A 60948-nucleotide genomic window follows, 5' to 3' on the forward strand; every position below is an offset into this window, starting at 1 on the left:
ACACGGTGCAGACATGACATGCATGACCCTCTGCGGGGGAAGACATGATGTGTGTGTGTCTCGGGGGGGGGGGGAGAGGTGTTGGTGCTGCAGGAAGGAAGTAAGGAAGAGAAACCGGTTTCTAAAATTATGGGTTGGTTCTGCTACGCTGTTGCCATGGCGACGTGTAGTCCTGAAATGACAGGGGAAACCTCTCCGAGCATCACATTCACAGCGTGCAGGCTTTCAAAAATGGAACCAAATCCGAATCCAAAGGCTTTTTTAACATTCTGTTGAAGGTACTGTTTGGGGTGTATCCCCTCTCCTGTAGGTGTTAGTGCATGTCAATGGTCTGCAGAGGCCTGTGACAGTAGAGGCACTGAATACTAACATGAACCTGAAAATAAGAATAAAAGGTCCATTTTTGTCGGGGTTTCTTCTCTCTTTGTATAATATCTCTCGGGTGTTGTTTCCTTTGCTCTGTGTGTGAAGGAATCCTCGTAATGAGCTCTGGAGTGTAAATTAGGATGCCTTTGTTGTATCTGTTTCTTCTATAAAAACCTTTCAGGACACATGCTGGTGTCGGCAGGAGATCAGTCTTACAGGAAATAAGAAAACACTATCGCTGTACTATAGACAAATTCATCATCATTTCTAGGACTGTCCTCTCATCTCTGTTTGGTTTTTGTCGAACCTCCACACAGGAATGAATCCATGAATATGTTGCGTATGTTTTTACGTCAAATCTAAATCTGAAGGAGTAAAGTATACTTTGAATTCAAGCTGAATAATTGATTCATTTTACAATCTATTATTCATTCATGTTTTTACAGAAAAACAACAAAAACAGTCACCAGCTTCTTAAAATGGGACAATTCGCTGATTTCCTTCAACTTCTATTATGCTTTTGGGGACATTTTGAGGATTTATGGACCAAGCCAATAAATCCCTTACTGCAGGAAATAAATGGCACATTAATCCTGAATAATAAACACTATTTTGTAATTTACGTGCAGAAAATGATGAACAATTCTGAGGCTGAGCAGAAACGCTGATTCAGCAGCTTTTAGATGTAGCTCACACACAGGAAACAGGCTTTTTAATGCGGGAATAAAAGTCAAATAATTCAGAGGAGGATTAACGGCACTCAGAACATACATCTGTAACGGTGGTCGCTGCTGCTGTGAGGCAGTAGACTCTGCACCGCATTGCAGATCCATAAAACCAGCTCCGGCTCTAAATGTGCAGGAGACAGAAATGTTAGTTTGAACCTCTCTGCAGGCTCTGTGACCCCGCCAGAACCACACCTGGATGAAGAAATCCTGCAGGTTAAAGGTCGACACACTCTTGGTGCAAAAGAAGAAGAACAGTTGTGGATTTTTTTCATCTTTTAATATTCAAAAAATACTTCAATTTTGGCTTCTTTAGTACATAAAGCACCTGGATCTGCTCCTCTATATTTATGCATACAGTGTCTGTTAGGTTGTGGGAAATGAAAAGTGCAAAGTGGTGGACCCTGACCTCCGTCCACCAGCAGAGGAAAGGCTACTTCAACGCTCCCACAGGAAACAAAAAAACAGTCAGCATGATTCACAGATTATCCCAAAAAAAACACAACAGAGTGACCCGAGCCACGTGCAAAACCAAACCCCCACAGCTGGACTTCCTGTGGGGTGGAAATCAAAATGCCATGGAGTGAGCTTCTTCTTCTGTGGTTAAAGCAGCAGATAAGGCGGGCCAGCCGCTCCTCTTCCTCTACAGAGGAGGATCGGGGCTAGGTGAGGAAATGCTTTGGGGCGGAGACCACAAAAATATCTGTGATTGAAGTCAGAAATCCCCCAAAAGTTTGATAAAATGTAGAAAACTTGGGAATAAAAGTCAGTTTTTATGCAATTCTGACTTTAATCCCAACAGCCAAAGCTATATTCACATTTTTACTTTCACTCACATCCCAAACATCTTTTCCTCTTGTGGCCCTAATCCTCTCCCGTACTCCCCCACGCTGATCTGAACAGTCCAGTGTTTCTGTCTTTTTGGTTGTATTTGTAAATCCTGCAGAAGCACTCAGCTTTCATCCAGGATCACTGCAGAGTGAACCTGTGGTGCAGCAGTCCCAGCACCAGCAGCTTCTCTTCGGCTCCAGGGTCACCTCATACAGTTTGTTCTGACTTTAATCTGCAGAAATCTGACTTTTAATCCACAACGAATCACTGCACAGTAAACTAAACCAGTCCCAGCTGGTGCTACCGCTTCTTCTTCTGCTTCAGAGACTTCCTCCTCTTCAGGATCATCTCGTACAGTTTGTCCATGCCCTCGTGCAGACCCTCGCCTATAATGGCACAGGCCGGCTGGATGTGGTAGGGGGTGGAGGGGGTCAGCTCCTGCAGGGCCAACTGCTTCTCGATGTCCACCACCGGCAGGGACTTGGGCAGGTCCTGCTTGTTGGCGATGACCAGCAGCGGGGTGCCCTGGTTCTCCGAGAACTTGGTGACTTTGTGCAGCTCGGTCTTGGCCTCCTCCAGCCGGTCCACGTCCACCGAGTCCACCACGTAGATAATGCCGTCCGTGCAGCGACTGTAGGACTTCCAGAGGGGCCTCAGCTTCTCCTGGCCCCCCACGTCCCAGAAGTGGCAGCTGATGCCCTTGGCGGTGCCGTTGCTCAGCTTGATCTTCTCGGTGTTGAAGCCGATGGTGGGCACCGTGTTCACGAACTCGTTGAATTTCAGCCTGTAGAGCACCGTGGTTTTCCCCGCAGAGTCCAGCCCCAGCATGACGATGTGCAGGGACTGGAAGGCAGAGATGTTGGAGAAGCTGTTGCCCATTTTCACGTTTCAATATCTGTTTTTGTTTTTAATCCAGCCCTGGAAGTAAAGTTTTAATCCCAGGACGCATTCGTATTCCCCTCACGCACTAACATCCATTTCCACAGTCCGCCTCCTGCGGGACAATGTGACGGTGATACCCCCCCTGTATCCTGCAGGGTTCAGCGAAACACTCCTTTTTTAACGCACGGATAGATCCAGCAGCTCCCGGGGTAATGTGTGCTTCCTGCTCCGGGGCTCCAGCCGGTACAATCAGGGTCCTCCGGTGCCGTGTGTGGCTGTCTCCTCCCCGGTCCTCCTCTCTGTTGTGAGGCTGAGAGAGAAAACACAAGACAGCAAAACAAGAGAAGCTCCACCCACCCACACACACACACACACACACACACACACACACACACACACACACACACACACACACACACACACACACACACACACACACACACACACACACACACACACACACACACACACACACAGTAACTTTACGTGCAGCACTTCCTATAAACACCTTATAGGGATCTGTGTGTTCGGAATAAAGCCTCAGAAACGGTTCCAGATTGAAGAGCATTTCTCAGGTGAGCTGCTTTGGTTTTGTCTGAAGTGTTAAATATTACAAAGAGGGGAAACAGGTGTGAGAATGTAGAGAAACACGGAGGCGTTACACCCTGTGTTGTTATCTGGTTATGGGGAGGGTCTGGGGGAAATCCTGGACGACTGCGTCTCTTGTGGTGGAGCAGGGTCATGACATGAAGGATGCACACAATACATACATTCATAATTAATAAATCATTGGTTAATTATTCAATTAAAAATAAAGAAATTGTTCATGGTCATTTAAAATGATATTTTGGAAATCATTTATATTAAAGAAATAAGAATAATATGAATCCACTGCACATTACAACACATTTTAAATGTAATAGTATTTTAAAATGAAATATGTTTAGTGCAAACAATGTTTGGTCGAATAGAAAATAACCCAGCACCAGGGATAAGACATTTCATTGTGAAAAATAACCACATCATAACATTTCATTTTAAAGTGTGTTAAAAGCAGCCAGAGAGAGAGAGAGGTCAGTCAGATTCATTTAGAGTGATTCCTAAGACTGTAGCGCCACCTAGTGAGCAACATGAGACCATAGCTGACTGCAGTCTGCAGGAGATCCATATAGAAGTACTCAGGTCTAGTACTTGAGTAAAGTAGAAGTACTCAGATCTTGTACTTGAGTAAAGTAGAAGTACTCAGGTCTAGTACTTGAGTATAGTAGAAGTACTCAGGTCTAGTACTTGAGTAAAGTAGAAGTACTCAGGTCTTGTACTTGAGTAAAGTAGTAGTACTCAGGTCTTGTACTTGAGTAAAGTAGAAGTACTCAGGTCTTGTACTTGAGTAAAGTAGAAGTACTCAGGTCTTGTACTTGAGTAAAGTAGAAGTACTCAGGTCTTGTACTTGAGTAAAGTAGAAGTACTCAGGTCTTGTACTTGAGTAAACTAGAAGTACTCAGGTCTTGTACTTGAGTAAAGTAGAAGTACTCAGATCTTGTACTTGAGTAAAGTAGTAGTACTCAGATCTTGTACTTGAGTAAAGTAGAAGTACTCAGGTCTTGTACTTGAGTAAAGTAGAAGTACTCAGGTCTTGTACTTGAGTAAAGCGAAGTACTCAGATCTTGTACTTGAGTAAACTAGAAGTACTCAGGTCTTGTACTTGAGTAAAGTAGAAGTACTCAGGTCTTGTACTTGAGTAAAGTAGAAGTACTCAGGTCTTGTACTTGAGTAAAGTAGAAGTACTCAGGTCTTGTACTTGAGTTAAAGTAGAAGTACTCAGATCTTGTACTTGAGTAAAGTAGAAGTACTCAGATCTTGTACTTGAGTAAAGTAGAAGTACTCAGATCTTGTACTTGAGTAAAGTAGAAGTACTCAGGTCTTGTACTTGAGTAAAGTAGAAGTACTCAGATCTTGTACTTGAGTAAAGTATAAGTACTCAGGTCTTGTACTTGAGTAAAGTATAAGTACTCAGATCTTGTACTTGAGTAAAGTAGAAGTACTCAGATCTTGTACTTGAGTAAAGTAGAAGTACTCAGATCTTGTACTTGAGTAAAGTAGAAGTACTCAGGTCTTGTACTTGAGTAAGGTCTTGTACTTGAGTAAAGTATAAGTACTCAGATCTTGTACTTGAGTAAAGTAGAAGTACTCAGATCTTGTACTTGAGTAAAGTAGAAGTACTCAGATCTTGTACTTGAGTAAAGTAGAAGTACTCAGATCTTGTACTTGAGTAAAGTAGAAGCACTCAGGTCTTGTACTTGAGTAAGGTCTTGTACTTGAGTAAAGTAGAAGTACTCAGGTCTTGTACTTGAGTAAAGTAGAAGTACTCAGGTCTTGTACTTGAGTAAAGTAGAAGTACTCAGATCTTGTACTTGAGTAAAGTAGAAGTACTCAGATCTTGTACTTGAGTAAAGTAGAAGTACTCAGGTCTTGTACTTGAGTAAAGTAGAAGTACTCAGATCTTGTACTTGAGTAAAGTAGAAGTACTCAGATCTTGTACTTGAGTAAAGTAGAAGTACTCAGGTCTTGTACTTGAGTAAAGTAGAAGTACTCAGGTCTTGTACTTGAGTAAAGTAGAAGTACTCAGGTCTTGTACTTGAGTAAAGTAGAAGTACTCAGCTCTTGTACTTGAGTAAAGTAGAAGTACTCAGGTCTTGTACTCGAGTAAAGTAGAAGTACTCAGATCTTGTTCTTGAGTAAAGTAGAAGTACTGACTTCCGGACTCAGAATTAAATGTTATATTTAAATATACTCAACAGATATTATTCATAATAATTCTCTAATGTATTTTTAAATGTTGGAAATAAAAACACTTTAGTGAAATGTTTTAAAATATCTTTCACAATTCAAACATTCTCCGTGTAACAGGGGACGTGTTCTGCTGATATTCTGCACTACTGCTTTCATCCAGCAGATAGCATGCTGTGTTTTCTGCCACATTCAGAGGTAGGATGTTCTGATCTCCTCAGCACAGAGCTGTCATGTGACTGAATACAAGAGAGCGTCTGATGAGATGAAAAAGTGATCCTGATCTTTACTTTCTGCACGTTTCCTCTTCATATCAACCAGAGGAAGTCAGAACAGAGAGCAGCGAGTCAAACAGAGACAAAGGTATGTTGATCACACACACACACACACACACACACACACACACACACACACACACACACACACACACACACACACACACACACACACACACACACACACACACACACACACACACAGTGGCTGTTGAAACAAACAGTGTGTGTACATCAGCTCACACGTCCTCAGTTTCTCCTTCATCGTTATTCCAGAGAGGATACCTACAGTAGCACCTCTACACACACACACACACACACACTCACACACACACACACACACACACACACACACACACACACACACACACACACACACACACACACACACACACACACACACACACACACACACACACACACACACACACACACCCCGCAGACTGATTCCTTCCCTGGGAGGTCATTACTCAGGAGGCACAGCAGGATAAAGGTAAATAAACTCCATTTACCCTCAAATCAAACGCTGGAATATCATCAGATCTCTCTTTTCTGATGCTGATGGAAACGTTTTATCTCCACAGGAGCACAGAGGAGCCATTAAACCCCCCCCCCCCCCCACACACACACACACACACACACACACACTTGGTGGAGAAATCAAACTAACCCTCCTGTTCGCTGAGGTTAGAAAAGGCACTGCCGGATACCATCTATCTAGATTAAGTAGTGCACTTTAAATAAAATACCTTGAATATCAATATTTATGCGGTTCTGACTGGTATTGTTCCCCCATGAACCCAGTCTGTACTTTTATGTATTTATTCCAATCAACTCTAACCACAACCAAGCCAGAACTATCTTTAATTTTGTAGCTCTTGCAGTTTAGTCGTACTTCATTTGGAGGTATTTTCAGATTTGTGATGGAGCCTATTGTACGTGTAAAGTATAAAGGATGTGGATATTTCTTCCACTGGGAAAGCACTAAAGGACAGGGTGCCGCTTAATGTAACTCATGAAAGAATAACGGAGGAGGATGAAGGACGGAGAGAAACCAGGGTTCATTTCAGAGCAGACGTTCTGATCTGATCTGCAGGATATCGCAGTGCTGATATCACACCAGGCATTCCTTTTGTTTTTCAAGCTTTTTACTTTTAAATTTGACAGAAAGGCCATGGACAATTGGTCTGCAGCAGCCATGGAAGATGGGTGGTGCAATGATGTCCCCGCCTGTGAAATCCTGTTAAATGACCCGAGGGCTGAACGCACGCTTCAATCAGGAAGTGGGAAGTTATTCAAAACTCTTCCACTGAAAAAAAAATCAGGACAGATTTTCCATAACCTGCAGGGAATGGGAGGCTCACCTGTAAAGACAAAGGTCCCCTGCAGACATGTTCATTTTATTTGACCCTTTGAAATTCTGAATAAATCCTAATATAATCCCCTTAGAAATGTATGTAATCTCACATCTGTTCAATACCAGAGACTTTTGGATTCAAACGGTGCATTTTCACCTAAAAAAGAGACATGCAAAAGCCACAAATGTCACATAAGAAATGCTGTAATGCAGAAACAGTATGAATGTACCTCTTAAGAACAGCTCAACCCAGACTGCACTTGACTGGAAACCACCCTTTTTATTTTATGTTTTAACCAATACATTTCAGACTCTCTATCCCCAAAATATTTCAGTTCAGTGTTTTTTGGTTTTCCCTTTGATATCAAACGGCTATTTCTGTGTAATTTAGAAATAAAGCTTTGCTAGCTGCCAAAGTGAAACGTATTGCTGACTGTTGCTAACGGTGGCTGCTGCTGCTAGCTTAGCCGTGTTTTGAGGATTTTAGAAAACTAGGTTCAACTGTATGTGTTCTGTTGCCTGTCCTAACTCATATGTCATTGAGTGTAAAACTGGAGGAAGAAAGATGAAGAGATGAGGGGAGGTTGTTGTTGTTGTTGTTGTTGTTGTTGTTGTTGTTGTTGTTGCTGTTGTTGTTGTTGTTGCTGTTGTTCCCTTTGTCGCCCCTCAGCTCTCCCATCATTCATCTCCTGCACACGGATGAAAACCTGATGGAAAGTGGAAATGAATCCTGCGTTTTTACAATTCTGACTGTCATTTATCTTCATGTCTTCCCTCCCTCTCTCTCTCTCTCTCTCTCTCTCTCTCTCCCTCTCTCACCCCCCCCCCCCCTCTCTCTCTCTCCCTCCCTCTCTCTCCCTCACTGTTATTTTTCTCACACAAACACACAAAGGCTGCCATGGAGATGTGCATGCTGTGCTCTCTGCCGGTTGCCATGGCAGCCAGCTTCTTATTTCTGATGTTCACTCCGAGTGTTTTGTTGTTGCGGCTCAAAATAACAACACCCGTTTTGTTTTGTGGCTGTTGAACGCAGCGCGGAGGTGTTTACTGACTCCTGATTGGGATCTTAATGATGGAGGAGGAGGAGGAGGAGGAGGAGGAGGAGGAGGAGGAGGAGGAGGAGGATGGGAGATGATCTGCTGATGGAAAAACAAACCTTGTAGGAGCCATATGTTAGAAGAGGCTTTTCCTCACACAAAGGATCCACAGACTCAGTGGGATGGTGCGTTGATCTTGGGATCAGGGGTGCACTGGTTCAATCCCCTCTGCAGTCAGCATGTCCCTGAGACCCCCCCCCTGTCATTGTCCACAGTGTTCATTTGTGTAAGTCTCTTTTATTTCTTGATGCTGTTTTTACTTTCATCTCAGAGCTGTCCTTGCTTTGAAACATGCAAAAGCTCCCTGAAGTGCACTTTAAAAGAGACAGAGGAGAATCACATCCACGGATGAATCGTCTGAGCGAGATGTGTCTCCATATTTTTAGGTAAAATCATAACGAGACTTTTGGGGGATTTCTTATTCTGTTTGTTTCTTTCATCAGCGCTGAGGGAGCTGCTGCTCATCCTGAAGGAAAATACTTCAAAAATTAAACATGACCCTAAAAATCCCCCCTAAACAAAGCTATCTCTCTCTCTCTCTCTCTCTCTCTCTCTCTCTCTCTCTCTCTCTCTCTCTCTCTCTCTCTCTCTCTCTCTCTATCTATCTATCTATTCATTATGTATTGATTATTTGTATTTATTTATTTATTATTATTGTTATTATTATCCGTCCGACACCTCAGGAGGGGGAAGCAGGGAACCATCCAAGCTGTGTACAGTAAGGATGGGACGCTGTTGACCTCAACTGATAGTGTGTTAGGGCGGTGGAAGGAACACTTTGAGGAACTCCTGAACCCGACAACCCCACCCTCTATGTTAGAGGCGGAGCTGGAGTATGAAGGGGGATCAACTCCAATCTCACGGGGGGAAGTCACTGAGGTAGTTAAACAGCTCCACAGTGGCAAAGCCCCTGGGGTGGATGAGATCCGCCCAGAAATGCTGAAGGCTCTGGGTGTTGAGGGACTGTCATGGTTGACACGTCTCATCAATATTGCGTGGAAGTCGGAAACAGTACTGAAGGAGTGGCAGACTGGGGTGGTGGTTCCTCTCTTTAAAAAGGGGGATCAGAGGGTGTGCGCCAATTACAGACGCATCACACTACTCAGCCTCCCCGGGAAAGTTTACTCTAAGGTGTTGGAAAGGAGGGTCCGGCCGATTGTCGAACCTCAGATTGAAGAGGAACAATGCAGATTTCGTCCTGGTCCTGGAACGACGGACCAGCTTTTCACTCTCGCAAGGATCCTGGAGGGGGCCTGGGAGTACGCTCATCCGGTCTATAATGAGGGTTGGCCTCCGCCAGGGCTGCGCTTTGTCACCGATCCTGTTTGTGGTATTCATGGACAGGATTTCGAGGCGTAGTCGTGGGGGACGGGGTCTGCAGTTCGGTGGGCTAAGGATTGCACCACTGCTGTTTGCAGATGATGTGGTCCTAATGGCTTCATCGGTCTGTGACCTTCAGCACTCACTGGATCGGTTTCGCGGCCGAGTGTGAAGCGGCTGGGATGAGGATCAGCACCTCCAAATCTGAGGCCATGGTTCTCAGCAGGAAACCGATGGACTGTCCACTCCAGGTAGGGAATGAAGCCTTACCCCAAGTGAAGGAGTTCAAGTATCTCGGGGTCTTGTTCTCCAGTGAGGGAACAATGGAGCGTGAGATGGGCCGGAGAATCGGAGCAGCGGGAGCGGTACTGCAGTCGCTTTGCCGCACCGTTGTGAGGAAAAGAGAGCTGAGCCAGAAGGCAAAGCTCTCTGTCTACCGGGCCATCTTCGTTCCTACCCTCACCTATGGTCATGAAGGATGGGTCAGGACCGAAAGAACGAGATCGCGGATACAAGCGGCCGAAATGGGATTTCTCCGCAGGGTGGCTGGCATCTCCCTTAGGGATAAGGTGAGAGGTTCAGTCATCCGGGAGGGACTCGGAGTAGAACCGCTGCTCCTTCGTTGAAAGGAGCCAGTTGAGGTTGTTCGGGCACCTAGTGAGGATGCCACCTCCAGGCACGTCCAGCTGGGAAAAGGGGTAGACCTAGGACCAGGTGGAGGGGTTACATCTCTTCGCTGGCCTGGGAGCGCCTTGGAATCCCCCAGTCAGAGCTGGTTGATGTGGCCAGGGAAAGAGAAGTTTGGGGCTCTCTGCTGGAGCTGTTACCTCCGAGACCCTGACGGAAGAAGCGGGAGAAGATGGATTATTATTATTATTATTATATTATTATTATTATATTATTATTATTATTATTATTATTATTATTATTATTATATTATTATTATTATTATTATTATTATATTATTATTATTATTATTATTATTATTATTATTATTATTATTATTATTATTATTATTATTATTATTATTATTATTATTATTATTATTATTATATTATTATTATATTATTATTATTATTATTATTATATTATTATTATTATTATTATTATTATATTATTATTATATTATTATTATTATTATTATTATTATATTATTATTATTATTATATTATTATTATTATTATTATTATTATTATTATTATTATTATTATATTATTATTATTATTATTATTATTATTATTATTATTATTATTATTATTATATTATTATTATTATTATATTATTATTATTATATTATTATTATTATTATATTATTATTATTATTATTATATTATTATTATTATTATTATTATTATTATTATATTATTATTATTATTATTATTATTATTATTATATTATTATTATTATTATTATATTATTATTATTATTATTATTATTATTATTATTATTATTATTATTTTATTATTATTATTATTATTATTATTATTATATTATTATATTATTATTATTATTATATTATTATTATTATATTATTATTATTATACAACGCTCAGCACAAAAGAAGCGAGCTGCAAATACTGAATGAAAAAAATAAGACCCTTAAAATCCCCTTCAGATTGAATCAGTTCCTAAATAAAGCCTGCAGAGTTTGACTCTGCAGAGGTGTGCTGCCGGATGAAGACAGACAGGTGAAATGTTTGCTGATAGAAAGCAAACCTCCTTATCTCTGCAAACCTCCCCTCCTTCAGTGCGAGTGTGTTTCGAGCGGGTGAGGTTTCCTAGGAGACATCGGCAGACGTCACCCACAGGCGGCTGACAACGAGAGGAATAAGAGAGGGAGGAGTAGGGGGGAGAGAGGAAGAATAAGGCTTTCATCAGGGAGCTGGACTCTGAGGTGTCGCCGGGTAGAAAGTGAAATATTCTGTCGATCAGTCAGAACATCCTCCCGCCTGTGAGGGCTGTGGTCCAGTTTCACCTGCTCACAGTATCTCTCACTCAAGTCGAAAATCTATTCGAAATCTAAAATGATTGATTTAGTCCAAAAATCCACAGACTTCAAAGACTCAGTGAAATCAGCTGAGCGCGTTGGGTTGGTCCGGCCTTCACTGTCACCTGCGTGTCATGCAAACATGGAGCTGCCGCCGTCCATCGCCGTCCTCCTCATCTCCACACACACACACACACACACACACACACACACACACACACACACACACACACACACACACACACACACACACACACACACACACACACACACACACACACACACTGCTGAGCACACAGAGAGGGTCAGTCTCACTGCCAGGTTTCGATCTTGCTCACCTTTCTCATCAGAGAACAAACACACTCCTGTTCTGCTGCTGTCAGCGACACACACACACACACACACACACACACACACACACACACACACACACACACACACACACACACACACACACACACACACACACACACACACACACACACAGCGATGCACAAAATATATCAAGAATCACCTGCTTTATTCATGTGTGGAAAGGTCTGCAGGAAAAGGGAGGAAACGAAGTTCACATGTTAGGTTACATGTATGTTCCCTTTTAAAAAACAGAAACATGCCTGTAAATGATAAACACATGGATAAATAGAGAGTTTGAAAGCTGCACATTTATCTTAAGCTGCGGCATGGAGTCGATGCTCTGAAGACATCAGAGCGCTCGGGTGTTGGTTTCTCCTCTGATGGGGTCGCAGATGAAAATGGTTTCTGACGGAGAGAGCGTGGAGAGGAAACATCAAAGCGCCGCACAGTTTAGCCACGCTATCAGAAGACAAACGGGGAGAAGTCTGGACTGGGAATAGTGTTTCTAAATCATTCTCTTTGAAATTGTTTCTTCGTCCACCATTCACTGAATCAAAGTCCTTTATTTCTCGTAATAATATTCTGATAAAGAATCCTGCATGGCCTGATAACTAGGAGACATACCGGGGTCATCAAGGTCAAGGTCAGCTACTGTATGGACATGGGATTGACCCACACAGTGCATAAAACAGGCTCTCCGTTTTTCTTTTTGGCTAAGAAACCGAGCGCTCTGATGTCTTCAGAGCATCGACTCCATGCCGCAGCTTAAGATAAATGTGCTGCTTTCAAACTCTCTATTTATCCATGTGTTTATCATTTACAGGCATGTTTATGTTTTTTAAAAGGGAACATACATGTAACCTAACGTACGAATTTCATTTATTCCTCTTCTTGCAGACCTTTCCTTTCCTTTGATAAACAGGCCTTGTTCCTCAGTCCAAAAAACAGTGTGACTTTAAACCAGTGATGTGCAAAAATGAGGTTTCAGAATCAGAAGTACTTTATTTATCCCAAACTGGGAAATGTTTGCGTTGCAGCAGCGAAATACAAAGAGAAGCAAAACAAATACAACTAAAAAATAAAGTAAAAATAAAAAGGAATGAAAAGGAAATACACAAATGTACAAAAAGGCAATAATAATATAGAGTAAAGTGTGTGTATAGTATATTTGGTGAAGAGTCAAAACTAAACAGTATGTCACAGGTCTCACATATATACAGAGCCTGTTTCTGATTGGCTGAAACACCAAACAGATCATTGTAGCGTCCCATAATCCTCTCTGTTTCAGCCCTGTCCTAAAGAGCTGATTCTGTGCTTTAAATGCTAATGAGCTGCTGGCCACGCCCCTCTGAGAGGTGATTGGTTTAAAAAACACAATGGCGCTCTAGGAGGAGATCCAGGTGATAAGGGGTGTGTGTGTGTGTGTGTGTGTGTTGTGGGCGGGGGGGGTACCTATGTTGGTTATTGGCTAATGGTTGCACGATCCCAAAAAACATCGTGACATCACAAAGTGGCCAGAATCTGATCAGCTTGTTTTCAGACAGGTTTTTATAGAGATCAGGACAAAAGGAGAGGGGGGGGGGGTCTTATGTACAAGAGACAGAGGATAATATAGCTGACCTTTAAAAGCAACCAACAAAAGAAACAAACCAGCAATCTTTATTAAGTTGAGCTTAGCGACTGATTAATGCTTTACAGATACGTTCATTTTGCCCAGCTTCTGGTGGAACGTGAATAACAGATCCTGGGAAAACTGACGTTGGTTGGAAACATTCACACGTAGGAACTGACAGTAAGCGTCGCTCTGCAGACTGTAACAGCTCCTGATGAGATGAAGACATCCCCAGAAACCCATTAAACCCCCACAAGTTGAACAGACTGGATTTTAGAGGAGAAAACGTCTCCAATAAGCGTCCGGAGGCTCTCGGGCTGAGAGGTTCAATCAGACGCTGACCTTTGGTTTGAGCGGCTGATAAAAACCGACTCAAATTACACCGAGCTGCTCTTCGGCTGCAGCGCTCTCCGTCAGATAGACCGACATCCAGTGATGCTGCTGACAGGTGAGGTGTGGCACTCCATGGACAAACACAGCGATCTGTGTGTCAGGAGAAGTTGTGTTAGCATTCAACTCAGGAGAAAAGTTCAGATAAAAAGGCAGATGCAGACTTTCTGAAAACAGAATCTGAAGAACATCATAATGTATAACAGACTTGATACTGTAGATATCACAGTTCACTTTGAATAACAGTAATCCTTCATCAGAATACCTTTTTCATCCTGGGGGAAATTGGATTTGGTCATATTAACAAAAGAAGTCAAAATAAAAAGTTCAATAAAATGATAAATACAAATAAATGGAATAGTAAGGAAAAGATAAACAAATTAAACTAAATTAAAATTTAATGAAATTAAATCAAGTGAAATGATTTATTAAATAAATTCATAAAAAATACAAAAATAATTAAAATAAGAAATGAAATAAATAAATAATAAATATATATAAAATAAAATGATATAAATTCATTAAAACAAATAAAATAATGATATTAAAATAAATACAAATTAAGTAAAATAAAAATAAAGACAACAGCATTGAACCAGCACTGTTTGGACTTGAACCACTCCAGCATGATTTAGTTTTGGATGCAAAACCTTTACTTTGTGGAGTAGTAACATAAAGGAAGGAAAAGCTATGTCAGGCAAAGAAACAGGCAGATTATTCACTTCAGATTTTCTGGTCTGCACCCCGACTCCCTGCAGGTGAGAGTGAGGCTTGAACAGTAATCCCCTCATTTATGACACTTCATCATCGGCCTTTCTTTGGGCATTAGAGGGATAAATCTGCAGGAAGTCACAGGACATGTTGGACGCCGTAATAAAAGTCAAGGTGTTGAGTGAACAGATTATCTCTCCTGATTCTGAGCCGTGCTTCACCGGGGGGAGCTCGTTACCAGCGCTGCAGGCTGGGATCTGAAGCATGTCAGCCCATACTCATGTGAATTAATTCACTCTTTCTTTCTCCTCCATTAGTCTGTGTATTTAATTAAGGTCTGCTTGCTTTGGCAGCACAGAGAGTGAGAGGCAGAAGGAGGACGGAGAGGAAAATTAGCCTCCGGGTTATTCTCTCCTGTAGTTCTATAGGTTTCTGTGCATGTAAATGGTCTGCAGAGGCTAAAATCCCTGTGCTCCTCCACACGCTCAGGTTTTCTCTGTGGGCCTCTGAAGAGTTGTGAAGAAACTGAAATAGGCTCATGTGTTCTGCATTCATTCCCTGTTGGCAGAGACTTGCTAAAGCTTCATGTTATTGAGGTACAAAATGGTGCAGGAGTAAAAGTATACTTGTTTTTTATGTCATCTGTTGAACATTTGAAACGTCGTTGAACAATTGGACCAAAATATGTGGTTTCTGGATGAGTTGTAAATTCTTGTGCACACAGTTAACTATGAATCCCCCAAAACATTACAGTGAGAAACCTCCAGCTCAGAACACATGTCTCATCACTGAGATGATTACCGTCTGCGTATGATCAGAAGGAACTTTTTCTTGTTGGAGCATGATTGTGATTATTTCCACCTCCAGCTGAGCTATGCTGCTGGGAAGGGAAAGCTCTAATTCAAGATGTGTATGAGGCTGCAGAGCTCTCATCTCTGCAACATCACCCTGCTGGAGGTCGTCTGCAGAGCTCTCATCTCTGCAACATCACCCTGCTGGAGGTCGTCTGCAGAGCTCTCATCTCTGCAACATTACCCTGCTGGAGGTCGTCTGCAGAGCTCTCATCTCTGCAACATCACCCTGCTGGAGGTCGTCTGCAGAGCTCTCATCTCTGCAACATCACCCTGCTGGAGGCCGACTGCAGAGCTCTCATCTCTGCAACATCACCCTGCTGGAGGTCGTCTGCAGAGCTCTCATCTCTGCAACATCACCCTGCTGGAGGTCGTTCACCTGCTTCACCTCGCTGTGTGTGTGTGCATACACTCCTGCACACTTTCTCACGCCGTGCTTCTTCCACAAACAGACGCTGAAAACAGGAAACATGGCGGCCCCTCGCTCCTGCTGCAGATAAAGGAGCCTCCTGACGAGAGGTGCAGATGTGGTTTTAATAGATACAAAAATATATATAGTAATATCATTTATTTAATTTCCCTGTTTCATCTGGGAACACGAGTCCTTACAGAATTAGTTTGGGGACATTAAAAATGAAACATGTTTTTTTATTACTATGTTGATTTTACAGATACACATCTCTTAGGGGGCAGAACCATTGACTGTAAAAATAAGCAGAACGTTTTTATTTTATTTGTTAAAGCCATTTTAAATCAGTTTCCCGACCAAACAGATTAAAAAATATATATATTTTAATCTGCCATAAATGTATGGTGATGACAATAAAACGTGTAAGAAGTTCGTTGTGGTTTTTCACGGACAAAATGCTGATAACAAACAGAAAATGGCGACCAGAAACAGATCCAATCGTACAGATATTGTGTCCAAATATTTACATTTTATTCAGAGTCTCTTCCACAAGCAGTCACAGAAACACAGGTTACAGTTTGGGGGGGGGGTTCTGGAAAGCTTTGGTAACGAGTTCTTACATGAGAAAAACAGACGCAGAGTCAAGACACGAGTTTGGTTGGAGGATAAAGCTGATCACTTTTTCATATCATATCAATCAGTTGGAAAATAACAATTACGGAAGCTCTGTGAGATAGAAGTAAAATCTGGTGACGCATTTCATATTTTGTAATCGTTTTCTCTCCTGTGTTTGTACTGAACAGGTGGCAAAGGTAAAGCCAAGATCTTTATGAATGTTCTTAATGTTCGTTATTTATCTGTCAGACAGGTGAAAGCATTCCTTTGTCAGGTGTATTTAATGAAGTTCCCCCCATTTATTATATTAATATCATTTATTTTTCATTGCATTTTATTGTCTGGAACAAATGTTATTATTTTAAAGTAAATACTATTAAAAAAATAGCCTGAATTTTAACAGCAATAAATCTATTTTTATGGAAACAGAAAAAAACTCGGATGAAAAAATGTTTTCCTTTCCCACTTATTTTCTAAAAGTCCTAAAATATTGTTTTATTATTTATTTTTTCAATTGGTAAAAATAAATCAAAATTTAAAATGTTATTTAAAACTACATTTATTTTGAATCGTCTCCATATTTAAAATAAAAACATACACAATGTAATACAGTCCACCTGCCCAAACCTACTTTTGTTGTTTTTCTACAAATAAAAAATAAGTAACTCAAAGATGAATTATCCAAACATTAAAGAAACTCAGGAGAAGAAAAAAGTGAAATGAAACAAAATGAAAAACGAGTCACCAGAATTTATTTTAATTTGCCTCTCAGGGCCTCCGTACAAATCTCATTTAACAGGTTTCTTTTTACTAATTGCTTCTGAAGCTTTTAGTCTCATCAGGAGTTTGGCACCTTAAGGTCTTCTGAGACTGAGAAATATAGAAGTGGAAATCTACAGTCGCTCCATTAAAACAGAGGGAAATAAACCTTCTGATAACTCAAAGATACTCCAGAAAGACACGAGGACATGATGACGTGTCGAGGATTCAGAAAAATATGAACAAAATCCATAAAGATTCTGACCTACAGTTTAACATTAAATCAATGAGAACTAAAAGGAAATAAAACCAGCAAATCCTCACATTTAAGCAGCTGAAACCAGATTCATATTCAATCAATTTGAGTTAGAAAAACTATTTGAATCACTTGTTTTGTTTAAGCAAAAGTGTAATTAACAAGAATATAAAAGACAAGGTGACCATGTTCCAATAAAATGTTAACTCCATAAACTGACTGAATGTTTTGGCACTAGTGGACTTCAGAACTGGTGTGCAATGTTAATACATGTATCTGTTTTTTCTTTGAAGCAATCTTAACAAAATACCGACTGACATCCAGATATTTGTGAAATGAGCGGGACCAACAGTGAGGGAACCTGAAGAATTGACTTTCTCTTTGATGTACACAGCGTGGTCAACACGGGCAAACACACAACAGCGGACCATAACTCTTCCCTCAGGAGAAACACGCTGCAGCTTCAGAAACCATGCAGGTAAAACATTCAGCAACTCGAGGAAACATGAGCAGCGTCACTAAAAGCTGCAGAAACCAAATGCTGCAAATACAAAACGCTGCGTTAAGCTACAAACACAACGGAGACCAGGGGACACTAAAGAGAGACGCACACAGCTGGAGACCAGGGGACACTAAAGAGAGACGCACACAGCTGGAGACCAGGGGACACTAAAGAGAGATGCACACAGCTGGAGACCAGGAGACACTAAAGAGAGATGCACACAGCTGGAGACCAGGGGACACTAAAGAGAGATGCACACAGCTGGAGACCAGGGGACACTAAAGAGAGATGCACACAGCTGGGACCGTAGCGCTGGGTGACTATCAGGATCATAAAGCTGGACAACTGCACGTTTGGTTTCTGCAGCTGCAGGCTGCTGAATGTTCTCTAAATGCTGCATGTGTTGAGCAGCTGCTGCAGATGTTTCTGCATGAGTTTTGATTTGTGTTTGTATACGTATCGTTGTAAAGTGTTAGCCTGTGTCGGCCTCCGTACGTACAAATAAATAGGAGATATTTGACACGTGTGACGAGGCTAGGATATCTAAAAAGTGTATTTTCTCGGCGTTCGATCCACAGTTCTTAACCAAAGTGTTTTAAAAAACGCTGTGCCATAATAAGAGTACAAAAATACATAACTATGCGAGACGGGGCTATTAAAAGAGTCTGTGAACACTGACTGGTGCTCGAGGAGCTGTGATCCAGCAGAAGTATCAGCTGGTTTGCAGCATTTGAACCGTGAGCGTGGCGGCGTGGCGGAGGACAGTGTTCAGATGGCGTAGTCGTCCTGCGCCGCCGGGCTGAAGGCGGAGCTCCGCAGGGCATCCAGGCAGTTGACGAGGATGAGGGATCCGGTCAGGTGCTTCCAGCGTTTGGTGATGGGGTTCTTCATCTTGTCCAGACCCAGGTGCAGCTCCTGTAGGACGTCCCGGTAGCTGTCGCCGATCTGAGCCGCCCACGTCACCAGGAAGTCGTACGCCGGCTTCCACATGGCCTGCAGAGAGAGAGAGCTTCCATTCAGAAGTGAACACAAAGACCAATAGAGAGCTGAGGGAAGGAGTCCTAAACCCAGACTTGACTCAGCATTTCATCACTTTCTGTCCCATCTCTGGAGATCAATGCTTTTCTGAATGTGTTTTTGGTAGTTTTGCTGAAATAAGGTCTGTGGTTAAGAGAATTTAGAGTTTAAATACACAACAAAATGCCATGATTTTAACTTTTTATTTCAAAGTTTAAAGTATTTTTTATAATATTCATAAAAAGTATTTTAATGTATTTTTAATTTGATAATTTTGTCTCTTTAAATAATGTATTAGAACGTATATAAAAAATAATAAATAAAATCATAATTTATTACATTTATGATTTTAACATTTTGTTCATACATCATTATTTTTCTAATATTTTAACAATTTTTATTTCATTTCTTCGACTTCATTTCTAATTATGAGTTCATTTTTCATGATTAATTACTAATATTTTTAATGGAAATCTCCTTGACTCGATTTCTGTTTCAAAATAAAAGCCTGTTAGCCTCTTCAGTGGACATAATCCCATCATTTGTTGACATGAGGCTTTTATTCTGAAAGGATTCTAGATATCAGCGGTCTCGTTGAGGACAAACGTACCTCGCTGTCCACCACGCCGCTCTTGTCTCGGTGCGGCGCCTCGTAAGCGTCCATCTGTTGGCGGGAAACCTTCACCAGTCTCTCGGCGAGTTCCCTCCACCGCCCAGCAACCTCCACTGCCGTGGTGAGGAGCACAAAGTCCATCACCAGCCGAGCAACCAGGCCCTGGCAGTCCAGCTTCAGCAGCGCCTGGACAGGAAGCACACAAAGAAACTGTTAGAGGAAGTGAAGGGGAGATGGGTAAAAGAGAGGATGTAATTCAGAAATATCTGTTTAGGTCTCTGAGTTGCATCATCTTATACCTGTTGAAGTAACACGGATATAGATAAAGCTCTGACTGGGAATGAAATGCAGTGAATTAAAGATGGAAACTGGGCGGAAACCAGTTTGGCTCTCCTCTGATCCGATCCTGTGTGTTTCCCACAGCCTGCCTCCACAATCCCTGCAAATCTGTCCCACTTTGTGCATTTCTCACATGCTTTCTGCTGGAAACGATCAGCTGGGAATAAATCCAGAGTGTTGTTTCTGAGGGGAGCCAATATCACGACACAGCAGGACACAACAAGTTCAAAGTCAGCTGCTGTTGAATCAACAATCCTTAAAGGTTTCCGTCTCTATCGTCCATTTCCTTTACCAATAAGCCCTCTTCCATGTTCCATCTTTCACACTTTTGGTACTCGATTATTTCATGATTTTGACTATTAATCTCATAGTTATTATAAATAAGAGCATTTAGGATTTTTGTCTCCTAATTGACATGTTTTGTGATAAATCTGTTTTTCTTTTCAACACTTTTAAATCAATTTGTTATCAATAATTATTTTATTTATTTAATACTTAAAAAATAAGTAAGATCTAAAAAAATCTAAATCAAAAGTAAATTTTAAAATAAAAAACAAACATGAAAAAAATAACCTCATTATTAAAATAAATTCTCAATAAATAAAAATATCTGCGTTATAACTTTCCACAAGTTCTCATTCTCAAGAGGTTAAAGTCAAAGTAGTGCTTGCAAAGAGAGAAGCGCACACACACACACACACACACACACACACACACACACACAGTTTGGGTTCAGCTCTGTGCAGGAATGTGAGGAACGACAGGATATGGAGGGGGGAGGGGGGGAAGAGGAATGCAGTCACCATGCTCCAGCATACACCCCCCCTCCTCCTGCCTCTCGGGGGGAGATATCGTTCAATCAGCACCTCAAATAAATCCAGAGTTCCGGTTTCTTTACTTCCTCTCCAGAAAAAAGGAGAGTAAAAGAAAGGATCAGAAATCTCAGTCTCAGTGTCAGCCTGCTGCCTGCCACTCGTCCCCCGGCAGACCCACCGGACATCCATCCCCTATTTATTCTCTCTGGCATCACTTTAACATTTTAGGGGGAAATCTGCATTTTGGTTTGAGGGCGCACGCCGACAGTCAGAGGGAATGGATTTTATTACAACTACAGAAATGATATCTATTCAGTAACAAAAAGTAAATCGAACAGGAAGAAATACAAGCTTCAGGCGCAGTCAACGCCTGGATGACTCTTATCTTCGCACTTCCTGTTTTAATCCTGCAGATATTTAAATTGAAATGTGTGAGTAGGGAATGGACATACCTACAGTATGAACGCAGTAATGAATGTAATCATTTCCTGAATAATTTCTGATGATGTTTATAATGATTTACTGCTTTTAGATGATCATTGTTAAGTGAAGTACGATTTGTATCTGGTGTATTGTTATGTTGTATGTTTGGACCCCAGGAAGACTAGCTTGTCTCACTCTGGTGACAGCTAATGGGGATCCTTTTAAACAATAAACAATGATGGGAAATGTAGTGCCAAGTCTAACCATATACATCCTAATAAGTACGGACTCTTTTCTGAGATTTACTGATTACTTTTCAGTTAGTTGACTATTCAGTTAGTTGTAATCTAGGCACAAAGTCACTTTAAGACTGAGTAAACAAAGTGGGGGTTAATCAAACGTTATTTCTTTTATACGTGACCCGGTCGGACCGTTCAGAAGACGTTTTTGACGCTGCACTGCTTATCCTCCTCCGGCACGTAACCATCAGACTGCTGTAAATGTTTGATGGTGTAGTAAAGCATTTATCACGGAGAGACGGCGTCTGACTTTAAACTCAAGACGTCTCTGCAGAGAGGGACAGGAAGCTGCTTCCAACCAAAACAATACAAACACAGGGGAAGCGTGTGTGTGCGTGTGTGTGTGTGTGTGTGTGTGTGTACATCATCTTTATCATCTGCCTGTCACAATGAGAATACAATTCCTGCAGACAGACAGTATTTGCAGAGACACAGCTGATATGGAAACACACACACATACACACACACACACACTCTCCTCATATCGCTCCTCCGTTCCGTTCCTCTCATCTCTCTTTCTCCTCTCTATTTCCTTGTTTCCTTTTCTTATCTCTTCTTTCATCTCCTCTTTCTCCGTCTGTCTTTTCCTCCTCTACTTTCCTTTAGTATTTTATCCTTGTTTCCTTTTCTTTTCCGTATACTTTCCTCTCCTTCTTGCTCCTTGTTTCCTTTCCTCTCATCATCTTCTCTGTCCTCCAATCTCTTCTCGTCTTCTTGTTTACTCTCTCCATCTTTTCTCCTCTTTTCCTGGTATGCTTTCCTCTCCTCTCAGTTGCTTCCTAGCCTTCTCTCTCCTTCTGTCTACATGTTTCCTATCTCCTTGTGTAACACACCAGACACTCCTAGAGGCAGCAGAATAACCCTTCATACTTGAGTGTATAAACTCCTCCCTGTTTCTGTTTCCTCTCTCACCCCGTCTCTTCAATCTGCTCTTTATTATTTTTCCATCCCATCTTCATTTTCCATCTGACTTCCTCCACCTTTCCCATCTGCAGCACCTCCGCTCCATCTCAGTGGCACGGTGGCTTCACAATTTCCTTTCTTTCCAGATTTTAAACCTGCTTCTCGTCTTCTTCCTGCAAACACACCTCAACATAAAACCAAAAACCTGGGGAGGGATTTCAGAAGTTTTCCTCTACATGTTTACTCCCTCACTTCTTCTTAAACTCCCTCCCAAATAACACATTCCCAAACGAGGCCAAGTTCTCCAGGGAGTGTTCTGTTGTTCAGTCAATTATTCCAAAAGCAGCAGCGAGACACACCCAGACTCTGAGAGAAAAAGAGGAAGGAGATGGTGGAAAAATCCAGATCTGCGTCTCACATAACGGGGCTGGTTGGCAGAGTCCTGCTCCAGAAATAAAATCTTATTAGTGTTAGTATTATTCCCAGGCTGATCTCCCTGCACGTCCTCCAGGAGGGTCAGAGCTTTGTTGAATCTCAGCTTAAAGAGGGTTTTCATTTCTAAGAGGTCCTTCTCAGTGCTTAATTTGTAAATCATAAGGTGCCGGAACGCAAAGTACATGACAGCTCAGGGATGACGAGACGCGTACAGGTCCCGGAACGTATACATAAAAGGTGCTGAAAACAACATGAAAATGTCCACTTGCAACGCTGTGGGACATACAAGCCTCGATTTCAAATAGTATCCATGGTATAAATGTTATGACGATAATTTACAATTATTTTAGGATAGTACGCACAACGCACAACAACAACACATCACCACAGGTGGGACTTCAGTATACAGCCAGCAATCAATTTCTCAACAGGTTTAACGTGTAAAAAAATATGTATTATTCAAAGATTGGCACGGCGGCCTATTAATAGACAGTATGTTTGCTCACCATATTTAGTTGTTTAAAACACCCCACATCACGAGCATGTCCGGATTGTCCTCCATCTCTTTTTTTCTACTTTTACTGCGTGTGTCTGTGGCAGTTCTGTGTCCTTTGGCCACCCAGGACCTCACGTACGGGACTGGATTGAATTTAGCCAGGGGGGGTCCAACAAGATTTAGGAAGAGTAAAGATGACATGGTGGATGTGAGCAAAGAGCTACGGTTGGGAGTGCAAATCAAGTTCATTTGTGAAAATCCGCGCTCACATTCAGCACTTGCAATTGGAATGCTGTTGACAGCAACAAGTAACTCCATCAGCTCATCGGGGGGGTCTTTGCCATCTGAGTGTCTGTACCTTCTGTAGGCCCGTATGACTGCGCGCGGGTTGGCAATGTTGAAGCGCTGACACAGTGACTCGACCTCAGTCTCTCCATACAGCGCACCTGCGTCCTCGGGCCAGTATTGTGCGTAAAGCACCTTCAACTCCTCAATGAACTTGTTATATCCAGTTTTATCTGGCATCCGGCCTCCTTGAGATAACATACGGTCCTCCAAGTTCTTGGCCACAGTTAGAAAAAACTGCTTGGGGTCGAGTGATCTGTCGCTTGATTTTCCTCCATTCAGCGTGATGCCATGGAAAGAGTTTTCCTCAATTCCCCTTTGGCTCAGTTCAGTGTAGCGACCTGGCCGATCCGACATGGCCTCAAGTACCCTGATTTCCCGACAAATTGACTTGTGTGCTGAAATGATGGTAATGTCTCGTTTTTGAAGCTCGACTGAGAGCTCAGATAATTCTTGCAATGCATCGCACATTATGCCTAAATTGTTCACAAACACATGCGAAGATAAGCGCATAGCAAGCCCACTGTATGTTTGCTTTGTGACACTGTTACGGGAGGGATCTTCTGATGCAGTTTTGAAATGCTTGTAAAGTGCTGGGTAGTTCTTCCACACTGATTTAAAGTGATTTATAGCACCCATCTCTTTCACTACGTCTGCGACTGCAAGCTCAAGCCTGTGGGCTGAGCAGTGCCACACAGTAATGTTGGGAAACATGGCCTGGAGCCGACTCGCCACTCCGCTTTTACGCCCTAACATAACCGAAGCACCATCACAAGTTACTCCAATGAGGGTCTTAGAGAGAAAATCCTGTGTCAAATGCAGGCGCTCCAGAGCAGACAACAGTTTGTGGACAATACCTTGAGCAGTTAGATCATCTAGCTCTACGAGTTCAGTAAAAATGTTTGTAGGCTTGTCCATATCGGGCAACTGAGCCCTAATGTAGGCTATATTATCAAGCAGCTCTTTTTGCTTAAACTGGTTGACTCATCCAGCATTACACTGATTTTGGGAGTGCACTGTACTATTTTTTCAAACAGTTTTCTTTTCATTTCTTCAGAAATATGTTTCTGTATGTTTCCACATGCAACATTGGAATGTAAAATTCTCCCCATATCGAGTCCATTTCATTCTTGGCAATCAATCTCCTGTTCGAAGCCATATGCGGGACGGTGGCGTTTAGCCTCCTTGTACGCCGTGCGAAATACGCGAGCTGTAGTGGCCATCTGTTCAGACTGACTATTAATTATAGATTGTCCTAAAGTGTCCACTTTTGCCTTTTCGAGAATGTTTGCTGCTGCTAGGTGAGCCTTGGTACGGGCATGTTCAAATACCTTTTTTCTAAGTGCGCGTTGCTGTTTTATAATATCTGAAGCAGATGAGGTTACTGTGCATAAAACCCACTCTTTTGCCAGTTTCATCCCCGACGTCTTCTCTGCCCCCAAAGTCCCCACCACCTTACACGTTGTGCAACCCAAACCTGATTTTCCCCTAAAAAGCTAGGGATAGTAAGTCTGCTTCACTTTTAGCTGAGCTTCTGTCCAAGCAGTTGTGCATCCCATCCCTGACCTGTCGCTGGACGTCCCACACTCCTCTACGCTCTCCTCTCCTACTGACTCTTCCTGCTGTAAGCCTGATGTCGCGGTTCCACTTGCCTGCTCCAGCTGTTGTACCGGGCTAGTTGATGCCAGGGTACCCACCGGTTGCTGTTGGTGGTCCACCTGGCCGACGGTAGCTGGCTCCTGCTCCGGCTGGCGGTGAACCTGACCCGCTGCTGACACGGTGCCAGCCTCCTGCCCGGGCTTGGCTAGCTGTCGGTTAGCTAGCTGGCTAGCTGTTGCGGCGCTAACCTCCTCCTGGTTTTGACCATCAACATGACGGCTGCAGCTGCCCTCGTCGCTGCTTGTGGAGGCTTTTCTGACTCGTTTTGAAGTGTCTATTACCTCTTCCTTCTTTTTGAAGAAAGACAGTAAATGTAACTGTCTTTTTGACATGCCGACTCTTTCAAATCTTAATCTTAATAAACGACATGAAATTCTTGGGATTTTTTTCTGTAAATTAATATCTGTATATTTTATTTCATTTTAACCATTTTTTTATTTTTATTTTTTGTGAGAGGTAGGCCTACCGGATCTGCCCAAATAGGTGCCGGAACACAGGGTGGCCAAAATGAAGAGGTGCCGGATCCTGTTCCGGCAGGATCCGGCTCAAATTAACCACTGGTCCTTCTGCTTCAGGATGTAATAATCTTCGGCTCTATTTGTCCCTGCAGACTCGCCGTAGTTCCTTTTGCAATTTGGAGCAGAACAGCTGTTTTAATGCTCTTTTTATTGATTTGTCTGTGTTGAAATTCAAAGCACATTTGTCTGTAAGTAGTCAGCTATATTCTATTTAAACACCTACCTGCAACAGTTATTTAAAACAGTTGTTAAATATATGTGAACATTTAAAAACATGACGATGCTAATCAGGTTAGCTTGTAAATGGCGTTTCTAATGTTAAGTTAGCATTCAAGCTAATCAGGAAAACACAACTCTTAAAAAATATATTCATAAGCCGTGTTTTTAAGAAGAAATGTATATTAAAGTGTTGTCAGATCTCAGTCACAGTTGGTCGCTCCGACACTCTGACGGATGTCCATGAAATTCAGTTCAGACGTTCGTTCTCTAATCAAATATCTGTCAAGACATTTCGGTGGAGAACAGTCTGAGGATCTGAAAACCAGACGGATATTTCAGGGTTTTTTGATAAAGATGAAAGAGTGTATTGGATAAAGTACTTTGAAAGTTAGTATTTTATATCGAACTCTACCAGGAGGTTGTGTTTTCACTTCAGTCTGCAGGATAACAGAACAACTACTGGCCCTGTTGTGCTTTTTGTGTTTTCCCTCTCCTGTAGTGTGTTCTATAGGTTTTAGTGCATGTAAATGGTCTGCAAAGGCTAAAATCTCCGTGTTCCCTCCAGAGGGAGTAACTAAATGTGCAGGATTGGACCCTAATGCAGGTAAAGCATGCAGCAGACCCTTTAATATTTACAGTGAAGGGCTCATAAGGACATCATAAGGGGAAACAAGTGTAAAAAAGCATCTCTAGTGAACTGGGAGAGTGAAACTGAACCAGTATGTCTGCTGCAGGGCCCAGGAGGTGAAACAATCATGTAGAGCACAGTGGGGGCTAAACAGGTTGTGTAAAAGTGATTTGCATGTGCATACAGGAAGAGAAAGTGTCTTTGGGGAGGCACTGGGAGGCAGAATGAGACTGAACTGGCCGGGGTTTGGCCGCCCGCCCGCTAAGATGTGTATGATCTGGAGCGGAGGTAAATCCGTCTGACAGCAGCAAGTCAGTGGGAAAGTTTCTCAGAGGCGAGTTACAGCGAGAGAGAGTTACATGTGACTGTGAAATCTGTGGGGAGAGGTTACAGCAGGACAGAGAGGCAGGGGGTTGTTTTGCATTTTTAATTTCTGAGTAGATCTCCAGAGATATCAGCAGAGATAATAGAGAGAGAGGAGGTGTGTGGACATAAAGGGACATTTCACAGCGCTTTGTAGAAGTTTCCTTATCAGGGATAAACTGAATATACAGCTTTAATGCTCTTTTGATTCATTTTCTGTGCTCACATTTAAAGCACATTTGTCTGTAAGAAGTCAGCTTTATTCTATTTAAACACCTACCTGCAACAGTTATTTAAAACAGTTGTTAAATATGTATGAACACTTAAAAACATGACGATGCTAATCAGGTTAGCTTGTCAATGGCGTTTCTAATGTTAAGTTAGCATTCAAGCTAATCAGGAAAACACAACACTTTGAAAAATAGTTATAAGCAGTTATTTTAAGAGGAAATGTATATTAAAGGGTTGTTTTATATATGCTTATCATTGAATCTGTGTTTATTCAAATATACAGACGTACTGAAGGACGTCTTTACACTTTTATTTCTATTTCTATTTTGAGATGTTTCTATTTTTAGAATTGTTTTCATCTCTAAATATGTGCAATGCTGCTGCAACGCAAAAATGTCCCAGTCTGGGATGAATAAAGTCCCTCTTACCTTACCTTACTGAACTTACCCAGGGAATTGTTTAACCAGTTGGAAGAGTACTATTAGAAAATACACTTTTAAAGACTACATGAAACATAAATCTGTTGTATTTTGGCTCTGGTTTTGGTCTCCTCCTCCTCCTCAGGACAATGTGTGTCTCTTTAACTGCTTAATGCTTGTTCAGATTCACCAGCCAGAGGGAAAAAAGCACCAAGCCACTCACCTGACGGTACTTTCAGGTCAAATTAATTGGGGAAAAACAAACGATAACGAGTACAAACGTGTCCGAACATCACACCTGTCGGACGTGTTGCTCTCCATGAGAGAAAGCAGACTGTTCCTGCAGCAGAGCTTTGAATTCAAAAACAAATCTAGCAGTTTTGATATAGTTTCATGCCCGAGTTCCTGAACAAACAGCTCTGTGTTCTCACGTCGTTGCAGACTCTCAGTTGTTTAAGAGTGAAGAACCACAAACCCAGAGCCTGAGAGCTGGACAGCCTGTGTGAACCGTCCCTGTGCAGTGCATCTCTGAACAGCTGTTTTAATGCTCTTCTTATTCATTTTCTGCTTATTCATTCATTTGGTAACTGCTGCTGATAATAAACGGTCAGATCTCAGTCACAGTCGCTCGCTCCGACACAGTCCAGACTCTCAGCTGTTTAAGAGTGAAGAACCACAAACCCAGAGCCTGAGAGCTGGACAGCCTGTGTGAACCGTCCCTGAGCCGACATTAACCAGCCCGTGTGTTATCTGACACAGCTCTGTGTGCAGAGGGGGGTCCGGGTCAAGGAGGATTGTGGGAAGTGTAACGGACTGCAGGCGCCTGCTGGTCCGCTGCGGGAGCTTCTGTTTAGTTTCTGAACAATGAGGCAGGAAACATCTGCAACACAACCTGACCCCCCCCCCCCAACAACAACAACACCACCACCACCACTAAACAAACACCACAGAGGGATCAGCGAGTCTAACCTGAGACTCTGATCGCATCATCAGGATTCATTAGAGTCTATTTACCCATAATGCACTGTAATACTGTCGTCCTTCCTCACTTCTAGAGCCTCAAAACTGCAGCTTTAACCAAGGAGACGGCTCGTGTGTAAACCAAATATGAAAGGTAAATATTTAAGAAGTATTTATGCATGTCGGGCTACACAGAGCTCACCCTTCAGTGCCTCTGTACGAAGCTTTAGACAAAGTCAACTATAATATCAATCTGTCCAGCAGTGTGTACCGACAGGAAGTTCCAAATACTGTCTCCCACAGTCCCAAGGTTTATCCAAAAAAAAAGCAAAAGTAAAAATATACAATATATATAGAATATGTATATACATACACTCCTATACACAACATATACAATTAAGAGACCACTCCAAAACCTCTCCTAAATCTTTATCTCTACATGTATGGCAGCCATTCCAGTGTCTGTTGAATTCCAACAGAGAGAAATGTAGTCAGTAGTTTATAGGATACAATAAAATAATCATAATTGAACTCAAAGACATACCTATAAATAATAAAAACAAGACAAACTGATAATGCTGCGGTGGTCTTTGAGTTTTTTCCGGAGCTGCATATACATACATATATATAAACACAGGAAAGATCAATACATACAAAATAACACCAAAAAAAACAGTTCCTTCAAAAGTAGGAGGTTGGATATATTAAGAGATGTGTAGAGTGCAAAGGATTGTCCATAGCAGTGTAGACAAAAGTCAGGTTCGAAACATGGAACAATATTCCCAATAAGCTTAAAGCAAACTCTGATTTCTCCTGGTTTTCACGCCAGGTCAAGAAATGGATTGCAGATGAAACCAATCATCACACGTTAGTTTAGCTTTCTGTGATTCTTTGTTGTTATGTTATTTAAATTACTCAAGATACTAATGCACATGTTTTTGAAGTGTATTAGTTTTAGCGTGTATGAAATATGTTGTGCTCTCACATGTTGTTATTGAATATGTGCAGTATTGTGTGCAGAGGGGAATCAGCAAACTTAAAGCACCTTAACTCTTAGAGATGTATGTTCTTATTGTGTGCGGTCTCTGACAACTAAACAAATAAACTAGACATCAGTTCTGTTCCACAATAAATACTAATACGAACTATTATGAACCTGAAATAGGAAATAATGGATTTCTTGTAAGGGTGCTTAAGGAAAGATGCATTAATGCACTAATGTGTACCTGCAGCACCTTATCTGATACCGTCTGCAATGTGTGGTCACTGTTGAGACGTGAAATCTGTCAGCTGAGGAGCCGTGTGACGCCTGCCTCCCTCTGAATATAAACCTTCAGCAGGTCAGGGTGTATGACTGTAATCCCCTAAATGTGATTCAACACGTGAGAGGAGAGAAACAACGTGTTGCTAAGAGAAGAATCTACAATAACACCATCTGCTGAGGTTCATACCACTCTGCTGACACACACACACACACACACACACACACACACACACACACACACACACACACACACACACACACACACACACACACACACACACACACACACACACACACACACACACACACACACACACACACACACACACACACACACACACACACACACACACACACACAGAAAACGCTGCACTGTGGCTTTAACAGTATTTGAGTTTCCTTGAGCAACATCCTGCTCCGACGTGTCACTGAAACACGCAGACGTCTGATGATACCGAGTTAAAATTAGTCAGAGGCCTTCAGGGACTAAACTTGGGCAGAAAACTCTGGGAGGATTACGGACAGATTTGGCCTCCTGGTTCATTCTGGGTTTTAGATACCGTACGGTAAACCTGGTTCAAGTTTGGACGTGGACTTTTGTGACTGTTCTACCTTCTGTAATGAACTGTCAGATATGTACCGTCACTGTCTTATAATAAGAGATAGTAAAACAATCGTTAAAACTATGTGTACCTCAAGACAAAATACCGAAAGGAGTCGAAGAGAAATGAATATATTCCGAGTGTAGCTGTTGTAAAAGGTAATAGTGGAACAACAAATGCTTAGCAACTATTTTCATAATGCAATAAAAATGCTGTTTTTGAGCTTCTCAAACATGTCCTGATTTTCTGACTATTTTATGGGTTTTAAACACTTTTTTTCCACTACTTTCTAACGTTCTAAGAACAAAGGATTCATCACAAATAATATTATAGTAATAATAACTTGTTGCAGCCCTAAAGTGTTCTGAGCTGCCAAATGAAAATCTGAAAGAGAGAAGAAGGGTTATGTGGGACCATGCAGAGTGATGAAACAGAGGATTCACTTTGGGATCTCAGGCTTGATAATGAAGGCTGTTAGTAGCCTCTCTGTTGCTCAATGTTATTCCTTTCAATGTGCAAACATCATTTACAACCAACTGGAGCTGAAACCACAGACTGTCTTCAAAATGTTGCCAAAAGCTGCAGAAACACGGTTTACCTCATGTCTTCACTCCTAACGGACAAATCTGCAGTCATATTTAACACAGTCAAGAACCTGGAATATATAGTTGTTATATAGTGTGTGATATTCTGCATATATTTCTTGTGTTATAGCAGAGGTAATCTGGCGTCACGGACCAGCATGAGAAGCAGAATACCGATCTGATAAAATAGGAAAATCTGTAACATAAACACAGAGTGTGTTTCCATGCAGGGCTGCTGACCCCTGCAACAAAGAGAGCCTCCACTGGTCTCTTTCTCCCAAAAATACACATGTCATCGACGCACCGGGAAATCATGAGAGATGTTCCTATTGTGACGAGGAACATTTAGCAAGAAGAGGGGGATTTCATCTGACAGTGTTTGGACTCCCTGAGCTTAAATCTGAGGCCCACACACACAACTGAATCCACAGAACAAACATCAGATCTTTGCACAGGGAGCAAACTGCCTATTTGTGTCGGTTAAACAAAGCGTCCTCAAATTTGCTCTATGGCTGCGTGCTGTGCGCTCACAGTAACCAGTAGTTGAGGTGTAATCCTAAAAAAACAGACCTATATTCAGGGACGATTGTGCAGAACTCCCTTCAAAGGCCATATTTTCCGTCACCACCTTTTATTATGTCCTGCAGTTCTCTATGTCTATAAATGCTTCTAACTGGTGTTTACAACCTCGCGTAAATTATAGAGTTCAGCTGTGTGTTACTTCAGCTGCCGTTCGTCCATGAACATGCTGAATACACGAGGAGCTAAGAAACTATAAAGAACATCGTAGTGTCTCCAACACACACACTAGAACATGCAAAGCTTCATTTCCTGATATAACGGTGGCGTGTTCGGACGTCTCAGGATGATGATCGCTCCCCAGACTGCCTGAGGCATCAATGAAAATCCACATTTCTGTGACAGGCGATGCACAATCGAGTGCCTCGTTTTATACTCCAACACAGCGCAGCACAGTTTGCACAAGAAAAAGCTGAAGGTACCAAGAGAAGAAAAGCAAGAAGCATGCACAGGCTTCTTCACCTGCTGTGGACGCATCTGTTCTTTTAACTTAAGAGCTCCAATGGCAGTATTACGTAATTGCTGTACAAGAAGAGGGGTTATACTGTGATTAACTGTCAGTCCTTACTTCTATAAGCAACCGTGACTCAGTACAGTTGCAGTACATTTCTAAATAACTGCATGCCGTAAATACAAGAGTAATGGGGCTCTATCCCTGCACTGTTTGTCTGCTTTGATTCATACATACATAAAGATTTAAATTAAAAGTAGCCTGAGCGATCAATTAGATTTATAGGATCAGCATACCGCACTCTGCACAGTTACTCCCAGCGTCTGTTTCTCTGGAGTCAGAAAGTATTCGCTTGCCCTCCACAGCCCCTCAGGTCCCGATTAGACCTCGGTGCCTACACAGCACTTATCGACTGCACTCCCAGCAGAATTAAGAGACTGGACGACGGCCTGAAGCCAACAGCCTGAAGCAGATAACAGGAGCAAGCAATGCTCCTAGAGATAAATCCACTCACAGGAGGGAAAACACGAGCATTTCATATGACACATGAAGGACGCAACGGAGAAAAACAGGCTTTGCATTTTCTTAAAACGCTTTCAGAAGTCACTGTTTATGCCAAGGTTTTCATCTTACCGTTAGCAGCTCCTTCTGGAAGGACTTCCGCTCTTTGCTCTCCGAATTGTTGCAGTCCTCCTTCAGCTTCTCCAGAACCGATGCGACCCGCTCCGGTTCGCTATCCAGCTCGGCGCGGCAGAAATGCGTCAGAGGCAGGTTGACGTACCCGAGGGCGTCCGCGAACGCCCGCCAGTTGCCGATGTTCTCCATGAGTATAGTCCGCACAGAGGCGTAGATGTACGTGAGGAACTTACAGGGCTTCAGTGTCTGCTCCAGTAACAGTGCAGTGGTGAGGTCGGGCCCGCTGAAGTAAATGGGCTTCACCTTGCCGACCACCAGCACGTTCTTGGCGTGTACAAATCCCATTTTGCCCTGATAATATCCAATGTACCATTCCTTCGTCCACAGCTGGCCCTTCAGCTTGATCTTCTCCTCGCTCAACAGGGCCACATAGTCTCCTTTTTTGTACTCCAGCAAGTACTGATTCTTGGTTTGCCGGATGACCGTTTTGATCAGCTTTCCAAACTTCAGGTTGTTTATTCTCCTGTCCTGGAACACGGGGTACTTGGATGCAACAGCGAGAGGAGACAAGACTATCTTCCCAACCTCCTTCTTCTTCAGGAAGCGCCTTTGCACCGATGTCTTTGGGCCTGCTTTGGGTGGCGGTGTTGGCGTCTGGACACAAAACTGAGCCAGTATACAATCGTGGTCGTCCTTAACCTGGATCCTCAAGGTGAAGTCCGAAACATCGTCGATGTTGCGCGAGGCGATCATGTAGACGAGCCGGCTGACTTTGCCCAGTTTAACCTGGAAACCCCGGACCACCCTGGCCTTGTCGTTGGCCTTTACCTCGTAGTTGGCCATGTTGGAGTAAACCCCGACGCTGAGGTCCTGGGGTTTGGACAGGACAAACTGGTGCTTACCCCACAACTGCAAGACCACCGACGGAGCAGACTGAACCTGCTTCCCCGCATCGCTCACCAACAACGTCTTTGGTGCACAGTCGTGACCAAACATAGCCACGACGGTCTTGAAGGACGGGTGGATGTGTTTGGGACCGTACACTCCTAACGTGATCTTTTTAACCACATTCTCCCAGACCATGGTGTCTGGGGGTAAGGTCCGCGACTGAGCCACCACGCACACGTACATGCACGGCTCCAGGTTATCCAAACACACCTGGACCGTGTCGCCGTACACGTACGCCTGAGGGATCTGGCTGTACGGCCCTTCTTTACAATCGCTCCTGACACACAGGACTTCTGTCGTCTCCCGGCACTCCATCTTCACCACGACGGACACTTTCATCTCCAGAGTGACGGTGGTTTTGGTCTCCATGTTGCTGAGTTTGATCTCCACCACGGGGCTGACGGTGGTGCAGCGGTCGTTGTTCAGCTCCAGCGGGGGGTCCAGCAGAGCTTTGATGGAGATCTGCTGGGTGTCCCCTGGTGCCACGTGGCCCTCCGGTAAATGGATGCTGATGTTGCTGTCGGGAAGCTGGACGGCGCCTCCCGAGCTGTCCAGCCTGCAGACGATGTTGGTCTCAACCGGCTGCGTCTGACCCCATCCAGGGTTCTGTCCAAGCGAGTCCAAGTCATGGCAGGACCTGGCTAGCTTGCGGTGGGTTAGCCACGCTGTCCGGAAGTCCTCCCTGCTCTGAAACTGCTCTGGTGCCGGTGCTTTTAAGCCTCCGAAGAACCCAGAGGAGCCCTGAGGGGCGTCGGACTGAGCCTGAAGGATTGACAGCTCCGACAGACTGTAGGATCTTTTGCTTCTAAAAAACGGGTTGTCCCTGCGCAGCGTTTGCCCCGGTCCTACACTGGGACTAATGGGGTTAAAAACGCTACTGAAACCATTGGTTGTGGCGCTGCTGGTGGAGTTGGGCACTGATGGAGTGAGCGTATCAAACAGAAGGAGGTCCACCGATTTCTCATTGCTGTTCTGATCAAGGGAGCTCTGAGGACCCCCGCTCAGGAACGGGTTCGTCGAGGTGTGGGTTGTAGCGAAAGGATTCCCGTTTTGGAAGGTGGTCGGTTTCAGAATCACCCCGGACCACTCCCCTAAGAGGTCCATTTCTTTGGCTGCCTCCTCGATACCGTCCCCCACGGTGTCAATCATCCCGCTGTCGCTGAAGGACGAGTCTCTAAAGTTGATGGGCTCCACGTAAGCCGCCGGGATGTAACCCATCTCCGTGTTGTTGTGGGCGTACCACCACTCGCCTCCTGACGAGTCCAGGACGTACAGGCGGTCCCCTTTGGAGAACTTGAGGGTGGTGAAGCTGGAGGGGCAGTAGTCCTTAATGGCGACGACCTCCCGCGCTGCGCCGAAGGAGGCAGTGGAATCCAGGCGTAAGGCACTGGGAGAAGGCACTGGAACAAACACAGAAACATTTGTGAGTTTCGAAGCAAGTAGCAATGGGATAGAGCATCCCGCGGTCAAATAGGGGACTTTTCTTCTTGCATTTTATTCAACGCGACCACAGAAACCTTGTCATCTTTACACTCTTGTTTTATATTGTTTTGTTGATTTCGTAACGTCTGTTTTCTTTCCCATTTTTATTGTTGATCAATGTTTATTTTAACGGTAAAAAATGTCCCCATTGCAAACATTCCTATAATTCAGATTCTAATATTTACTATTTCCCAAATGCTGAAATAATGAAAGCAATTATTATAGTGCATATTTCTCTTTTTCCAACATTTGCAAAACAGTGAAACAGAATAACAAAAGAGCTGCACCGCTTGCAAGGACGTCAACATTATGCATAATTAAATAGATTCAGGGTTTCCCATGCAGCTTAGGACTGTCACTCCCAGATGCTTCAGCTAAGTAGAGCGCAGACAACAGCTCAGACCGGAGCAAGCTCAACGTATGATCACTAATTCATCCGCTCCGGGTGTTTGTGGAAGACATAACAAAGTCTACCTACAGTTCAGTTTCACATCTCTGACTAAACACGGCTCAGTGTGTCGTCAGCAAACAGACAGAGTTCTTTTAATGAGAATTTAAAGTCCATTTAAAGTCAGTTTAAAACCTTCCAAACAACAACAATCCATTCTCAGACGAAAACGCTATCAAGGGGTGAAGGGCTTTTTCTAGATAATATGGTATGAGGCGCTAACGTCACTTCCGGTCAACATTAAGCCCCGCCCACTTTCCGGTGAAAGCTCTGGTTTCTTTACTTCCGAAACTGACATTGAGGAGTGTTTTTCTTCATCCTCTACAGAAAAAAGGACAGCAGAAGAAAGGATGTAATTGTGTGTATTTTAAAATGAAGATGATTAAGGATTTTAGTGTCGAAATTTTGAAAGAAATCAGAATTTTTAGGAAAAAGTGATAATTTAGAAAAAACTATCGGGCTTTTTTTCTCATTATTCTTACTAACTTCATGAGGCCCTAGTCCTTTACTTTAAAAAAGTCACACTTTTTGTTGATTTTTCTTTTAGAACGCCTGATTAATTTTCTAAATGTCAACTTTTTTGAATATCCAACTTTTTCTTCCATGTTAAAACTTTTTCCCCAAAAAATCCGACTTTTCTTTCTCTAAATAACACTTTTTTTTATGTGCTCAGCTGACCTTTGACATCGTTCAGAGTGGCCTCTGACACGCCGTCGCTGAGGTCGATAAGCGTCCCCTCGGACCGGCAGCGGGGGAGCGAGGTGTTGTTGGTGGCCGTGGCTCGGATTCTGTGGGCGGCCATGTTGGATCCGTCACTGAGGCGCCGGCCGGAGATCGGGCGACTCTGAAGTTTCTCCTGTAGCTCGAGGAAAAACCGTCAACAGCCTCCCATCATCTCTGAAACACAGGAGAATATGAAATGTGATATTAACTTTGATCAATTGAAGAACAACTACCTTTAACCCGGGTTAAAAAAACACCATCAGTCATGGAAAAAGTGTCCATTATTTAGCACGTATAAACGTTTAGCACGTATTAGCACACAGCAGTGTCTCCTTGTTTCTGAGATACCATGTGAACTCTTCATCGTAAAAACAGTCACTTTTCTTTGGTTTCCTGTCCTTCTGCATGGAAACATTGAAATAAATGTGGTTTTCTTTTGAGATTTTCTACAGATTGCAGACGAGGAAATAAAACCGTGAATCTGTGACGTTGAAAATGGTCTCACGAAGGCATAACATCAACACGAGAAGAAGTGAAAGTGCAGATGTGGGTCAGTGGCGCTCTCAGAGACACCAGGGTTTTTATTTAAATCCATAATTCATACCGGTGTCAGAGCGGGGACAGAAAGAGAGGAAGAGGAGGAGGAAGACTCTTCACTACTGATACACCTGTAAACACTCTGGCAAGATACGGTATTTTAGTTTTTGTGTTATACGCTGCCCGGCCCAAAAAAAAAGGTCACCCTCTAATATCCTTTAGCTTTGATTACAGCACGCATTCTCTGTGGCATCGTTTCCACGAGCTTCTGCAACGTCTCAACATTTATTTCTGTCCTGCATTCTTTTTTTTTTTTTGATTCGGACCACTGATCAAAGTCTTCTCCAGCACATCCCAAAGACTCTCAATGGGGTTCAGGTCTGGACTCTGGGGGGGCCGATCCATGTGTGAAGCAGTGGCTCAGTCCAGCAGTGGCTCAGTCAGTAGGGGCTTGGACTGGGAATCGTAGGGTCGCCGGTTCAAGTCCCCGAACAGACTTGAAATATGGAAAGTGGACTGCTACTTGGAGAGGTCCCAGTTCACCTCCTAGGCCCTGCTGTGGTGCCCTTGAGCAAGGCACCGGACACCTCCAATCCCCCCCTCCCCATTGCTCCCCGGGCGCTGCACGATAGCTGCCCACTGCTCCTAGTACTAGGATGGGTTAAATGCAGAGGACTAATTTCACTGTGTGTGCTCTGCTGTGTGCATGTATGTGACTAATAAAGAGGGTTTCATCCTCCGATTCTAGAAGCGATGTCTCATGCTCCCTGAACCACTCTCTCACAGTCTGAGCCGATGGATCCTGGCATTGTCCTCTTGGAACATGCCCGCTCCATCAGGGGAGAAGAGATCCATGGATGGAATAACCTGGTCCTTCAGGATATTCAGAGTCAGCTGACCTCATTCTTTGGGTTACTGAACCTAGACCAGACCAACTGCAGCACCCCCAGATCATAGCCCTGCCCCCCCCCCCACACAGGCTGGGGACCTTTCTTTTGGCCGGGCAGTGTATCTACCTATAACTTGGTGACAATACTTCACAGAAAGTCCGTGAATCCTGCAGTGAATCCTGCAGTGAATCCTGCATCAACATCAATTTGAAGATAGTTTAAATGTTATACTTCATTGGTCTCACACAGGATTCTTTAAAGTGAAAATCCACTGCTGTTTTTGAGTGTGATGCGAACAGTCCTTTATCACAGAGGACGATCAGGCTCTGGATATGAGCGCAGGTGTTCGTCACTTTAACAATGCCTTTGTATTCAAAGGAGACAGCCTGAACCGTCACTAACCTTTAATTAACACCTGTGTTTTCCTACTGTGAACTATGTCAGCATGTCTGTGTGTAACAGTGCTTTGACTTCATGTTATACTTTCACAAAACTCAAACGTACAAATGTGTGAAAAAAACGTAATGTTGTTCTGTTTTCCAGTGAATGGAAGTTAAGTTTCTGAATATGTAAAGCACAGTTCACGAAACAATGTGTTGTTCAGAAACACAGAAACAAACATGAGCCGCAGCTCAGCTTTGTGTTCTGCTTTCTCTGGGTTTTATATTTGTTTTCTGCAGAAAAACAGAAGTCATGGGAAAAACCTCCCAGTAGCTGGTGTTGACATTCATCTCAAGAGGAAATACTTTGACGCCTTTTAAAATGTTTACAGCCCTTAGTTTACTGATGCAGGGTTATTGTTTTTTATATATCTTTTAGGGGGCAACCAGTGCCTTTAATACAGTGCAGTTCAGACACAGGGAGACAGAGTGGGAGACGCACGGCAAAGGGACTCGAACCTGGGTCCACCGCATGGGGATCATACACCAGTATAGGGCCCCTGCTCTACCCACTGAGCTATGCGACAGCCAGGTTATTATTTCCATATTACACTGAATAAACCTTACGACAAGAGGGCCAAAAGAAGTAGCTGAAGTCTGACCGGTGCAATATTAATAAATAACACACTGCATGGCCGGTTATTTCTCGATAACCGCACTGATTCCTTTGCTGGTTTTGTATTAATGGTATATATATATTTAATGTCTTATGTAATGGTTTCTGGTCTAACAGGGACATGGCAGGAGCACTTTGTTCTCCAAAGTGCAGGAGAGATTTAAGCTTTTATGCTCTGAGCCTCAGCGCTGACAGCTCGCATACATTCAAACCCTGCTTTATTCTGCCTTCTGCTCCCACTGTTTATGGCTACTATTAGATTAGATTTGATTTTGTTCACATTTTATTCTATTTTGACCTTTAATTGTGCAGTACTTTTGCTGTATTTAAACTGTACTCATGGTTTTCTGGTCCCCTGTAAAGCATCTAGCACTGGGTCATATACAGATGTTGTATTTGTGATATTAGAATATATATGACTTTAGATTTTGTATATGGTAATATCACAAAAATGTCTTTTCTGGGTTTAAAAGCAGCGATCAGTAAATATATTAGATTTTTATGGACTTTCCACACTGTATACCTGCTCTTAATTTGCCTTCACCCACATTGTTTGGTGAAAATCGCAATACTTTTGGGTTTCGTGACACTTCTGTAATGTTGGAACAAAACAAATAAAAGCTCAAATAAAATAAAAATAGAAACAAATACTTTAAAAAGGAGGTAAAGTAGGATTGTGAATCTGTGTATCATTCGTTCATTTGTTTTTCCGATTTAGTTGAGGATTGAAAAAATGAAAATAGCATTTGATTTCTCGTTTTTCCCATTTCAAAACCAAAACCAGAAATCGGATTACGGTTCGTTTTCTCGTTTTTTCGATTATGCACCCCCAAACGGAAAATGGAAAATGAAACAATCGGATAACAAATCCTGGCCGCTTGCGCAGGGCTGGCAGGGCTCGTTTGGTTGTCAGGGAAACCAAACAATCGCGAGCCACAGGGTAAAAGATCATCGGTGCCTACTGTATGAAGCAGCTTGTAACATGGGGGTTTTGAGCATTTGATCTAAATAAATACGTCATATGTTTAATCCTTACCTTAGCAATCTCCATCGTAGCCTATTCGCGTAGGTCTGTCATTGGTATGTGCATTGTTGTTGTTGGCTGATATCAGGCTAGCTTACTATGAAAAACCCATGAAAGTCCATATAGGCATACAAGAGTAGACCTAGGAAATCACCTTATCACCACTGTTGGGCAAGTTACTCAAAAACTGTAAAGCAGCCTACTGATCAGGCCTACCCAATAGGCATAGGCCTACTGTGGATTTGTTATCCGAATGTTTCATTTTCCATTTTCCGTTTGGGGGTGCATAATCGAAAAAACGAGAAAACGAACCGTAATCCGATTTCTGGTTTTGGTTTTGAAATGGGAAAAACGAGAAATCAAATGCTATTTTCATTTTTTCAATCCTCAACTAAATCGGAAACACAAATGAACGAATGATACACGGATTATTGTGCAATACAAATAAATCACAAAATAAAATCATTTAACAAACAGAAGTTCAGATAAACTGTCCAATAAGAGATGAACTAAAATGAAACATAACTTTGGTTTTTATCAACAATTTAACTAATATATTAGTATTTAAATCTCATTTTGTACATTTTTAGCAAAAGCACCAACAGTCAAACTCACATCCTTGCAGTATCTACATTGAGGTTTTAAATTATTGTCCAAATCACCCAGGGCCAGATCCTCCAGATCACGATAAATAATCAAAGTTATTAAAAGGCTAACTCTGTCTCTCTGTTAGCTCCCTGCTAACGTTAGCATGCTCTGCTTCCTCCACAGCATGCAACTGGATCTCTTTGAAGCGGGGGGGGGGGGGGAGAGGGTGAGGTCAGATCAGATGTAAGGTCTGGGTGGTCTGCAGCCCGACCACAGTGCACGGTTTAACCCACTCCACTAAGGGGGGGGGGGGGGGGGGACTCTGTCATGCTAATGTGTGCATGTTGTTGGTGATAATCAGCTGCTAACAGCTAGCCCCCCCCCCCAGCCTCTCTAACAACACTCAGAGTAACAGCTTTCATTACTTCTAACAGCTCACACTGTTTCATGTTTCAGGGGGAAGTGTGTGTGTGTGTGTGTGTGTGTGTGTGTGTGTGTGTGTGTGTGTGTGTGTGTGTGTGTGTGTGTGTGTGTGTGTGTGTGTGTGTGTGTGTGTGTGTGTGTGTGTGTGTGTGTGTGTGTGTGGAGAGAGGGAGGGTCTCTGCTCTGAAGCTGCAGAACCACCAGATAGTGTTTATATAAAAGCTGGAGGAGGTCTGCCTGCAGCTTTGCTCTGGGAGGCAGAAGCAATCCTCAGTGTGTTATAAGAGATTTAACGTGCAACTCTCACTGAAAGAGGCCCTGCTGTTGTTCCCTCTCCTGTAGGTGTTAGTGCATGAAAATGGTCTGCAAAGGCTAAAATCCCTGTGTTCCCTCCAGAGGGAGGTTGCAGGGATGCAGCGAGGCTATTTCTATGTGATGGAGAGGTGCAACTGTAAAAATCCCGTGAAGCCCAGAGCTACAAACCTGCCCTCTTCACAATCTGATTCAAACGCAACAAATACATTTGGAGAACAATGCAATAAAAGCTGTTCTGCAAGACCACTAGGCCCTCTGTTCTGTTTGCTGCAGCTGTTTATGAATTATCTTTCATCTGGAAGTGAATGCATCAACTTCCATGAAAAATACCTGTTTTTTAAATTGCATGAAACCGATTTTCTTCCCCTCTTTAGCTTCGGTTTGTAAATTGACATTAAACACACCAAATACATTTCTGCAATTGGAGAGAGAAGTATTAAAGGCTTGAATTATTTACAGAGAGCCTCCAGTAAATGGTGTTCTGCAAACTCTCAGGAGGTTTCTGTTTACCCTTCTCCGAGGGAAGTGCAGCCTCACATTTATCTCTCACTCCAAAACCAAAGTTATGAATATTAAATGATAATCACGTCTGTCCTTCTTTACCCTCTGCTCTCACTTGCTGTCTGTCAGAGAGGCGGTCATTGTGAGCTGTAAGCCGATTTCCACACTTCAGAGAACATCACTCGGGTTCTGCCCCTCAGAGGAAGTGAGAACTGTTCCTCTGGTTTTACTCCCCGGGAAACATTTCCTACCAAGAGGGATTTATTTCACGCTCCCTCAGAAAACACAAAGCGGCTTTCATCAGCTGATGGAGGCAGGTGCTCCACTTCTTTATAAGAAAACAGATCGCAGGTTCAGAAATAAAGCTCCGGTCTGTGGTCGTAAAGTGAATGTTTCGCTTATTTTGGGATGGGGGGAAAAATCGTTTCATGTAAGAATCAAGATGCGGGGCTTCAATGCTACTCACCCCGCAGCACTAAAAGCATGCTGATGCCCAAACGCAATACAATAATGTTGATAAATAAAAGACAGGATTAGGAGAACCAATTATAATTTTGAGAAAAAGTTTGAATTTCAGAATAAAGTCTGATTTGAGTAAAAAGTCTGAAATTCGAGAAATCAATTAACCCAAAACCTTTTTCCCCAGAAATGGAGAAAGATGGAGCTACTGATGTAAACAGAAGACGTTTGGAGAAAAAGGCCGCTGTTTACATTCAGCATAAATTACTGTTACCTTCTACCATAGATTTATCCATATCATGTTGTTGTCCAGCAGTGTCTCAGTCAGTAGGGGCTTGGACTGGGAATCGTAGGGTCGCCGGTTCAAGTCCCAGAACAGACTTGAAATATGGAAAGTGGACTGCTACTTGGAGAGGTCCCAGTTCACCTCCTAGACCCTGCTGTGGTGCCCTTGAGCAAGGCACCAGGACACCTCCAATCCCCCCTCCCCATTGCTCCCCAATACTATTGGCTTTCTAATGAATGGTTATCGATGTATTTAAATATCATTTATAATGTGTTCCTTTAGCACGATGTCTTTATGCTTTGAATACGTTTGCCTTTCCTGCACCAAAACAGACACTCACATGTACCAGCTTCATGTTTTGATGCCTTTTAAATCAGAAGTTCCTGCTTACTCATCATGTTCCCTTCATGCTGCATTAATAGCACAATATATTCTGAGCAGAGGAAGAGCAGTAATGAGGCCGAGGCTGTAAAACTGTCCAGGGTCAAACGCTGCTCACCCCGCAGCAGTAAAAGCATGCTGATGTCCAAACGCTGCTCACCCTGCAGCAGTAAAAGCATGCTGATGTCCAAACGATGCTCACCCCGCAGCAGTAAAAGCATGCTGATGTCCAAACGATGCTCACCCCGCAGCAGTAAAAGCATGCTGATGTCCAAACGATGCTCACCCCGCAGCAGTAAAAGCATGCTGATGTCCAAACGATGCTCACCCCGCAGCAGTAAAAGCATGCTGATGTCCAAACGATGCTCACCCCGCAGCAATAAAAGCATGCTGATGTCCAAACGATGCTCACCCCGCAGCAGTAAAAGCATGCTGATGTCCAAACGATGCTCACCCCGCAGCAGTAAAAGCATGCTGATGTCCAAACGATGCTCACCCTGCAGCAGTAAAAGCATGCTGATGTCCAAACGATGCTCACCCCGCAGCAGTAAAAGCATGCTGATGTCCAAACGATGCTCACCCCGCAGCAGTAAAAGCATGCTGATGTCCAAACGATGCTCACCCCGCAGCAGTAAAAGCATGCTGATGTCCAAACGATGCTCACCCCGCAGCAGTAAAAGCATGCTGATGTCCAAACGATGCTCACCCCGCAGCAGTAAAAGCATGCTGATGTCCAAACGATGCTCACCCCGCAGCAATAAAAGCATGCTGATGTCCAAACGATGCTCACCCCGCAGCAATAAAAGCATGCTGATGTCCAAACGATGCTCACCCCGCAGCAGTAAAAGCATGCTGATGTCCAAACGATGCTCACCCCGCAGCAGTAAAAGCATGCTGATGTCCAAACGATGCTCACCCCGCAGCAATAAAAGCATGCTGATGTCCAAACGATGCTCACCCCGCAGCAGTAAAAGCATGCTGATGTCCAAACGATGCTCACCCCGCAGCAATAAAAGCATGCTGATGTCCAAACGATGCTCACCCCGCAGCAATAAAAGCATGCTGATGTCCAAACGATGCTCACCCCGCAGCAGTAAAAGCATGCTGATGTCCAAACGATGCTCACCCCGCAGCAGTAAAAGCATGCTGATGTCCAAACGATGCTCACCCCGCAGCAGTAAAAGCATGCTGATGTCCAAACGATGCTCACCCCGCAGCAATAAAAGCATGCTGATGTCCAAACGATGCTCACCCCGCAGCAATAAAAGCATGCTGATGTCCAAACGATGCTCACCCCGCAGCAGTAAAAGCATGCTGATGTCCAAACGATGCTCACCCCGCAGCAGTAAAAGCATGCTGATGTCCAAACGATGCTCACCCCGCAGCAGTAAAAGCATGCTGATGTCCAAACGATGCTCACCCCGCAGCAATAAAAGCATGCTGATGTCCAAACGATGCTCACCCCGCAGCAATAAAAGCATGCTGATGTCCAAACGATGCTCACCCCGCAGCAGTAAAAGCCTCTTTTATTTAGCAATACATTAATGTTTACACATTTTGGGGAAAAAGTCAGAATTTTGAGAAAATCAGATTTTTTGGACACCAAAGTCAGAGTTTTGAGAAAGAATGACCCTGACATCTTTTCTCATGTCCAAACGCTGCTCTCCCGGCAGCAATAAAAGCCTCTGACTCTGTTTCACCCCTGGGTGAGGCAGAGTCTCGCTGTGAGTTTAGGGACGAGTGCTCCTGAGCAGGAAGTCGAGGAGGAAATGCCTTTGTGATGAGAGGCGGCTCACACACTTCCTTCAGATCTCCGCCTTCAACACATTGTTCACTCAGAGCAGGAAGCTTTAAACGTCACATTTATGGACATCATCTCCAGAACAAACTTAAAGTGTAAAATAAAAACTGACGACACAAACCGACCCGATATTCAGGACAGTGAATGCCCTTTGGTCTTTACCATGCATGCAAACTGTATTCAAATGCATCGGAAACATCGATGTGTATTCAAATGAGACCCAATGAGCTTTACTTTGAGTTTTGAATGTAGCTTGCAACAGGGAGGAGAGACAGACTCCCAAAAATAAAAAGGAAATCTGCAGAATTCAATACACTTGTGAGTTTGCTGTTCAGCTTCTTACTGTATAAGACAGTAGCTTAAAGAGTCATTCAAAGACTGACAAGTATATTTATTTCCCATATAAGTAGAAGAAAACACAACGATGGCACACAATAGTCTTTAACATAAACACTGACTGTAATAATGGCAGGAAGGTTGGCTTCAACAGACAGTTTTCATGAGTTTGGAGCAGATTACTTATTATAGTCATTTATATTATATGACTGTATATTTATTATTATCCAAGCCTTTAATAATACATGTTTTGTTTGTGTTGTTCTTTTAGGATGTATTTTAAATGATTTTCTCTGCTGGTTTTATGATTTCTTTTCTATATGTTTTATTTAATTTATTCAACGTTAACAATTATACATATTTTCATGATGTGTTTGAATTCAATTCTGTGGCTTTTGTTTTTATTTTGTATTATTTATACCTATTTTACGGATTGTTTCTACTCAATTCTCTTATCTATTTATTTGTATTTTAAAAATGTAACACTCATACAATACGAAGGATGTGTTTGATTGTTTTAGAAAACCTACTGTGAAAGAAACTGGATGTTGTTTATTAGACACAGCTCCTGAGGACTGACCTTCTGATCCGAGACACAGAATATTAAATGTATTATTTTTAATAATGCTCAGTCTGTGTTTGTCGACTCCCCTCACAGTCTGCCGCTGCAGGGGATAATCTGCATGCTCAAACATTTATCTGCAAACACCTCTGGCTCTCAGGCCGCGGGAACATTTGCTTAAGTCCATATTTACTCGTGTTCATGCTGGATATTCTGCAGCCTCCCATGCACTGTGTGTGTGTGTGTGTGTGTGTGTGTGTGTGTGTGTGTGTGTGTGTGTGTGTGTGTGTGTGTGTGTGTGTGTGTGTGTGTGTGTGTGTGTGTGTGTGTGTGTGTGTGTGTTTCCTGCAGCCATCCTACATCCCTACAATCCACAATATAAACACACCAAGGTGGAATGGCTGCAGGGATAAGCAGGGGAGGAATGTGAGGAATGCAGAGCTCCAAATGAATCATGCATTATTCAAGTGGAGGAGGAGGAGGAGGAGGAGGAGGAGGAGGAGGAGGAGGAGGAGGAAAAGAGGAAGATGCATCTTTCTCCTGACGACAAAGACGAGGTTAGAGATCATGGTTAACTGTCATTCTCTGCTTTTATCAGGAAATTCATTGGGCTGCTGTCTATGTTGCCAGTCCTGTCACGAACCTGACAACAATGGCACTACAATCACTCCGTATCCCCACACACACACACACACACACACACACACACTACTCCCTCTGCTTTGAGTTTACAATCAGCAGCCATGCTCGCGGTCACAGCAGACAGCAGGACTGATGGATGAGGGAAACTCTGCCGTTGTTCACCAGGACTGTGACGTCACTGAACGTTAAACCTCCCGTTTGTTCAGCGAATGAAATAAAGCTAGTGTTCATTTACGACGCCATGAAAACATCATGTAGAGATTTCTACGACAGACATTTGCTGTGTCTCAATTTGCATACTGCCATGTCAAACACTGTGAACAAGTCTGTGAATGAGTGTCGTGCTGTGCCCTCACAGGAAGAGATCGCCGCTGTTAGCAAGCTAGCTTACGAGCAATGATGTCTTTTATTGTAGCAAAACAATACATACTAAACATAACATATTTTCAACCTAAACTTCTCTACACCTGCAGTGTATAACCACGTAAGACTTGCTGCAAAAAACGGACCTGTATAACTTTTAGTAATGCAGTGCTTTGTGCACGGAAGCAACCGCTATCGTTAACGCTGTGTAGCCGAGAGGCCGGTTGCTGAGTCTGAGAAGGGTCCAGCTTATCACAGAGCATTTTCACATACTTCACATTGGGATGCACTCATGCCCACAAAAATAACTCATAAAGGTGCAGAAGTACACAAGCTAAGACACAGGAGTCATCTTCCTAAGTAGCCTGCTAGCTACAAAGCCACATCTATATAAATCAGTGACGGAAAAATGGCCAACTAGTCAACCATGTACTAACAAACATCCAGTAGTAAAAACACCTTGTGAAACATCAGTTTACCAGTGTAGCCAGTCAGCCTACATTTCCCCTTTAATACTTATAAAGCTAAACTCAAAAGATGCTACTCAACTGTACCCTAGCTAGCACAGCTTTATATACCCTGATACTGACAGAGGATATGTTAGCATTTATTCACAGCACAGCTAAGGCTGACTTCCAGTGTTAAGGGAAGTGAGAACCTGGGTGTTTCCCCAAAAGTTGCATATGAAGTCAAAGCAAAGGCCACAGCCAACTGTCTGATATGCCCGCATGAGAGGAGATACATCCCATAACAGTGGGTGGTGGTACTCCAGGGACACTGGAAGGACACTACGTGTGTCAGGGCCGAGGGAGGGTACCAATCATGGTGCTCATTGTTCCTCATCAAGGAACACATCAGATGCAAATCAGCTGATAAAAAAGTTCCTCTCTGACAGCAGCAGTGACCTCACTCTGTCTGGGGCCATGGGTGGGGGGGGGGGGTTATGTTGGGGAAAGCTCCAGTGTGAGTCATTCCTGGTATAATGCCTGTCTTATAATGGAGCTGATGTTGTGACTGGGTTGTGGTGGGGGGGTACCAGCGTGCCCTTATGCCGTCACCACTGTTGCTGTAATCAGCTGAGCCTGATCTGAGGTGGGGAGGGGGGGTCGGCGCTTATCTGGAATCACATGCATTCATTCAGACAAAGAATTGGTTCAGGTCCGATGAGAGGACCTCAGGAGGAGCCTGAGTGCTGCAGGAATGTAAAAACACAGACCTTTTTTATGAACACAACTCATTGCATCTTTTCTTCTGTTGAATATTAATGCGTGCTCTTTATCCAATCAAATGACTAGTTCATCTCGAACTGCACTGTTACTGTTATCACTGTTTTAAACATGTCTACGCTTGATTTAATTGTATTATATTGGTTAATTAATGACTCAATGTATTTAAATGTAATTTTAGAAGTAGCCTCTATTGCTTTGAATGTTTTTTGGAGGTCATTTGCCTCACCTATTGATTTATAAATAGTTAAACATAGTTATTGTTGTTGTGTACGGTGGTACAATGTGCATTTCCTACTTCTCTATGTTTTAATACATATTTTATCTCACTCAGAAATAGAGAGATGGTTAAGAATCCAATTCACGCTCGGGATAAATAAAGTATTTCTGATTCATTCTCATATCACCTCTGCTGTAGATTGATGATAGAGATGATGAAGATGATGAAGATTCAACTTTTATTGTCATTGCACAAGTACTAGGACAACGAAATGCGGTCTCTGCATTTGACCCATCCTAGTGTTAGGAGCAGTGGGCTGCCATTATGTACGGCGCCCGGGGAGCAGTGTAGGTAACCAGTGTCTTGCTCACCACGGTGGCACTTGGTCTTTCGGGGACTTAAACTGGTGACCTTCCAGTTCCCAGGCCAAGCCCCTATGGACTTTGCCACCACCGCCTTTTCGGATGGAAATGATGATGCACGATATTGGATTTTTGGTGATATTTCCTTGCTTAATATGCATTAATTCATACTTTTTTTACCACTTAATTGCAGAAAAATGCTGAAAATGAGTCTCTTTTATCGTGGAATTACCAAATTACTATGCCTTGTTTTACCATGAGAGCCACACTCACACATTCCACTGGATGAAAAGGTAAACACTACAAGTTGTGTTACTTATATAGTCATTTTTATTTGTACGTAACACACTGGAGCTCATGTTTATCTGTGTCTGGAGCTTTATCCTGAGACACAGCATCTCCGAGTTGTTGGTGGTCTGATAAACGTCTGAGAGCAGGGAGTCCGATCTGCACTGAGAGTGAACACTGAGCCAAAGCAAAAACTAAACATGATGTCAGAGTTTCACCCAACACATACTGCAGGACGGACGAGATAAGACGTTCACAACAACTCTCTATCTCAGGGGAGAAATGTTACAGTCGGAGAGGACGTTTTGGGATGTTTGTTCAATGAAGAACTTATGAAATGTCTCCGAGTCATAAAGGCTATTTCTTCATCACACAACTCAAACAGTGAATATGACTTGTTACTATCAATCTGGAGGTACAAGGAGCTTCAATTTACCAAAGTAACCCTAAATTAGATCCTAAAATGATAACATGTTAAAGGGTCTTAAACTGATTCGGATGGAAATGATACAGCTCATAAAATGTCAGGAAACGGTTTAAATTGGCCAAAATGTTTTAAATGCTGTCCAGTTAAAATGTCTCAAATCCAAATGTTTATAGTATTATATAAGAAGAATACAATCAGCGGAAATATCCAAATTTGTGAAGCTGGAGACACAGATCTGTTGCCTTGTAAATGTTTGAACAGTTTTCTCTAAAATGTCTGTTTCCTTGTTTCTTCCTTCAAATGTGTGCCCTTGGTGATGTCGCAAATGGAACTGATGTGATGCAAGAATAATGTCCGACTCGTTCTGACAGAATCATCGTATCGTAACCTAACTTAACTTGGGAACTGGTACTGATACTTTCCAAAAAAAGGCCATGAAAAAGTCTGCCTGTGATGCAGCACATCTTTTCACTCTGACCGGAATCACAGCCAAGTAGAAGTTCTGAGAAAAAAATTCAAATTGAGGAAAAAATGAAATTCCATACAAAGTGAAATTTTGAAAGGAAAGAGAAATTCTGAAAAAAATTCTAAATTCTGAGAAAAAAAGCAAAATCCATATTTCCTCTGATTCTCAGCGATGTGAGGCTTCTGTTTTAAGGAAGGAGCTGCAACAGAATAAATGAACCCTAAAGAGAGACGGGATGTAGGCTGTTCTTTCCTTAAACCATTTGAAAGTATCGCACATTATTCACCTACATTTGATTTGTTTTGCTAACTTATAACTTAAGTTTTGAGGCAGTATTCTCCTCTATCAGGGGCCCAGCTCTCTGTATATTTTTCTGTATGTGGCCCTCGGTGAAAAAGTTTGGACACCCCTGGTTTAGCTGGACGGCTCTGTTGTGATTGGTCAGCCTGCTTAGCGAGGTCCTGCCCCTTAGTGTTGGAGCGCTAGCCAATAGAAGCATTTACATGCACCAAAACCTAAAACACTACAGGAAAGAGAACACCACAAAAAGCACAATCTTTAAACTCGAATGGAAACTGATCAAACTCAATCTGCTAAAGAACACCATGAGTATCTGAAATGGAAAAGAAGAACTCTGTTGATACAGCATCTGATGTTTGTAGAAGAGTGTAAAGTCCTTCCATCACACAGCCTCTCTGGATCCATTAATTATTTCCACACCATATTGTTTAATTCATATATGAAACAGGAGAGCCGTGCATATGTAATCAGCGCTGGTGTAATTGATTCATAATTAAAAGAGTGAATGAATCATTAGGTATAACCAGCACAGAAACGCCTCCATTATGATTATATCGTTCCTCCTCCTATAGTCGGTGTTTGTGCTCCTCTGCCTGCAGGAGCGTTCAGGCATCACTCACAATGAGAATCACATCAAGAGTCAATAAGAGTCTGATGATGGAGGGAAATTTAATCTGGGAGGAACTGAGTCCTGTTGCTGGGAAATCACAGCGTCTATATGTCATGTTGTTTGTGCAGAACAAAACCGCCCTCTTTTCAAATCAAACTTCAATCAAAGGCAAAATCCTTTATGAAACAACCTGGTTCTTAATTCTTGTTCTGTAAATAAGTATATAAGTACTTCTATAATGATATATAGATATACATGTACATATAATGCATTCAGTAGTGTTGTAACAGCTTTGAAATGAACCCATAAGAGGTCTCACATTTTGTTGCTGAATCATACCTCCTCATTCCACAGAGTAAAGTATGTAAATACTCTCAATGTATTCCACATGTGTATATATTTCACATCCTCAAATCTTTACTGTTGTTATTGTAAATATTCTTCTCTCTTTTTGCACTATTTTATTATCTTATCTGCACCATGTATGTTGAGTTGTTGGAGGAGCCTGGGACATAAGATGTTCATTGCCAACATATATGTTGTATCTGCTGTGCGTATGACCAACGAAACCTTTGAACCTTGAAATCCAAATTGGTAGGACGCCATTAACCAAAATATAGTTACAGTCAACTTTTTAATATTTGAACTAAGGCTTTTGCAAATCGATTATCTGTTAATGTATGGATTATTTTTCTGATTAGACAATTACATTTTCAGAAAATGGAAATGTTAATGTTCCAATCAAACACCAGGTCAAACCCGACCTACATCGAGGTGTAGGTCCGGATCTATATCGAGGTGTAGGTCCGGATCTACATCGAGGTGTAGGTCCGGATCTACATCGAGGTGTAGGTCCGGATCTACATCGAGGTGTAGGTCCGGATCTACATCGAGGTGTAGGTCCGGATCTACATCGAGGTGTAGGTCCGGATCTATATCGAGGTGTAGGTCCGGATCTATATCGAGGTGTAGGTCCGGATCTATATCGAGGTGTAGGTCCGGATCTACATCGAGGTGTAGGTCCGGATCTACATCGAGGTGTAGGTCCGGATCTATATCGAGGTGTAGGTCCGGATCTATATCGAGGTGTAGGTCACGATCTATATCGAGGTGTAGGTCCGGATCTACATCGAGGTGTAGGTCCGGATCTACATCGAGGTGTAGGTCACACACAATTGGCGGGGCTCAATCCGAGGGGCGGGATAAACGGTTGTCTTTCAGATTCCCTCTGCACGCAATAGGACAGCGCTACAACCAATCAGAGCGACGAAGAAGGTGACGGAGTCAGAGCGACGGAAGAGAGGGCAACTGTTCCGCGTAGGGCGTGTTGAGGAAAGGTTTGATGGAGAGAGAAATGTTATGGTAACGGAGTCCAACGACTGTTGCCGTTTTTGGAAAAGCTTAACTCCAAATTTGTTTAAAGTCGAGGCCAAAGCCGATTGGAAAGACTGCTGTTCGCCAGCAGCAGCCATCTTCTTTTTTCACACGGAGCAGAGACCGGCAGGGACCACAGGCGGAACGGTCGCAACTCTGTCATCATTACGTTAAGCCCGCCCACCGATAATCCCACGATGGGATTGGCCGAACCAGAGTTAGGGTTTTGCAGCTGGCGAGCTAACGAGGAGTTTCTAGACCGCAAATTAAATTTGCTACCACTAGGGTGCGCCTAGAATTCTAGGCTAAACAAGTGTCTGATATAAAAGTGATAAGAGCAGTACATGCTCACCTTTGTTTGCCTTAAGAAATCAACTTTGACATGTTCAATGAATCATATTGTTCCCCATCATTTGAATCAGGGCTGCAGTAAATACTGTTTTCATTTTCCATTCATCAATTATGTGGAGTATAAAACGTCAAGCTACTGAAAAACGCTTCAACAGCAAAGCCAAAGTGCTTTAGAAAGATTAACTATCAAAACTGGTGCCAATGGAATCATGGTTAATTGGATCAATTAACTCCAGTCCAAATGTCCACACATAGGAATGTTTTATGATATAAGAGGAATAAAAGCAGCAAATATTCACAATGTAAGGTCAAGGAAATGAAAAACTGTAAATGCACATTAACGTTTTTCATGTTTGATGATATTACAGTAAATTATGCAGCATTAAACGGTCCAAAGAATGTTAAAATCACCAATAAAGTTTCCAAGAAGTCAGTTTCAATATCTTACAGCCCAAAAGATCAACGTATTATTATAGAAGAGTAATAAAGCAGCAAATAATCACAATATATGCTCCATAAAAGGTAAGAAAACTGTGAAAAACGGCCAAAAAGTTTTCCAGTTTTCCCAAACGTCCAAAAGCCAAATCTATATCCATGTATTATCATATAACACGGATAAAGGTAGAAAATATATGGTCCAAAGATGCCCTAAACTTTCTGGCTGTGCAGTTCTAATGTCCAAAAGCCAAATGTATTAAAGTATTATGACTTAAGAGGATTTAAAGGCAGCGATACTAACATTATATGGTCCATAAAGTGCCAAAACACTGGGAGAAAGGCCCAAAAACTGTCCCCAGTTCCGCATTTAGGTGGTTGGATGTCCATAAACCAGAGAGATGTGTTTTTTATGATCCATAAAATGTAAAAAGAAAGGCCAAAAACCATATATATTCATGTTTGAGTAATAAAAGGCAGCAAATATTCACATTTTATGGTCCATTAATAGGTCAAACTATTGCCAAAATGGCCAAGATGTGCAGTTCAGATATCACAAAGGCCAGAAATATGGATGTGGTTTGATACAAAAAAGTTAAATATGCAGCAAAATGTTCATGAAATGATCCAAAAAGGCAGAAAATTGTTGAAAACGCCACAAAAAAAATCCAGTTGTGTAGTTCACATATCCCGAATCCCAATATATTCAAATATGGGACATAAAGGGAGTACATATTAACACTGTATGGTCAACAACACCTGTGTTTACTGGCTGTTAAAGCTACCCAGGTGCTATTTCAAATGTCTTAAAGCTACATATTCTCAAGTGTGATGATATAAGAGGACTAAAAGCAGCACATATTCACTTCAAGAAGCTGATCCAGATGTTTTCACCTTAAACAATCAACTCTCCAATCTGCTACCATGATCATATTCTACCAATGCATGTCTTCCCCCGTGCAGACCCTGGTTTCTGCAGCACTGAGAGGATAGATGATGATGTTAAATCCTCCTTTAAACACTGTTAGCTGTTTAATGCCATGGCAACTGGTGTCCCCCCTCCCCTCTACAGAGAGACCACCGTGTGCATTGAGGTTACAGCAGCTGAATATGTCACATTATCAACGCTTTGCATGGCTTTATCTCCCTTAAACCTCGGAGTCAAAAAGAGATCCGCTCCTGTAGTTTGCACCCAGTTCCACCCACTGAACGAAGTGGGACTTAAAACGGTTCCAAAAAAAAACAGACAGAAAAAAAGAGGAGACGTGGAGCAGATCCGGTAAAGAGGGGATTCCCAGGACTTGTAAAAGCAGTGGGAACATCCCAAATAACCCTTTTCAATGTGGATTAATCGTCGTTTCTCCACTAAATGTGCTCCACTTTCCCCTTGGAGAAAAGTTGCTGCTCGCGCTTTGGATCCAGGTGGAGAAAACATTCCCACAAAACAGAGACAATGTTTCCCGGAGAGGAGAGCCCGACCCGGGGGAGGGAAACACGGGCGGGGACGGTGGCTTACCTTGCGGAGAATAGCTGTTGTTTAGTCCCATGAAGAGAGCGCGGTTTGCCGTGGAGCTCCGGAGCTGCTGCCGCTGGATGATCACCGAGCCTCCTGGAGGAAAGAGGCCGGGCTCCGGCTGATGTCACCGGGCCGGGGAGGGGCCTCCCTCCGGATCCTGATGTCACTTCACCGGTTCAAATCACCATGTTTACTCAATCTAAATAAATATATGTATATATCTGCAGATTCTGGGACATGAGACTGATGCATTTGTCATGATGAACAAGACTATATTTCAAATGTAGTACTTTTCAATTTGAACATTGTGTGTAAAACTCATCTTGATGTTAACATTTGAAAAGTGTATTTAGACATTTAATATATACAATTCAAATGGATTCATAGTCAACTCATTTATTATTAGTACAATTTTACAAACATAGAAGTATGTTGAATGTCATGTGAGTGCACTTCTGTCTTTGCACATTTGAAATGTCTCTTCAAAAACCTTATTGGTGAAACTTTAAAAAAAGAAGAATGTAATTCTATCTGGGAAATTGGACTTAATTAAATGTCATATTCATAAAGTTCTTTAACCGTATTTACTTTTTATTTGATATATTTTTAATATCAATATTTTTTACATTTATTAAATTATTTTTTAGTTTTGTGGGAATTTTTATATTAAAAGTTTATTCACGACTATTTCTTTCTTCTTCTTCTTCTTTCATTTATTTATTTGAATTTATTCAGAGAAACTGGAGGCAGGAGAAGCGAGGGAAATGCTGCCGGAGCCCGTAACGGCCACAGTTCCAACACTGAGTTGTGATTCTTGTTATCTGTTTCCTCCAGATAACAAACTCATCATGTCGTTATCTGGAAATACCAAGTGTTGTTTCCCAGAGATAATGGGATAGTCTTCTCTCGATAATGACATCTTTGATTCCAGAAATGTTTGCTTTCTTGTGTTCACGATGGGGTTGATTTCAGTCATGATTTCATTGTGAATTTAAAAACCTGTGAGGCTGCCGGACTCTTTTAAACTGCTCCTACGACCTCTGCTAGAGATGGATAAATGATGAAAGGCTAATCTTCCAAACTCAGTCGACCTGTGCTGTGCTTGAACTCTTTTAAACGAAGATCCCTGATGTCAAAGGTCATCAGGCTGAGGCTGAACAGAAAGCCCGAACAGCCTAAAGGCTAACAGCTCCTTTGCTTCCCAGAATACCAACATGTGACTAAAGGCAACAACTCATCTCTGTTTTACAGACACACAAACCATTGTTTTCCTGTGTCTTCTCTTCACACTGTTTTCACTCCTTATTTGAATTAGCAGAACAAAATCACAAAGATCTGCCCAAAAACACCCTGGGAATGTTATTCATAAAGCTCATTCCCAGCAGAGGATATTTCTGACAATCGCTCAACCTTTTTATTTACAGCCTTGCTAGTTTACCAGGCTTAACTAAGGTACACATTTCCTTCGAGCTCTAATGCTAACATGCTACTGCAACTTCAAGCAGCCACTGAGGTACTGTGCTGTTTGTTGGGTGGGAACGAAGGCTGGGAATCTATACGCCTGCTGCCTGAATCTGCGTCAATAGATCTTTTACATGTGGCCCTAATCATCGTCACACTTTTTGTCTCGCTTTTTTCTTTTCATTTTCTTCTCAAAATTCTGATCATTTTCTCCGAATTTTGACTTTTTTGAATTTCTGAATATTCCTAAAAGATGATCCCTTTTCTTCTAAAAGATCTGACTTTTTTCTTTCAGATTTCTCATAACATTTTGAAATGTTCCAAAAAACTCGTAGTTTTTTTCGTAAATAATCGGACGCTCTTTTGTCTTTATTCTAACTCTTCATCTTCTTTTAAAATTCACACTTTTTCTCAAAATTTCGACTTTTTGGAATTTCTGATCATTTTTAAAATTCACACTTTTTCCCCAAAAAATCCCAATTTTTTCCTTTGATTTTCTCTTCAGAATTTGGACTGCGTCTATTTAATGTCTGGATAGAAACAAAGTGAATAATAGATGATGAGTGGGTGAGATATTTCAGAAAAGCCGACATCGCCATCCCTCTGGAGTGTGCCGCTAGCAAGGCTAAAGACAAAGAGACAGTGGAGTATGAATTATTGATCTGCTCATGTGTGAAGCCTTTCAATCAGCGTGATGGATGACGAGGAGGAGAGTTGATCGAAGCTTCTCTCTGCAATAAATCTGACAGAGATCATGTGCATCACACAGATAACACACACTGTATGATACCTCCAAACACCTGGGAACACACACGGCTGCACAGCCTGAACAGTGAGACGGCTTCCATCTGAAGAAACAGACAGTGGGAATAAAAATATCCTCATTTATATTCAGAGGAAGGCGTTGGCCTGATGAGATGCATTGTTTTTGTATGAGGTATATGAGGTGTAATGTGAGGCATCATGGTTTCATATCACAGGTCTGCATGGAACAGATGGACTGCAGAATATTCCACAGAAAGTCTTGATGATGCCCGACTGCAGGTGCACATGTAGCTGCAGAGGATATTATCTAAAGATGTATCTGCAACTTTGCAGCCCAATTTAAGGCCCAAAATAGGACGGGATGTTTGTGGCCTGCAGAACACTTCTTCGGCACTACGTGAAAGAATACAGAAAAATGAAAGTTAGAGATATAATTCAAACTCACTAACACAGGACTTCAGCCAGAAGAATGGTGGTTTTGTCGAGTGTGAAACCAGAAAGTGGACTTATTCTCAGGTACATAACAAACCTGCCTTGTGTAACTTAAACGCGTTTAATCCAAAGGACGAGAGGAACCCTTTAAGGATGCCAAGTCCATTAAAGGTCCTTCAGATAGAGGATTTTCAAAGATGCATGCGTTGATGCGCTGCCAGTCCTGACATCTGCAAAGCCACAAATGCCAATTGCTAGATGCTAAATTGTCCAGAATTGTCCAGATGTGTCCCAAATTTGCTGATGAAGATTTCCCTTCTTCAGGGATCTCTGTGCAAAATAATAGTCACATTTAGGTCTGTGTTTGGGAGGTAAGCATCGACTGTCAACACAGGATTGTATTGTGCAGGAGAGGCTGAGGTTTAAATGTCTCCTGTGCGCAGTAACACCAGGAATCAACGTGATGACAGCATGAAGACAGGGCTTGCTGGTTTGGACTCAGGAGTTACTGAAGGTCATTTTCTGCGTTATCATCTAATGCATTAAGTGCTAAAATAACAACCATTTATGTAACAGCTGTTTCTGTTTACACTGCAAACCCAGATCTTTAAAAGAGTTCAACAGGTTACGTCATGTAACGCAAAATCTACCATTGAGATCACTTTAATATTTTGAGTTCATTTTACAGATAAGCTTTTGTTGATTGGGTCTTGGGTTAAGTAAGCTCCAATCCAATAAACTTATTCCTGATATTATTGATGCATGTGTCATCATAATATTCAAGCTCTGAAAACATTGGCCTTTTTTTTATTCAACAAATAAAATAATCAGTTGCCTTCCTTTATTTCTAGCTGTGTTCCCTTTTGGAGGGTTCACAGTGTAGCTAAAAGGTCTGATTCCCTTCCTTGTTGGTGAGGTGAACTCCACAACTAACTAGCTGAATTTAAAGGATGCAACTATTGCCATAGTTCCGTCTAAACGTCGGGAAATCCAACTCCATTTTGCTACCAAAGACTTAAATCAAACAGTTTTTGAGGCGCATCTGGAAAATTCTGGAAAATTCTGCATCTAGCAATTGGCATTTCAGTTTCAGAACGTTCTGCGCACACACACACACACACACACACACACACACACACACACACACACACACACACACACACACACACACCCACACACACACACACACCCACACACACACACACACACACACCCACACACACACACACACACACACACACACACACACACACTCTGCACTAATGAGGAAGCAGTTTTTATAAAGCACAATAAGAAATGACTCAGCAGTTTATCCCAGTTAAACACCACAAAGCATGACTCAACGCTCAGTCTGCAGGACGTGTCTCTTCCAGCTGTTCCTCTGAAACTAAGAAAGGCTGGAAGTGGCCGAACAAAGACGGGAACACACACCTCCGAGCACACACACACACTCCACTTCCCTCCATAGTTAGTGAAACACACTCTGGATGTTCTCAGGAGGAGTCGACTGGTTTCCACTTTTGAGTTTTAAAAAGGTGTATTTTCAAATCATAAATGGAAGATGTTGTATTTAAGTAGAAAAAGTAATACCAGAGTTTTAAATTCTGTAAATGATAATAGATTTAAAGGCTTTATTGTGAAATACACAGAGCATTTTGCGGAAATCTAAAGTCCCAGGCTTCTCCAGCACTGCAATATACTATTTATAAGACCTCAAATATAAATTCAATAAAATAGAAATACACAACATTGCCTGGAAGTGTGTGTGTGTGTGTGTGTGTGTGTGTGTGTGTGTGTGTGTGGAAGCCTTCACATCCTGTCTCATTATGAAGTCTTTCTTGACGGTCTGCAGTGCTACCATCACTCCCATCAGTCTCTGAACACTCGTTAATTCGTTCAGCTGCTTCAAACGTTTCATATAAAACCAGCGCCCGTTAGCTTCAGCTCTCTAAAGACAGACGTGAGACCGCTTTCAGAAGCTGTTTACTCAGGGTGAGGCTTTCAGGCTGTTGGTTTCCTCTCAGTTACAGACAAATAAAACCAGTGTCGTAAAATTCATCTCCAAGAGAACTGCAATTCTAACTTACTTAATTCTGCTTGTCGGAGTTCTCCCTCTCCTGTACTTTGTCATATAGGTTTGTGTGCATGTAAATGGTCGCAAAGGCTAAAATTCCCATGTTCCCTCCAGAGAGAGTTCCTCTACAGCTGGCTCTAGTCTCCCCTCCCTCTCTGCTGTGCATACTGTTTGCAGTATGAGCGGTTTCATATCACAGGTCTGCATGGAACAGATGGACTGCAGAATATTCCACAGAAAGTCTTGATGATGCCCGACTGCAGGTGCACATGTAGCTGCAGAGGATATTATCTAAAGATGTATCTGCAACTTTGCAGCCCAATTTAAGGCCCAAAATAGGACGGGATGTTTGTGGCCTGCAGAACACTTCTTCGGCACTACGTGAAAGAATACAGAGGGTTGGTTTACCCTTTTGCTTTTCTACACGTTACAAAACTGACACACACAACACACACACACACACACCCACACACACACACACACACACACACACACACACACACACACACACACACACACACACACACACACACACACACACACACACACACACACACACACATTCTTCACTCATGCTCATTACACACCACTGACATCCCATCTGTTGTTTGATTAGTGACCTGCAGGTGAGGAAGAGACTCTGATACATACTAACGTCCTCCTGAAAGGGAGCAGAACATGTCCTCTTGAGTCCACTGACCCTCAGTTACTGACCTCGATGAAAGATTGTAATGTTGATTTTGAAACTCTTTGCTCGTGTTCCCGCTGCGCAGCTTCAGGGGTGTGTGTGCATGTCCTCTCAAACAGCAGCAGGGCTGATTGCTGCTTGTTAAATATTTAAAGATGTTTTCAGGGGAGTGTTTTTCACGCAGCTCCCGGTCCTGATCATTAAAGTTTGTCCCGACTGCGGTTAATGCTGCTGGAGTTCCTCAGCACTCTGATCCGCACTGCGTCTCTACTTTGCCTTTTCCCTCTGAACGCATGCTTTTAAATGATGACTTAAAGATTCATAGGTCTCCTGAATTTATTATGAGTGAGGATTCTTTTTCTTCTTCTCAGTTTACAGTATTTTCTGATAAGGAGCCAGTGATTCTTGAGATTGAGGGTAAAAGTAAAGGCCTTAGTGAAAGTAGAGTATTCTTAAAGTACTACATTAAAATGAAAGTGCTGAATTCAAAATGTTGTTTGATTATTTATTTATTATGTTGACTTTTCTCAAAATTCATACTTAGGAATTATCAGAATTCTGAGATTTTTAGAAAGAAATCTGAATATTTCTTTTCAAAATTCTCACTTTTTTCTCAAAACTGATTTTCTTCAGATTTCTGAAATTTTCTGAAAATAAAAAGAACTTCATTTTTCTTCATTCAGATGTTTTCTCTGAACGTTGGACACTCTCAAGATTCTCACTTTTTTTCTCAGAATTCTTAGATTTTGAGAAAATAATTGAATTCTTTTTTGGACACGGTATAAAATGGTGTAAGCTACAACAACATGTAGTGCTGTTACCCTTTGTTGCATCGACACAATATTCAGTCAATAAAGACGGGCTGTAAACGACCAGGGACGGGAGGCTTTCTCTGAAGATCTGTTAAAGTTAATACACCTGTAGAAGAAATGGAACCTGAGTACTTTCAGTTACTTTTGGACTACCTTGATTACAAGAGAAAAGAAATATCAATATGATGATTAACCTTTCATTCAGCGCACTCAGAACGACCATCCCTGAAACACATGAGCACATACACCTGCAGCTGCCGGCCACCGTAGGAAAAGCTACAGATGTGAAAATGTCTGCAGAGCGGCACGTGTTTCAAAAGATACAATCCTCAGGAGGGTTTCTATTATTCCTCCACGTGTTGCACGGACTGATGAGGCGACCGTTCCTCTGAAAGGTCAGCGTGCACGAGACGCCGCTCACCACTCAGGCGTTAAATTGAACCGCACATTATTCCATATCATCATTATGAGGGCATGCTGTCCAAAGGTCCC

The 60948-nt window shown here is 42.5% G+C and overlaps 2 protein-coding genes across 2 annotated transcripts; both read right to left on the reverse strand.

The window, feature by feature from the left end:
• Window positions 1-1327: 1327 nt before the first annotated feature.
• On the reverse strand, window positions 1328-3377 carry LOC134867795 (ADP-ribosylation factor-like protein 4C). Its single transcript, XM_063888615.1, has one exon. It carries the CDS (start codon window positions 2799-2801, stop codon window positions 2223-2225), a length of 579 nt encoding a protein of 192 aa, XP_063744685.1. The 5' UTR covers window positions 2802-3377; the 3' UTR covers window positions 1328-2222.
• Window positions 3378-16461: 13084 nt separating this feature from the next.
• LOC134867662 (SH3 domain-binding protein 4) lies at window positions 16462-54367 on the reverse strand. Its single transcript, XM_063888393.1, has 5 exons — window positions 54225-54367; window positions 36441-36659; window positions 32882-35232; window positions 19714-19902; window positions 16462-19079 (listed from the first exon to the last, which is right to left on the reverse strand). Exons 2-5 carry the CDS (start codon window positions 36562-36564, stop codon window positions 18855-18857), a joined length of 2889 nt encoding a protein of 962 aa, XP_063744463.1. The 5' UTR covers window positions 36565-36659; window positions 54225-54367; the 3' UTR covers window positions 16462-18854.
• Window positions 54368-60948: the final 6581 nt, after the last annotated feature.

Source organism: Eleginops maclovinus, chromosome 7 (assembly GCF_036324505.1).
Source record: "Eleginops maclovinus isolate JMC-PN-2008 ecotype Puerto Natales chromosome 7, JC_Emac_rtc_rv5, whole genome shotgun sequence".
NCBI lineage: Eukaryota > Metazoa > Chordata > Actinopteri > Perciformes > Eleginopidae > Eleginops > Eleginops maclovinus.

Coding starts and splice junctions, on each gene's coding strand:
- LOC134867795 (XM_063888615.1), bottom strand. CDS start 2,801: ATGGGCAACAGCTTCTCCAACATCTCTGCCTTCCAGTCCCTGCACATC.
- LOC134867662 (XM_063888393.1), bottom strand. CDS start 36,564: ATGGCCGCCCACAGAATCCGAGCCACGGCCACCAACAACACCTCGCTC. Junction 35,233..36,440: donor CACTCTGAACGATGTCAAAG/GTCAGCTGAGCA, acceptor TGTTTGTTCCAG/TGCCTTCTCCCAGTGCCTTA. Junction 19,903..32,881: donor TCCAGAAGGAGCTGCTAACG/GTAAGATGAAAA, acceptor CTTCCTGTCCAG/GCGCTGCTGAAGCTGGACTG.